We start from the raw sequence: 72,089 nt of genomic DNA, 5'->3' as shown, positions 1-72,089 counted from the left end.
TACATATTAGAAATGACACCCATGTGAGCTGCAAAAAAACGATGTGCTGCACCATTTTATTAGAAGCCTTAAAAAACATCCATTTATTGCTATCTTTAGTAGTACACCAAAATCAAGCCACATCCAATACCCTTATCCCTCTCCTTCACATTAAAAGCACGCATTAATTTTGAGCCAGCCCAATAAACAAATTTGCATGTAACGGCCCTGCCCTGCCTTTAATCTTATCAACTTTTGTTGGCCGTTTTGCCCTGCATTGCGTGAAATGCGCGCGATACACCTTTCGTTCAAGGTATAAATAAAAATATGTTTCTTCCATAGATCGTTTTCATGGAGCCTTGAATTTATTTATCTGAAACGCAGTTTCAGCGTGTATTTGATTTGTAGCCAGCATACAGTATCAAATGCAAAACTACAATTGTGAATGCGATGTCATGTTCCCTAGAAAAGAAAGCATGGACTGAAGGGTATCATGAAATATTGAGCAAAAAGTGTCAAAGTGTCATACATAAGGCACTGATTGAAGTGTCACCCATACGTTTGCTGAAACTTATAAAATATGACACGTAAGCCAGTTGATGAACTTGGCAGCTATGTCATGCTCCCACTGTGCATGCAACACATAGCAAGACGTTCGGAATAAAGTTATTTTCACTCAGTAACTGAATAAAAGGTCACCTTTTCAGAGAGTAGGCCTCCTGCCCCCGGCCTCAGCCTGGGAGCAGGGGTGACTCTGCCCTCGCATTTCAGCTTCCGGTCAGTAGGAAAGGGACGAGGAAGGATGTGTCCTCAGGTACAGTGAGAGGATGGGCGCGCAGGGTGTCGCTCGGTTACAGGTCTCTGCGGCGGTGCACCAACTGCAAGTTGAGCAGGACCAAAGTGGGTGTCTGGCAGGCAGACGCTCGGCTTCTGCTAGGAATCACTGGACTACTCCCGAGTGATTGAGGAAGCCTCCTCTAAGTCTACAGCACGGTACTTCACAGCAAGTTCCTGTGTTTTACCTTGTTTTGACTCTCAAAGGAGAGACTGAGGCAGGAGCTGCACAGCCGCACACTCACTTGAGAGAGTGGCACTTGTCTGTGCAAACCCCAGGAATAGGCCAGCCAGCTGTGACGATGGGCTTTCTCCGACCCTGGCTGGGCAGTACACGGGCTGCGTAAGGGCCAGGACTCTCCACTCACTACGGCGTAATGGCTGTGCGCTGCCTGATTGCAGTGCAGGCTCAGTTCACGCACCACTGCAATCCGGCGGGTCAGAAAATAGTAGTAGTACACCACCCTGCTCGATTGTGAGCAGCGGCAGGAGCTGCCTGCGCAGTTTAAAACGTATGCAATGCACTGCCTCACTCTTGTTCAGCCTGCCTGTTCTTGCTCTCTTATTGGGCAAAATCAAAACTGACTCTCCTGACGTCAGTGCTGAAGCTGCACTCGTGTGGGGCGAATAGGTTACATTTTAGCCTACGCCAGAACGCGCTCAGCTAAGCAAGCCCCCAAGCCTGTCCCGAGAAGAACAGACCACGCGCTACCATTACCTTGCTCACCCTACTCACATAGTGGACAGTAAAGAGTACTCCAAACAGCCGAGAAGGCACTGTAAATGTGTGACTTTGCATTTCAGTGCGGTGATGCAGATCACCACACTGAAATGCGTTAGTGTCACACTTGATGCGTGATACTTGGCAGGGCTGCAATCTTCCCCGCATCGCGCTTTACAAGCATCAGGCTTTTCTTGCGCTTTGTAGCCCAGAGCAGGCAGAACACCGGCACCAACGCATCAAACCTTTTTATTCAACTTCTTTTCCTTGGCCACTGACTTGTTAGCTTGTCATTGCGAAATAGGAAAGTGGGCAATATTGCTCCAGCTTTCTTAACACTGGTGTATTGAAACATCAATCCTGGGGGAGATGCTTTTGCAAACAAATGTCAACCTTCAAACGGAGGTGTATGCAGTACTTCACAGTCCACATAGGAGACATAATCAAAATGGCACAAGGTGTTAGGACAGTGAACCGGAGAGCCCTGTTTTTTTTTCTTTTTATTTAGAGAGGAAAGGACAGACTGGGGGAGAGGTGAGGGAGAGGCAAGAGAGGGTATTGCAATAAAGACTATGGTGTATTTGATTTCTTAGCAACACTCCACATCAACCTTATTTGGGCTACCTCATGTTGGGTGGGGGCCCATTTGTCCTCCACTTTCCTATCTATGTCTCCTCTTGAAACTTTGTCACCATAGGACTTTGCATTATATAGCTGCTATGATCACTTGTGTAGCATTTTGTTTTTCAAAAGGTGTGGGGGGTACTTTTGAATGGGATGTCAGTGACGAGGTAATCTTTTTGTTGCTTGGTTGGGAGCGTTGCCTACAGGGAGGCGCTTCTAGGTTTTTTTCCATATAAAATCCCAGCCTGTGTACAATCTTGTGTGCAGGTGAGGTGCTAAAGTATTTCAGCTTTCATTTTCTTTGTTCACCTGAAAAGGTCTGCCGTGTAACCTGTCTTCCCTCCCCTTTGGGGGTGGGGAGCAATAACCAGGTCAGGTGACCGGAATACTGTTTTCTTGCTAGTGGGTAAAGGCATCTCCAGCTAGCATGAGCAAATGCATACAGATTGTGGGGTAGGTCAACATGCCCCCTTCCCTTTTTAATGTAGACATGAAAGATTGGTTAGAATGTGTCCCAGAATTTTCAGATGCTTGTTTTTGAAGATGGTTTTAAGGCCTCTCAGTAATTGGTGATCTGGTTGTATTGATGCTCTTTGTAATGGTGCTCTTTAGTTAGTTAGTAAAGATCATAGCTGCCGAGCGTGAATTCTACAAAAGTATGTATTTGTATGAATTTAGCACTGGTAGAGTACCACTACACTTAGATAGGGCTGCAAATTCAGATTGGTAGGAGCGTCACAAAAGGCCATTCAGTGTGACTGGCACACAAAAAGGGAAAGATATTTGAAGGCTTTTCAATTCGCTAATACGAAGGTATGAAGCTCCTTAGGATGGTAACATGTACAGCTCTGAGGAAATAATCAGTGCACATTCAAAACAAGAGAATGTCCTCAAAAAGTACTTTAAAGTTAGCTGTGATCCATACTGAATGCTCCTGTAGTATCCTTACTTAAAGACCTGAATGTTATGTAGCATAAATGGCCACATTCCCATGTGCAAATCTAGGGGCGTCTGAAGTAGAAGCAGAAGTGTGTGACAGGTAGACCCATGGTGGCAGGTGCTCGATACCATAAGACATGCTCCTTATTGCGGTCTCTATGAAACGATGTGACTTAGGACAATGACGTTCCTGGTGATGTTCATCTTGCTTAACAAAAAGAACATCCTGTTGTTTTCACATTTTTGTGTGATTGTAGTGAGACCGGATGTCCCAGATTTGCTAGGCTGTCGTGTTTTTCACCATATTTTTCTGTACATTTAGCTCATGTCCTAGCTTTCAGAGCAATTCCACTGAACACAAGGGGAGAAAAGGTTCAGTGTTGAGTTCCAATGCATGATTAGTTAGCAGCACTTAGCAGAAAGCCATTTAAGTGGATGTATCCATGTTAGGGTGACCAAATGTTAAAAACCAAAAACTGGGACATTTAGCAAACATAGAAGAAGAACTACACTTTTACATCATCTGTAGGGCACCAAATGACAGGACACATCAAAACAGACAATGAGGCACTACGGAACTAACTTAAAGGGAACTTTTGAACCAAGCCAAGGGTATTATTTAAATCGTGCTCTAAGAACAGCTGCAAACTCGTCCTGCCTTTGAGCACATAAAAAACTGCTTCTCCATGTCTTCAGTCGATCTTCTCCAGAAAAACCAGATTTGAGATACATTTCTCAAAATCTGCTGGGACAGCTGGTGAAAAATCTAGGACTCCTGGTCACCATTAATCTATTGGTATTTATATAGCACAAGCCTAGACAAAAAGGCAGAAGAGCGCTGTACTGCAGCAAAAACAAGTACACAGTCAACAAGCCATAGGTGAGGTAGCTGGGTTCTAGGAGCAGAAGTATACTATGACTTGATAGAGATGTAGTGTTCTTAAGGAGGCAGGCCTTCAACTATTTCCTACATTTGAGTAGTGTTGGGGAAGTCCTGATGGATATGGGGATGTTGTTCTAGATCCTGGGTGCATAGATGTAAGAGTGATCAGGCATGGTGAGTTTTTCTCCTAGATAAGCGGTCATGATGCTGTTGTAGATGGTGCAGCTGATTTTGAAAGTGGTGTGGATCGGCAAAGGGGGCCAACAGAGTTCCATAAGGATGGGGGTGATATGATCATATTTCTTTAAGCACTGGATGGGACAGGATGTGGTGTGTAGAATGCCCTTAAGAGGAGTCTACGTGGAGTCTGGGGGAGCAGAAGTAGTGAAATATGTCAAATTCAAGCATGGATTTTATGAATGGACTTTAAGAGAATCATATTTTATTTGTGTTTTACTAAAAAAGGCTTTTTGAATAGAAAGGATTAATCAATAAAATAAAGAGCTTTATGTAATGTTACTAGCTCCCAGCTGAAACTCATTGTATGTTGTAAAGAGTATGCCAGAAGGGTTTTTGGATTAGTAGGTCTCGTTCCTGGCCCACATAGCCATGGTTGCAGCGCACAGAGGCCTCCACTGTCGCACACAGAGGAAAAAAATTAGAGGGAACATTGCTTGTAACCCTCCAAAAATAGATTACAATCCACCAACCATGTTTCCTGCAGACAGATCACACAGAATTGTTTCACAAATGCCATCCATGTGAGGTCAGAAAACTCATTTGTCAAACCTGCAACATTCCAGGATATAACATCATTATCATATACACGTAGGCCCCCATTACTTTGCACTGAGGAATCCTGCTAGGTTAACGAGTTCTCTAGGTCCGTCAGTGGAGAACTACTAATTCAATCACAAGCGTCCATCGTAGACAGTGGAGTAAACCGATTAAAGAACTCCAGGGGTGGGGGACCAAAATTCTGCTGGCATACAGCTGGCATATAGCTGTCTGTTTTGAATAAACTGTTGATGGAGGCAAATTCAAATGACCATTCCTAACAAATGAAATTCTCTGCATCGGACCATCAAATGGGTCCATATTTGTAGTGTTTATATGGATATACCCTGGTAGTTCTGGTTTGTGAAAAAATCCAAGTGATAAAACCACAATGGTCGACTTTGAACCGAAAGGAGCAGAATGTGAATCTGTGAACAAAACCCTTTCTGCTATGTGAGGCATGTTAAAATTTACAATAACACAATCCCCCGTACATGATTTACAGGAACCACCTATCCAGCTGTCTCTTCGCACCATGTTGATATTTTTCTCTGCCCTTATTCCCAGGGTTGTCTTGTGTGATATCTCTAAACAAAGAGAGAGGGACCCAACAACCAAAGGGGAAGGGTACCAGCAAATACCAAAGTCTCGAAAAAAGCCCCCATTCGGGTAAATGTCACACACAAAGCATCAAGTTGCCACAAACACCCTTTACACACCAGTCAGACGAAAATGAACAAAGAGGAAATGTAATAAAAACAAATAAAAACATAGATAAGAAAGTACAAATGTATTCAGAAAATCATTAAAACCATTAGGAGCACAGTATACAATGTATTCTACCAGATTATTGTACTCTTTCCCTGACATATGCAATAATTAAAAAAAACAATGGCAGTGTTGATCAGACAAAAAAAATATAATTTTTCATTACATTTAATACTCAAAAGAAAAACAACACCATTTAAAAAACTGTACACAATTGGGAATACAATAAGGAAAAAGTGATACCTATTTTTGGAGAAACACTGCATTGTCTGACTAATGTAGTGTTCTCCAAAGGGACTTTTTTCTAGACTTTGTGTTGTGTGATAACCAGTATAAAATGTTATTCTTTAACTGGAAAAAATCCTCCTTCATACCCTGTGGGAGAGTTGGCACATTCCCCAGTACCACCACATATGGGGTAGATTCCGCTGGCAGAAGAATTACTGGTAGACGCTGCAAGTGGGCTTCCCATCCCCCCTGGGACCGTCCACCTGTTGGATAGTTCTCTTCTGGGGCCTGTGCCTGCAGAGGCAATCTGTCCCTGTTGTTGTGGCTTTCACTTTGTGTTGGCACTATCTGGCATGCAGTTACTTGCCCCCCAAGTGGCTGTGGCTGTCCCCTACTATTTTTAGGCAAGCTATCCAGAAGAAGGGGCTCCAATAATACGTGTTCCTTATTGGACAGCTATCCCTCCCGTTAATGCAGGTGAAACACAGCATTTAAGGTCCATGAAACTTTTTTCGATCAGTGTCAGACGATGGATTGTCTGGCCCAATTTAGAGTCCAACAGGTTTATCATCGTCACCTCGAAGGATTCCAGTGCGCCCATCAAGTCTGATTTGGACAGTGTTTGGGGGGATGTTGGGGTTTTGGGGAGCAGGTTAGGTTTTGATCTTTTAGCTTTCCCCCCCATGGTTAGGGATTTCCTTTTGGTTCCTGTCCCTGTCCCTGAACCACCCAACTCAGCCAAGAATAATCTCTTTTGCCTGGTTACTTTTGGTGTTTCTGGGTGCTTGCTGGAGGTAATCACTGCATGCCCTTGGTCTGAGGATGCTTCATTACCCCTCCTATTTCTAATTATGATAGCAGGGGAGAGGGGTGGTGGTTGGGCTGTTGATTGACTGGATATACCGATGCAATCTTGCATGACCTCCCACAACCTGATGTTATTTGGAAAGTTCAATACTTTGTCTTCAAAGTTAGTCAAAGACACATGTGTGTCAGCATGCATGGGATGTGGAGCAGTGACAGGAGACCTAGAAAAGCGTACCCTAACCAGCTCAATCTCATTATCCAGCCCTGCTGCCGCTCGCTGTAGAAACGAATCCATGGTAGTCATGATAGGTACAGTTGGCCGAATTAGGTATGCCATAGTACCACATTATAATTTCCAAAGCACAAAAACACTCTACCAACAGGCTCCTATATAGTCCACGTAAATAATACCAGTGCAGATATAAAACAATAAACAGCCGAACACCGTCCTACCTTCTCCTCAACTGCTTTGGGTACCGCAGAAGGACAAGCCTGGAACAGGACACAACTATATAACCAAGCAGCTAAGCTCCGCAAGTGATTTGAGGGAATATCCAGAGGCGGGCCAAGAGAATAGGCCCAGCCCAGCCTCAACTGGTCTCGGACAGGCGCAGACGGGCCCGGCCTTGCCCCGGGCATGGCTGGGGCACGCCTGCACTGCGTGAGCCCGTACCTGGCTTTAAGGCACCTCCAGGCACTTAACGATGATGCAAAGCGGCTTAAGCTGCGAAGATTCCTGGAGCTTGTAGTGCCCCGGCAGAGTCACAGGCAACAAAGAAGGCAACAGAGAAGGGCTGAAAGCGGGTCCCGTGCTGCGGGAGCCTGAGTCTGGCTTTAAGGCACCTCCAGGAGCTTAACGATGATGCAAAGCGGCTCCAGCCGTGAAGATCCCTGGAGCTTTGTAGTGCCCCAGCAGAGTCACAGGCAACAAAGAAGGCAGAAGAGAAGGGCTGAAAGGGGGTTCCAAAATATATCTGCATGACATTATAAAAAAAACAATGTCAGCAGGAGTGAGCCCACTCCACCTTTAATGTTAAGCTGCTTATGGAAATTAATGTTCACAAGTGGTATTTTGAGATAAGATAAATGCATAGCTCTATCCATTCCACAGTAATTCATTCTGGGCATATGTGTGTGCTTAGCTTAGGGCGGATTGGGTTAGCTGTATTAATAATGGAGTATCCTTGATTGGGGCTGATACGTGACTCTTGCTTCTCCGGCTTCTTCCTGTGGCCGGGCTTGGCTCCGCCGCCCCCCTCCTTCATTTTTCTTTGCCGCGACTGGACGGGCTTGGCTCCGTTGGTCCCGCTGCTCACAGGCTGCTGGGGACTACAGAAACCAGGATCCCTTGGGGCAAGGAGGCGCATGACTAACACGCCCCAGGAGGCGCTTAAAGGCACGCTTGGGGCCGAGGCCCCTGTTGACGGTGAATCCTTGTTTGGGGCTGATACGTGGCTCTTGCTTCTCACGCTTCTTCCTGTGGCCGGGCTTGGCTCCGCCGCCCCCTCCTTCACTTTTCTTTGCTGCGACCGGCCAGGCTTGGCTCCGCCGGTCCCGCTGCTCACAGGCTGCTGGGGACTACAGAAACCAGGATCCCTTGGGGCAAGGAGGCGCAGTACTAACACGCGCCAGGAGGCGCTTAAAGGCACGCTTGGTCCCTCGCCCCGCGAGTTCGCGCGCGCGCGCCGGGTTAAGCCCGGGACAAGGGCAGGACCGTCTGTGGCCGTCCGGGGCCAGACGAGGCCGGGCTGGGCCACCCTCCCAAGAACCTGTACAACGTAGTGTCTCTATACACAGGTGAACTGATCGCTCTGATAACTATAAAGGACTTACCTGATTTATGTTTAATTAGTTTGCACCCCGCTAATGCTTCAATTAGGGATCTGATCCTAAAAACATGTCTACACAGTTGGATAAAGGAGGAAAGTTAGGATTTAAATCCACCAGTGGAAGTATTATGGGAACACTAGACATTTATATCACTTGGGTTACAGCCGCCCTGGACCAGGAGATAGTGGATGTCGAAAAAAGGCTCTCATCTGAAATATTCTCTAAACGGTCCTCATTGGGCTCAATTCAGCTTTGTACAACCCCTGAGAACCGTTTAAGTCAACGCCTAAGTGATTTAGGACTGCCAGAGATTAGCATAGGGTCAGACTCACTTAGCAACATCTCCCTGGGGAATAGCACACAGAATACACAGATAGGTAGCACCATTCAGGAGGAAAATGTGATCCGCAAGATACCCCCCTAGATTAAACCCGCTTGTCTCATAGCTGATCCGAAATCTGCAAGTAATATATCTACAGGAAAAAGAAAGCGAGGAGGGGGAGGACAGAAAGGTAAATGAGCAAAGATCCCCAAACTAGTGAACAAAGGGGCCAAACTTCTGGGTGTACAGAACCATAAACAGGCTGACACTCTTGTACAGAACAACAAGAGTATACCCCGCCTGTCAAACAATGGCCAACCACAGCCGATGAAAAGACTCACAACGTCTGCACAAGGAGACGGTGCGCTGATAGGGCAGGTAGAACAGATAATTAAGTCCCTAATACTCCCTCGTATTGAGAGACTGAAAATAATTAACGATACTTAAGGTAAACTTCAACAGGCCACTATAGATAACACTAAACTGTTACACTTTCTAACAGACAATAAGAAAGCGGGAGGACATATCACACACACAAGTGAACGGCTAGATATTAATGAACCCTCTGCATCCATTTTACGTGAACCTGCACTCCAAACAGCTAAAAGGACCCTGACCAATAGCGATAACAGATTAACGGATACAAAGGACAGACCCCTGGGCATGGAGGGAAGCCAGTGCCGTGTGGGGGCTCATCAGACACATCAGGAGGATGGCATACAATCAGCCTTATTGGCGACTGGACCTATTCACCCCAATAAGCTAGCCCAGGGTATAGGTAATCGATCCATTCGAGATCTACCCCCACAAAGTACCCCGCTAGTGATAATCTTGGGTAATGTCCCCCCTCTCCACAAAGGAGAAAGAGAGGACTTTTCCCAACTTAAAAACAAGGTCACACACTGGCTTTCCCGAAACACCGCAGGTGGCCATATGGTAGTACATAACATAATTATGGCTCACCGAGTTGCATGGCTGGGACACTCTAGGAAGACTTGAGAAGGTGACTGTATAGTCATAAATTTCAATAGCCCGACACCAGTAGCTAGGATACTCCGGGATGTAGAGGGAAGCACCTCGACGGGGGGACAGGGTATTGAAATATTGCCCCTCGGGTTCTTCTACAGACCAGGATACCAGGGCACTTACAGCAACCAAAACCACATGAACAGGATGTCCGTTAATAACCCACATCATCCCAGGGGACAAGGAGGGTGGAACATAATACCTATCAATTCCAACGGAGGCCAGATGAGAGGTGGCCCAGGAGACATCCCAGGTGTCGAAGTCACAAATAGATTTAATGCTCTTTCAGGCCTTAACGACTGCAACTGACTGGGTGGTAATCCCTCTAGCTACCCCTTACAGGACGGCCTTAATATCTTGCCTGTATATCCTTTACCTCGGGTCAGCTCGGTGAACGGCTATAATAACTCTGTTGCAGTTATCCCTAACAACATTGATCCCCCAGTAGACGAAGGACCCTGTGAGGTTAACTACTCTGGAATAACCAAACTTGATCTTACTATAAAACGCGCTCAGGTGATCATAGAGGATAACCCAGCATTTAATGTTGTCTCATGGAATGTTGCGGGGCTATCAGGAAAGATTTTAGACCCCCTGTGGGTGCAGTTTGTAAGTAAACACTCTATTATTTGTCTCCAAGAGACATGGGTTACCAACTGTAATAATATCTCATTGGAAGGCTATAAATCATTCTGCGTTCCAGCCATAAGCTCAAATAACGGCCGCGCCTCGAGAGGATTAGCCATCTTTACCTCCCTGGCTTTAAGATGCAGAATAAGGGTCTTTACCTCAGTTAATAGAAACATTCAGGATATTATCCTGGGGAAAAATGATAGTAGCCTGTGTGTGATAAATTTTTATAACGCAAGTAATCAGGGCGAGGGATGTAGGATCACAGAATTGCATAACTTTATCACCCAGTGCCGCGGTCCAACAAGAAGAAACCTGTTACTTGCAGGAGATTTCAACGTACACCTTTGCGGAGACCCTATGGTAACCACTCTTGCGACCATGGGTTGCCCCATGATAACTGGCCTACACTTCGAACATTCTAAACAAGGAAATGTGTTGAACTGTATGCTGGATGAGCAGGATCTCTCATTTACTATGAGTATTGCACCACCTCTATCTATACAGAAGGAACCCACCTACAAGGGCAGAAGTGTCAGTACTTTCATAGATTTTAATTTAGGCTCTAGATCCACTTCGATACTCCTGTCGGCATTCTGTATATCACTGAGTGCACACAGTGATCACAATCTTGTCCGTGTGCTGTTAGGAGGGAATTTAATGAAATTAAAAGATAAAGATGCAGGCGGAAATACGCTGCTAGCTATAAATGGAGGGCGACGTATTAAATGGAACATGATCACTCCGCCTGATTTTCTCGACAGACTCAAAAAAGATTGTGCTGCTGCGTTCTTAACCTGCACCAGCACTAATCCAGTAGGTGAAGGGGTTTTAAACGCTTTTGAAACCATTGCCCTTCATGTAGGAAAGATGTTACAGGTACCGGGGAGAAAAAACCCATCTGACGTCCCTAAATGGTTCTGTCACAATGCTCTAAAGCAGCCAGAGACCTGAAGATGGCCCTAAAAATATTTCCTAGGGACAGACCCCTGATTCGCACTCAGCGATTAATTTACAAAAGTGTGCTGGTGAAAAGGAAAAGGGAGTTGACAAATGAGCTCTGGAAGGAGCTCTTAGATCCAGTGACCTTTGGAAGTTCCTCAAGATTTTGGTCTACTATTAACCGTTCACCCCTCTTAACATCAGGGGATAAAGAATTGGGGTCAAACATTACGGAGGAAGATTGGGTGTCCCATTTTGCCACTATTTTTAAGGATAGTGTCACATGCCCAGTCCAACCAATAGAGGAGCAGGGGTTGGCTCCTATGGTGTTTACAGTTGGGGAATTGAGGGAGGGCATCAATAACCTCTCAAATAAGAAGGCCCCTGGCCCAGATGGCATCCCCCCAGATCTATTTAAATCCTGCAGCCCATTCTGGGCCCCAATTCTGACAGCAGTGGGAAACGCTGCAGCGGCTAAGGGATGTCCATCTTCCTGGGGATTATCCACAATTGTACCTGTATTCAAGAAGGGAGACCGCAATAGTACATTAAATTATAGACCAATCTCCCTAATTGATTCCATTGTAAAGGTTTTGGGGGCGCCATACTTAAGAGGCTGACAACCTGGGCAGAGGAGAAAGCGATAATCTCTGATATACAGTATGGGTTCCGCGCAGGGCACTCAACTATGGCGCAATGCCTAAACCTTTACTTGATCTTGGGCAAATACACCCTCTCACACCCTGGTACAATCTACATGGCCTTCATGGATCTTTTCTCGGCTTTTGACTGTGTCAACCGGGGAAAGTTGTGGCAATCCATGGAGGCCATGGGGGTAGAACAACAGTTGGTACATTTTTTAAAAGATCTACACAGTGACACAAAGGCAAACGTAAGATACTCCATGGATTTGAAGGTTTTAAGAAATTTTAGGACTGGTAGGGGGGTCTGGCAGGAGTGTATCCTGGCCCCTTTTCTTTTTAATCTTTACATAAATGACCTTGAGGACATATTGGTTGACACAGGGGCAGATTACCCCTATGTGGGTCGTCGGGGACTGCCCGTCCTGCTATACGCGGACGATGCCGTCCTCATAGCCCGCACACCGAAAGGGCTACAATCTTTACTCGACACCTTTCATGGATTTATGGATAGTCGAGACCTATCCATAAATAACACAAAATCTTACGTTATACAGGTGGGGAAAGGAGTAAAAAAACAGTACCCCTTTATGGTAAAAGGCACCAGGGTGCCTTTGTGTACCTCTTTTTCTTATCTTGGTGTCCACTTGGATCATCAGTTGAACTGGGCCTCTCTCCTAAATAAAAAAAGGGGGGAGGTTATAAGGGCAAACGCAGAGCTTTTTGACTTCGCTGCGAGAATGGGCAATAGACCAGTCGGGGCGATGCTGAAGGTCTATCGCCAAAGAGTGTTTCGATAGCCAGTTATGGAAGTGAACTATGGGGCTACTGTAATCTAGAGGGCCTTCAGGTAGTTGAAAATAAAATCCTACAACAGCTCCTATGTGTCCCACAGGGGACACCGAATATGTCCGTGCATGAAGAGACCGGTATGCCTTTTATCAGTGACACCCTGTCCATGCGCCCTCTTGTCTTCTGGCTACAATGTTGGCTCAACAAACAGCTTGGTCTAACCCATAGTCTCCTTAAAGAGACACTGAGCCTTGATTGTATGACCAGGATTCCCTGGATAAAATATCTTAAAACTAATTTCGGGAAGGAAGGGAGCTTGGACCTGTTTTTAAATCCGGAAGGAATTAACAGGAACGATGTAGCATACATAAAACTGTCCTTCACTACACGAAAATTAATGGACAGGCAGGAAAAAGACCTGTCGAAGCACAATGTGCGCCTCCATATGATGCTTAAAACCTCACCAGTTGAGGAACCATATTTACTCTGGCCACTAACAGCACATGAGCGCTTTTTATTAATTAGGTTTAGGTTTAATTTGTTTAATCTTTTAATCGCAGTCCCGAAGGGGTACCACATAGAGACAGTGTTAGCAACCTGTGGCTGCGACAATCAGTCTCCACAGGATCTGATACACTTCATGTTTTTCTGTAAATATTATGAATTCCCTAGGGCTTTTTATCTTAAACCTATTTTAAAAAGATTGCAATTTGTACAAGCCCGCCCTGCCTTATTATACTTACAGCTGTTAAAATCGGAATGTATACCCCATTTTTTTTAAAAAAGCTCAATGAAGTACAGAAAATGTTTGGCTACTTAGAGTTACACAAGTAAACCTCTGAAAGACATTCCTTTTTAATATGTGACAGATGGATTTTAAAGCTATGAAATATTTGTCTCATCTATTGTAATCTAAGATGTTTTCTCTTCTTTTTAACCCAATGCTTGATATATATTCTGTTTTATGCACTTTTATGGTTTTTGTATGAAAAAAACGAATAAAGTACTTTTGATGATGAGTACAATACAGCCAAAGCGCTTCTTGACACTTGGCACTGAACATCAAGAGCAAGCAAAGGGAACAGGCTAAATTGAAGCACGAATGAGTAAAAACTGCCATATTTATTTATTTTTTTAAATTTGTATTTATTTATTTTTTAAATTTGTATGGCGCTACAGCTACCCAAAAAGGGTTTCCCGGCGCCTGAGTCATTTGATCAGATAGAAGGAAAGTTGCCAAATTGTAGTATTACTGCAGTTGTTTCTGGAACAGCCAGGTTTTTACATATTTCCGGAATTTCGTATAGCTCTCTTCTTTCCGGATCTGAGGGGGAAGTGAGTTCCATAGAGTGGGCCCTCTCACAGCAAAAGAACGCCCTCCCGTTTTTTGGAGTTTAAATCTAGGAATAGCAAAATTTGCTGCTGTTAGAGATCGGAGATTTCTTGTTGGAAGGTAGGGACAAGCCAGGGTTTGTAGGTAGGCGGGTGCAGTTCTGGTTTTAATTTTAAACATATATGTCAGGGTTTTAAAGCTGATCCGATGTTCTATCCTGAGCCAATGTAGGTCATTCAGATGTTTAGATATTCTCTCAAACTTTGGGATCTGACACAGGAGTCGTGCAGCCGCGTTTTGGATCATTTGGAGTCGTTTTATCACTGCGAGATTTGAGCCCAAGTAAAGAATGTTACCGTAGTCAATGCGTGATGTTATTAGTGCATTGACTACGGTCTTTTGGGTGTTTTGGGGCAACATCCAAATAATTTTCTTTAGCCATTTTATTATGGTGAAGCAGAGGCCAGCGACTTTATTTGCCTGCTGCTTCATCGACAAAGTATTGTCGATAATGACTCCTAGGTTCCTTACTTGAGTGGCTGGGATGGGAAGATTACCCATCTCTGCTGGCCAGTGTAAGGGGCTCCAGAGCTCTTTATTTCTTCCAAGAAGAAGAACCTCCGTTTTATCCCCGTTTAGCTTCAACTGGTTAGTTGACATCCAGTTGAAGATTTCCTGGAGACCATTTTTCAGAACAGAGGGGGTTGAGGGGTTTGAGTCAGATAGGGAAAAAATGATCTGCGAGTCGTCAGCGTATGACATTAACGCGAGGCCCACGCTGTCGGCTAAATCGGCCAGTGGTCGCAGGTATAAATTAAAAAGCAGCGGGCTCAAGATGGAGCCCTGTGGAACTCCATGGGGGGTGAGGAACGTGTCCGAGCATGCAATGCTGGATTTGATCTGGAAAGATCTATTGGTTAGAAAAGACTTTATCCACTGAAGGGCCTCATTTCGAATGCCAATTCTCTCTAGTGTAGTCAAGAGAGTTTTATGTGAAATGGTATCAAACGCCGCACTCAAATCTAAAAGAATGAGTGCGACAGTTTGACCCTTATCCAGGAGCTTTCGAATTTTTTCGGTCACACCCAGTAAAGCGGTCTCCGTTGAGTGTCCTGTACGGAAACCTGATTGCGATGGGTGGAGGAGGTTGTTATTCTGCGTGAAGGAAGTGAGGGCGGCATGGATATGTCTCTCCATTAGTTTAGAAAAGGCAGGAAGTAATGATATAGGCCGATAGTTTGATAGGACCGTAGGGTCGGCTGAAGGTTTTTTCAGTAATGGGGTTACAATGGCGTGTTTCCAGCTTGCCGGGACAGTGGAAGTTAAAAGAGAGGAATTTAGCATGTTTGCAATAGTAATTAAGGGAGCGTTGTCAAGTTGTTTCAGGAAACGAACTGGGAGGGGATCGCAGGGAGAGCCTGACGAAATAGATTTCAAAGATATTTTTAGGGAGTCCAGAGTTATGGGGGGCCATCTCTCAAGGGAGTTTGTTTCTTCCGGGGTTCTTAAGATATGCTGCTCAGTAGCATTAACCTGGGGACTAGTAGTAAAGTTTGAGACAATAATTTCAATTTTGTCATTAAAGAATGTCGCCAGGTCTTGACATTGTTTTTTTGTTAACGGATGGGCAGTGGCCGATGTTTGGGCACCTGCTAGATCCTTTACTATATTAAATAAGGTCTTTGTTTTGTTTGTGGCATTGTTGACGGTATTAGCCACATAAAGGGCTCTAGCTCTCCTGCAGGATGTATGGTACACATTCCTTGCGTTATTGTATTTTATTTTGTTTTCGTGTTTGTAGTCTTTGCGCCAGTTCCTTTCTAAAACTTTGCATTTGGATTTCTCAGCTTTGAGTAGTTCATTAAACCAAGGGGCAGGGGGGCGGTGGAAATTTCTCTTTGCCTCCGTTAAAGGAAGGCATTGGATTGTTGCTGTTTCTAGCCACTGGTTAGTAGTTTTCGCAATATTTTCCATATTTTGGTCGTAGGAGGGGGCGCTATTTATAAGTGCGTTGTTCAGTCTACTCATATCTAATAGTTTCCAATTTCTCATGGATTGCGCAGGCCAGATGCGACTCCTGGGAGGAGCTGGTCTGGCTAGGCTAAAACTTACAAGGTGATGATGATGAGGCCATAGTTTGAGAAGCTACCTGAATTCTAGAGGTCTACTGGAGAGGAAGCAGAACTTTGTGTGAACGTCACAGGATTATGTTGCCTTTTAAATATGAGATCAACCTGTACCTCTAACCAGAAGTACGCACAATGTATCTATAATTGTTTACCGATAGATCTGATCCATTAGAAAGTGAGGAGTGGACTGAACCAAGAAGGTTTGATGAACAGAGCAGTGTTTTTACCATGACTCTAGAGCCCATCTTTGTGATACTAAACAAGCACACCTGCTGTTCCATATATTAATCCGTAGATAATATTTTCGACTAAACTAGTATTTTGCAACATCAAAGATATTGGCATAGACACCTAACGTGATCTGCATTTTCAGCAAGAAAAAATGGTACATGTACTAAAGGCGATGATCATTACTCTGTATTTTGTGGGTATATTTCAGAGATGAAATGTTGACATCTAACACCTCACGAAATATGCCTCGTAGTGGTTGTCCTGTGACAGTTCTTTCTCAAATCACATGCTTTTGCTGATCCTGTTTTTGGTCTGAGGGAACCCAAACCTTATCATGGAAATCTCGTTGTCTGGTGTCTCTCCACTCTGAGGGGCGTGAGGACATCCCTAGATGAACTTCCTCTGCAGACGTGGGCCTGCACTTGGCAGTCAGAAAGCAGAAGTGGAACAGAAGCAACGACTCCACCACAAGTTTTGCTATGCACATCAGGCGCAAAACGCCCATTGGGCTCAAAAAGCTATTTGTGTGTTCACCCCTTTTTTAGAATCCCTGCATCTCCACTCTGCATATTGCTGGAAGAATCATCCCCTCCCCTCCACAAATTTTTAGTACCCCCCGAAATGTGGCTCTAGTTACGCCTCTGATGCACATATATATGAATTGAGCGCCTCTAGCCTCGCTCTTACAAAAATGTACCCTCCTTTATTTCAATTAATAGAGATTCAAGACAGAAGTGACCTTGTAAGAGATAAATAGGTCTTTAATCTCTCTGGGAGATCGTAGTAAAAGCTTGAGCAATTGTGTTCGAAACAATGTAAAATAATCATAACATCTTTTTTTATATATATATCTTGAACGGATACCTGTACGATGGTTACACCAGAAAAGTGCCCTAGGGTGGGAAAGTACGAAGGCGTACTTTCCGGTGGGGGAAAAAAGAGCAGGCGTGGGAGCCCCCTCCCTCCTTTGCCACCGTCTATCCCTCCCCGGCGGCCGGGGTCCACGGATGCCCTCGTCACATTAGAGGCTGCGCCGGGATTTCCCAGATTGAGAGATGCAGTCACAGCCCGCCCACGAGGAGGAGGAGGCGAGGGAGACACAGATGCGCCGCGCGAGGGAGGCGGGAAGGTGGCTCTCCTCTGTGTAGTCTATAAAAGCCTTCAGAGGCTTCGGCACTATGAAAAATCACCTCACAGGAGAGAGGCACCCCTCGGCGTCGGAAAGATGTCCGTTCTCGGTGAGTAACTCCAGCTGCACGCTCACGCACTTTATCCTCGCGCAGTCTGTTGAGGTCCACGAGACCAGCTTTCTCTGCCGAAGTTCCTTTCCCCGTCACCTGTTTTCATATTTACCTTACTTTGGCATACAGTAAACAGCCCCTGGCGTCGTACCTCCTCTTTAGCTGGTGTGCATGCAGACACGCTGCAGTTCACTCGCCCTGTACCCAGAGTGCAGTGAGCAGGGACGTAGCTTCAAGTGAGTTAATAAATGTATTTTTTTTTAAATAGTTGGGTGCAGGAGCCTTCAGTAGGATATGATAAGGTGTACGTCCAATTTTAACTGTAACTCTGTCCTCGATACTTGACCTCCTTGAAGAAGTGTGCCCTGTGTGTCTAGGTGACTGCCTTACCTGCCCTGTCCTGTTTAGTTGGGCCTTAGAAACAAATCTGCATTCATTTTCTCACTGTGTCATCGAAGAGTCCCGCCCTATTGCCGGTATTGTCTGATGTGATGCATTTATTTCGAAATTCCACATAATTCTTTGGCATGTATTCTCCACGTGCACGGAGCCTCCACGTGCACATCTCCTTTCAGTTTTACTCTATGACCTTCCTCCATATGTTCTCTTGTTCCATTGGTTTTCCCCAACCCACAACACCACTATACTAACCTCTTGCACCGACATGTATTTGCGCCTGATTGAAAACCAACCAACTCCGATCAGTGATATGAGCTAAATACAAGCATTAAGATGTTTCGTGTTAATTAGAAATGTCAAGTGGCAACAACCCCTTTCCAGCCCAGGCTATTAAAGTGGGGGGTTCACAACACCACTCTCTGTAAGATGTCATCCCTTTCAAAGACAATGGGTTACTGCTGGAGATGAACTTTAATATGAATGGGGAGACACACCCCTCTGTGTAGAAGGATGCTCTGTACTGTGTTTAGAATGTACGGCGAGGACCCCTTTCAGTTCAACTGGTGAAGATGGGGAAATGGGCATCTGATGACTGATGGACAGAATCAAGAGGACTGGTCCTGCAACTGTTCGAATCACAGCTTCTCCAAGGACCAGGTTGTGATCCTGTCCAAAGCACTTTATTTCCTTACAATTCTGTTCCTCTATTTGCAAAAAACGGGGGTGCTCGGAGGCGTGTCACGGTGCTCGGTGGCGCCCTTTACAAACGAATGCACACGTATTTAATTTGGAACCTGGTAGTTGTGACTTTGTACCAAATGTACACACCATTCTGTGTTGCGCTGTAACTTATTGAAACTGGCTTCACTGTTCCTTGTAGTAATCTACATGTCGCACGGCACACTTCGAGAAGCCACTGTTTAATTCTACACTTTAAAAAATGGCCCTGAAAATCAACAAGTGAAAACAGGTGATGGGTGTGGAGTGAACACAAGGCATGCTTAATATGATTTTGACTTTTAATGACATTTAACTGAGCATTTTATAGGAGAACCGCGAATTACTTTGAAGCGTTTTCAAGCAAACGCTATGTATGATTTCACAATGAAATGTCGAAGTCATAATAGACATGCTCGGGCGTAGATGGACATTTACGAACGATACTCAATAATCAAAGACCGTATTAGCCCTGCTTGGCTTTCGCTGCTGTGATGATGTGATATGCTTTGAGGGTAAATATAATGGGGAGCAGAGAAAATATTGGACACCCTAAAAAAATACAATATAAAGAAAAATGGGAACACCACCCACTATTATGTGTTGCAGACTAAAACACAGAGTCCCACGGGCATTATAACTAAGACTATAGCTGCATAGTGGTATCAATCATTAGACTAATGTGGACATTTTCCATCCTTGAGGTCACAGCCTGCACAATGTTGCCCAGACTGGACATATTGGTTGCATTTTCACCATAAATCTGGCTACACCAGAGTACAGGCCATTCCAAGGAAGGAACTGCCCATCCTGGGGATTTTGTGTCCATTCTTGGCATAAATGTGGGCATTGCTGGCATAACAGCAGGCACCCTTGACATATTGTGGACGTTCTTCCAATAATATTGAAATACTCCTGCCAAGGCTTTCTTGGGCATTCTTGACATCATTCTGCCCACTCGTGTCTAATGGTCTTGGGTATCCATCCCCGGTGGGGTGTGATGATGACGAGCTAAAATAGCAGTATGTGTTAATGTTAGATTAGTACATGCAAGTACTTGCTAAAAATGACAATTTAGTGTATTTTCAGTAATGACCATACTGATTCTGGGGACAAAATGATTACACATCTGAAACTAGTTAGATCTGGCCTTTAAGTGACAATTCACGCTGAGTGTGAGAGGCTTATTGCTGTCCTTGGTTCCTTTGTAGCTATGATTGCTGTTTCATGGCTACAGTGGTTTTAATGTCATCTTCTATATTGATAACAAATGTTATAATACTGTTAGTACTGCTGTCTAAGGCCTAAACTTGTAAGATCGGTGTAACACGTGGTGCCAGTGCCTATAGACTTTGTGCAATTGAGAAGTTGCACTGCTGTGTCAGCCTGCATGATTTGTCAAGCTCTGCTGTCACGGCCTGTAATTGTGAGATGTGTATAATTGTTTATGTTCTACCTGCCACTAACAAGTAGACGGTCACTTGTGAAATTAGAAACCCAGATGTTTTAACAACCTCTAGTGGTGGCAACTCTTAAGCAAATGTTACGGAACTTATGGAGAAAAAGAATTTGCTTTTTCACAGTTTTTGCCAATTTTTCTCGAGGATGGTGAACCATCAACACACCTGATGGTGGCAATGCTTTCCTTGCACACTACGGGTGTATTTATTATTTCATTAATGCCCCTTAGCAGCATCGGTATACTAGTATAAGAACTGTAAATTATGCAGTAAAATTTGGTTTGTGCCCCCATTAAACAAAATGAAGAGAGAGAACCCCCTGAACTCTCCTTGAATGAAGGAAGTTAGAGTCTATCTTTCTTTCCACGCTTGGTTCACCTCAAGCCAGGTATTTCTGCACCAACCCTTTCATAGTCCACCAGGTGCCTCTGGTCCTAATTCATAGAATTAGTAGTGCAATTTTCAGTGTAAAGTGGGCTTACAATGGTGAAAGTCTACTGGGATTCTGGAGTTTTTTACTATGTGCCGAAGAATAATGGGCAGGTTAACGGAAGAGAACACACCTATGTGGGTAAAAAAATCCTAGGCCATCAGCTAAGTAAGTGAACAATAAGTCTAGAACCAGTGGTGAAAAGAACAATCGAATATGAAATGTATATTAAAAATATATATTTAATTAGCATAAATAAAAATCATATAGAGACTCACCAAAAGTCAAACTATATGATAAGATAAAAATATGATTCATAAAGAAATAACAACAGGTTTTATAAACAATAAGTACATAACATAAAAATCATACAAGTTACAATTAAAACAATTCATTCGAAATTGTTATTGGCATGAAAAGTGCTGAAGAAATATTTATTGAAACTCAAGGGGGTCCTTGTTTTTCCCACCTAACGGAAGAGAACAGTCACATATTTCATTAGAGCACAGAAAAATATGTTTTTCAAAGCTACATTTGCAAATTCATATTTCCACATGAATTGCTCAATGCTGAAAACCCACATGAATACATTTAAGGAAGTTGGAGTATGATGCAAATCCTCACCCTCCCTGGAGGGTATCTAAATGGCATTTACACCAAAGCACATGATAATAAAAAGCACATTTTCCATCAGCGGTTAAGTGCAAATAGTCAGGGCAAACTATTTTTGCCTTGGTTGATTGGTGTGAATGTCAGTGAAAAACACCTGTAATGTGGTCAGTGTTAAAGAATAACATTTTATAACCAGCAAGAGGGGGTGAGCTGTATCTTACAAAAATAGAAAGCGGCCCCAATCATACTTATTCCGATGGGAAGCCTGAAGATACAGAGTTAGCATCAGCTAATTCAAACACGTATGAAATACATATTATGCAATATGGAAAAAGCATTGCACAAAGGACGATGACATTCATAATTGCTTTTTGAATACGTTTTCATGGGATGGACACAATTGTGTAATTTTTCTGTAGGGAAAGGAAATGAATATGCCAATTTGCAGTTAGAAGTCTAGGCATTTTGTATATTACGCAAGGGTGGTTGTGTGCAGGAAAAGCGTAAGTGAGGTATACCCGTGTGTATAAAGGCATGCTGGATACCAGCTCGTGTTGTCCAAAAAGTGTGGTGAATTTTTGCACTGGGGATGATCAGGAAACTGCTATGACAGAGTAGCCATCAAGGAATGCTTTTGGCTGCAATCCAGCCTGTCCGTCTACTCAGTTCTTGGGCAAGGCAATGGCAGACAGGCTCAGCAAGGATTTGACTGAAGGCTGAAATCAGCCCTGGAAATTGCGTTAGTTACAGGGTATGACCTCTAAATATCGAACCCACAATATCGGTGGGACAGAATGTTGAGGGAAAAATCTCGAAAAAAAATACCGACAGGTGAGTACATCTAGATTTTCTATCCCTAACTCCACATACATGTACCTAGGCGGTACATATATCTTTAAAGTACATAGATGTGCAGTTAGGAATAGTAAATATACACTTCCCTATATGCACTTACCTTTCAATATTTTATCCTTTGATATCCTGTCTCCGATACTATTACACCACAATATTCTTATTGTCGATATTGAATAGCACAGTCTAGTACCAGCCTCATACTGTGATTCATTTTGCATGACAGTTTACTAGTAATATTAGTTAAAAAGAAAGAAGTTTGATGCCAGATTGAACATTCGGATATCCAGTTATTGAAGAGTTTTGTGTTGGTTTATCCTCCTCACAAGGATCGTCTTCCTTTGGATTTTACACTAGAGTTGTATCGTTTGTACAACCATGGTTCTCTATAATGGTAGAAATCACATTAGTTGAATTTGGGCTTTTCTCTTTCGGAAGCCCTGCCTCTAGGATTTTCGCAAATTCATTGATTCTTTGTGCAAGTTGATGTTTTCTCCAAAGGAACACTCTGATTTAATTGCTTCAGGTGATACCCCCCAACATGTTCTACTGGGTTGTCTCAAAGCCATCACATAGGGAGGGAAGCCCCTGGCTTAGCACTTCTTGGGGCCCAAAGCGCCTGTTACAAATTTATTAAGAGCAAACGGAAGGGCTAGAGTGATGAGGTGCTGACAATTTGCTTAGTTCCAAGAAATCTCAATTACTTTGAAGGCGTTCTCTTGGTTTGCCGTAGTTACAGTCCTCTCTCCATCTCTTGCACATTACCTGCCTTGGCTTCCCTCTTTGGGGTTGTGTTGATAGTTGACTATGAGGGAGTCTCTTGGGTTAACCCTAATTATAGGCAGTCTTAGATGGAGAGAGATCCTTTAAAATAATAAACCATGAGGGTATTGGTGCCTGTCTTCAGATGCAACAAATGCATTGTGACAGGGAAGAGGTGAGTTACTGTAATGAAGATTGCTGGTAAGTAATGAAACCAAAATAGAATGTTTCTTTTTAGGATACCAATGTACAGTTATTACTAGAACTCCTGTGAACGTTTTGGCCCTGATTACAAATGGGCTTGCAATCTTCATTCTGCTGCAAACGGGACTTTGCTCCAAAATTCAGATTACAGCTGCAGCCTTAACAATGCACTTTTTGAAGCACAAATTCCGGTGGGCGGAATTTGCGTAATCGTGTTACGCAAATCTCCATTAAAAGGTAAAAAATCTCTGTGAAAACGCAGAAATTCCGCGAGCACGCAGAATTGCTTGTTCGCAATGCTTTTTTACTGTTCACAATCGCTGTTTGCGTGCTCGGGGGAAAATATCTTGCGAACACACATTTGAGAACGCGAACAAGCAAGCAATTTCACGAAGTCGCGGAACGCAGAATTTTGGGCAATTTTGCGTTCTCCGCGGAACGCAAAATCACTCAAATTCCTCAAAGTCCGCAAGCGGAACGGAGTTTACCGCCCAGGCCTAGTAAAAACTGGGAATATTTATGCGGGAATTCAGTACATTCATAGTTTTTGCAAGTTAGGCAAAAACATGTGGTATTACCACTTCACCCTTATATTGTAGCTCGAAACGGCGGAGGTAATACTGCGCCTTATAAGCCCAGCAGACATCTCTACTAGTTAATGCTGGGTGTGGCGTGACATTTCAATAATGAGGCTCTTTGTCTGTTTCTGGGTGCAGCGCGCTGAAGTGAATTGACCGGGATCACACGGTCTAGTCAAGTGGAGAAGCCAGGATTACAGTTCTTATCTTCCGGTTCCTCTTTGACTAGTTTATATGCTGGACCACAAAGGCTTCGTAATAAAGGGCTGGGTCAATGTGGTTTATTGCTTAACAGAAACGCCTCGTGCTTCTGAATGAATTTCATACGTCTTTGCATGAGGAAAAATATCAGCTTTTCAAGTGCTTTTTTCCCATGAAAACGTGACTTAAAAAAAATATAGAAACATATTTTCCTACCGAATGATATTTTCTTCCCCTGTTTATTGATTAATCTTCTTTGTACTCAATGCTTTAGCAACAGCTTGTTTTCTGTCTCAGAAATTAACATATTCTCGATGTCATCTTAGTTAACACCTCACATTTGCGCGCAGTTGACTTCCCCTTTCAATCACGGGTCACTGCCCTAGCTTTATTCTGGGAGTGGACGAACGAGCTGTTGGCACGCGACTTTCAACTTGAGAAGTGGAAGTCGCACGCTACTGTGTTTCCTGCCTCTCATGTCTTTACTGCACATTACACTTTTTTAAAATAATGAATCATTCGTTTTCGGGCTGACTTAATAAAGTATTTGTTATGCTTTCCACCAGGCTTGAAAACATTGCTCATGGAAAGTGTATGCCATCATGACTGCTCCCAATATTACATAATACTTTTTTTCTATTTACATTTTTTTATGTTAATCACAGTATTAAAGAAATACGTTGTTTTAAAATGTGTCACATGGTAAATGGTGGCAACATTGAGGAGCAAAGATGTAATGTAATGTAATGTAATTTGTACTTGTAAAGCGCACTAATACCCCAACTGGGGTGTCCTGGCGCTGTAGCGCATACCGCTGTGGAACCCTTCCTGTCTTTTCCCTGTGAAATGTCCACTCCTGGGCACCCCCAAGGTGAAGCCAGACATGCCAGCGCTGTTAGGGCCGTTGTGGAGATTAAGCAAGCTATTGCCGAGAGTTGCAGAGTGGGACCCATGATTAGTAGGCACCGAGGCGAGCATTATCAGGTCCGAGGAAATTGAGCCCAAGACCCACCGAGGCGGGAATTGAACCCTGGTCCCGGGCCAGACCTCTGCATCAGTGTCTGCCGCTCTAACCATTGAGCCACACTTCTTCACCACCAGGCTCCAGTTAGGTGACAATTGCTATATGGCTCTTTAAATATTTTATACAAAACCTATAACTTTTGCTAGTCGCTAACTATATATATATATATATATATATATATATATATATATATATATATATATATATATATATATAAACACACACACACAAATATATGTATGTATACACAAATATATGTATATATATACACGCACACACACACATATATGTATATATACCTCTCTCTCTCTCTATGATGGTATGTATGTATATATATATATATATATATAAGCTTAATGGAGTGCTAAATCAGGGAGCTGAAAGAAGGAAGATGCGATTGTGCTTTAGATTATGCGGCTAATAAACCTGGTCTGGAAAAGCGACAAACGGCTCACTGTTTACCCGGATCTGCAGCATTTAAATTGTCAGACACTGACCTTTAAAATATGGTGCTCATAAGTAGAGGCAATCTATGATTCTCCGCTGGAGTGCCCACTATTCTGGAGCTAAAACACTTCTTTCAAGACTGCAGCAAAAAATCTCTGGGCCACTGTGATCAAACCCACTGTATTTCACGGTCCCCGACATTTACTACCAGATGTGCCAACCACGCAGTCTTGCTTAAAGTTACATTTTATACACCGTTCATTCTCCACCCGAGTGCAATAAGAAACAGTCACGGTTTATTCCTGTCGCTGGATGAGGCTAAATTCTGCCTTTTAGTCATCTAGTTTTGTTTAGCCTGCAACTCGAGTATAGTTTATAATTACAGCTTTCTAACGAGGCCGTTCTGTTTATTTAATACAAGTGCCTGCTGAAAAGAGTAGAATAAATAGAGGGACGAAACATATGCCTGTGCTTAGAAAGAAGCCCTTTCTTATATATAAAACGAGGCTCGGTTCTACAACTGAATGCAAATTCCTTGAGCTGGAACTAATCATTTAAAGGATAGTTTAGGTTGTCCTAACAACAGAGTTGAATTGAAAAGGCTCTCTTTTTGTTAAAGGTATGTTTTCATTCTTTCATTCTAAACTGATAATGATACTGCTTTCACGCTCTGTCTGCCCGGATCATAAATCTAAACTTTCTCGCCCCAAAGTCTCACTTTACGATGCCAAAAGCGCGACGGGAGAGAGGGTGCTCTGGGTGGAGCGGGAGGGGTTAAGTGTGCGCTAGTAAAACAAGCATTTACAAGTACGTGTAGCAAAATTAAAAAACTTACCTCCGGGAGTCGGCTCGGAGTAGGAAGCGGGTCGGGTCTGCGTCCTCACAGGGAGAGCCGTCCGGCTGGTGTGACGAAGGATGCCAAAGAAAGAAAAAAAAAAACCTGCCCACCGCCGCATAACTTGGGCAAAAAGAGAAAAATTCTACGGAACACCCACGAATCGCCTCGGACAATGACAGACATATCTCTGTTCCAATGCCTAGCCTCCATTTATGGAGCTGGCCAATGGAACAGAGAGGCGGGGCAAAGCCAACAACTGTTCTAACAAAAGATTTCGCCTGCGCGAACGCTGCTGCGCAGCGGATCGCCAGGCGAAACCTATATTGTTGCAAACAATCATATTCCATATACAATTTTTTAAAGCATGCCCATAAAATATGTGTTGTGCTCATTTTACCTATTGATGCTGAAATCTAGTGATGCTTATTCTTTTCTATTTTGTTACCAGGTGTTGTCATTGCAGGGTTAGGCCTATCTAGGCTTTCATTTCACGGTTCGTCTTGTTTTGGGCTACTTTTAATACCAACATGTGTTTCTTTCTCAAGCAGGATCTCACAGTGCTGCCACCAATGCGACAGAAATCAAAGTCAAATCAAAAGACGGGAAAAGACCGGAAAAAACAATGAACAAAATGAAAGCAGCCAAAAAACACTTCTTGAAATTCATCTTGTGTGGAAATACTGAGAAAATACCTAACAACATTGATGTTATGGAGATAAGGAGACCTTCCACAGGTACATATTGTTTGAAAAGAGGGATGCACATTGTTGGGATGTTTCAGAGAGGTTTAAGATAGCAGCAGTCATTAGATGTGCACGTGCTACATCCCTTTGTATGTGTCAGTGACTGGTTACCTCAAGTGTTTGTGAGTTATTATCACAGTCACCCACTTGTCTGGGCGGCAGTCGGTCCCACGTGGCCGTGGGGTCTGCTCTGTTTGTCAGCACCTTGAAGTGTTCTTCTTCCAGTGCATGGAGGCCTGACGTGGTGGCCTACTAAATCGACTGTGCTGTTCGCTAGTTAATATTTTAGAACATTTTGGCACAGTTGCAAGGCATGCTGTTAAAGACTTGACAAAGTTGCAAAAGCAACATGCGTGCAAGGCCAATTTCCTACGAGGTTTAACGCTTAGCAAAATGTATCCAGCATGCACGATTGTACACAATTCTCGATTCCTGAACGTTACAAATTGTTCGTGCTTTTTGTTCAATTACTCTTATGGCACAATTATATTAAATTATATTTGTATAGGAATGTAATGCAAAGGGGAGTTGAAGGCAAAATGTGTGGCACAATGCATAGAGAATGTATTTTCCCACATTGCTAGTTGTTGCCACCAATATCTGCTATCCACTACAGGATTTGCTGTTTTTGTCTTCACCGTTTTAGTCGTAAACCCTTCATTTGCAGAGCTTTTATTTTGCAAACTTTGTATCATTTGTAAGTAGATTTGTCAAAGTTTATGGCAGCAAAGTCTTCAGCTTTGCACACCCTAAAGCTAGGCACACCAGTGTCCCCATTTCACCTCAGACATTGATATGTTGCATGAGGTCCAGGTGGCAGGGTATCTCCCAAACGAGTGCAGTTGCCCTGCAGTGAAGTCTGGCTGTGCATGTGAAATTTGGCTGGTAAATTCTCTCCCACCAATCCCAAAAATCATTGCCAAAAGCCAAAGTCAAAAGTCCAGCTTTTTGTTAGAGAAATGTTTGATAATTGTTGGGTGACTGTGTGTGTGTTGTTACCAGCTGTTGCTAAAAAGAAAATACATTTTAGAAGCAACATCTTGGTCTACAATGTGGAAGCTGGGAGGATGGCACTTTGTTGAAAACACTGCACTAAAGAAAGGTGCTATAAAATGGAGTTGGGGCTATAGCTTGCGGTTATAAATGGTGATGGTAAAAGGCATGATGTACCAAAATACAGAGAAAAATATTGATGGTACATATTTGACAATGGGCTATTTTTCTGTGCATGAAATGAAGCTATAAATCCAACAATATGCTATTATGACAACAAAATAATACAAATAAACGTGTAAGGGTGAATACTCGTAGCATGTCATAAATACAAAAAGGGCATTCTTCCTTAACATAAGAGTCATAAACAGTAATTACGTCATCATGTGGGCCAAGTAAATACTTCAAATGCACACACACACTGCAGCCTTAGACCAAATAAACCTTATATGTTTTGCCCTGCAGGGGGTGCACTTTGATATTAAAGTGGGATTTCAGAGTCTCTTCCGCAAATTCACTGGGATATGGAGTTCTGTCTGGTGATGTCACTGATGTAATATAATAAGGCTGAAATTCTAGAAAGTCAGCATCATTACTTATGTTAAATATGACAATATAATTCTGGTATTTTTAGTCTTAATCTAATGTAAAGGAACTACATTACAGATTCAAATATTTGCCTTTTCATTTTTGCAGTTGAACACGTTGAGGAATCCATTAATTCGGGAAGATTCCACAGTGCTATCCAAGAACTGATTGATCTGCAGCACAAAGCTTTAAGACATACAATCAGTAACAGCCAAGAGGAATTACAGAACCAACAGGAAAAAGTAACAAGACTTTATACTCATCTGTGGGAACAAATGTCAAAGATATTCCACAAATCTGTGAGTGCACTGTCCAGCCAGAATATAGATGAACCTGTAGCGACTGCGGAGCTCAAAGAGGCGGTGAATGCACTTGTAGAGCAAGTCAATGAAGAAAAGAAAAGTGATTCTGAGACAGCAGAACTTATTCCAGAGTCCAGAGAATGGATGGCAAAATGGGAAGAAGTAGTAAAGCAGTCAGTTAAAGAAAGAATGTGTCAATTACCACAGACCAGGAGTGACAAAACCACGTCATCGGTTTCCGATGAGTTAGAACACATGGGCAGGACAATAAAATCAGATTTATACGTTGTGGCAAAACAAATTAAACCGCTTTACCCAGAGAACTTTGATGTGTGTACCATCTATGCAAAATTCTATATCCAGCATTTCTCTTTGCAACTTAACACCATCACAGAATACGGATTGGATGAACAGGATACCACTCACCTGCTGGTTTGGGTGCACTACATCTATCCAAAGTAAGATTTTACAGTTTTGTTTAATTGGGGATAAATACTCTGTTGAGGGTCTGAGGTTTTTAGGTGTCTTTTCAAAATGTCATGTCGACCATATGCAATCCTTACTTTCTCTTGTAACACTTTTATGTGTTACTGGTAGCTCCTGCTCTCCTCTGTTCCTTTTAATCCAGTAATAAATAAGACATTCCATGCCTGCAAGTAGCCGAAACATATAATACTAATACTGAATCAGAGAGAGAAGCCGCTTCTAACGTTTTCAAGAACCTCTCCCAAAATAACTCCTCCCAAGCACAAATATTAGAAGAATAGCTCCTATCAAGACACACACCTGAGAATAAATAAGTCACAAGTCCAGCCCCGAATACATGAGTCACAACAGCAGATCAGCTAATGCCCACCACAGTGACCTTGACATCATGTGATTCAAAGATTCTTTGTTAAATTACTACTCCCTTCACACCAGCATGGGCTGACGAAAACAAAGCATGGCTAGGCAAAACTCAACAGGAGGAGGCCTACCTATCATTTACAATAATATTATTTCATGCAAAAAACAAAACACAGCTAAGCCTTCTCCACTTTCAAAATCCCCAAACAGCCCCTAAAACAACTGAATCTATTATATCTTACATCTATGTCCTCCATGATCTATGCAAGAAAAAATGGATTTCACCAGCTACCCTAAATTATATTTTGCTGGAAGTTTAACACAATTTCTCAAAATTATATTTCTTGACCACTTCAAAGGCTACTTGGAAAATTGCAAAAACAAAGCCCTTTTAGACTTCAAAACTTCCCTGAAAACATGTTATTTCTGCCTGTTCATCAGCCTCAGTGCAAATGGGTCACAGATCAATATTGCAAGGAGAAGCCTAAGATAAAATCGAATGCAAGTCATAAACAATCAGCCCATATTCCAGATATATTTGGCAATGCAAATGTACACCATTACCCAAATTCAGGATCTTATTTAAAGCTGATGAAGACAGCATCAGTTCACCAATCACATTACCAATCATACTGCTGAAGCAACCTCCGAAACAAAACTATTTTTTTTACTTCTCAAATGAAAAACACCTCGCTGATCATATCTAACACTAATCCATTGGACAACCATCCTTATATTTCCCTTACCAATCTGAAGTTAGGGATGTCAAAGTTCCCCCATCCCCAAAGACAAGCTTGTGAAAATCAATAGCACCCCAAAAACACCAAGAATTTCTCAGACCATCTGCCCACCTCCACTGTCATGTACTCCTGATTAACACATAGCTCCACGCAATGAGCCGTTCCTTTCTCAAATGTCATCTGACCTTCTCAAAGTTGGTTAAGTTCAGGGAATCCTAATGTTCTGGGAGCTGAGCCCCTAAAGAATGCCAATCATCTCCACCAGATGGGTTGTATGAAGAACCAAGAGGCTTTCATATAGTAATAGACTAGGATCACTTAGATTGCCTATCAATCAGAAGACTTAATGATCAGTATGCCAGGTAGGAGGGGAACAATAAATGTGTTTTTTGTCAAGCACTGACACTAAATATTATCAGGAGTGAGACTAGTACCAGGAACAACAGATTTATAGCTACAGGGCCATTTTGGCAGTCTTGGAATAGATATATTTTGTTGGCATAAGGTAAACACTTTGGAATTTTTACATTGAGCTAAGATGTATCCTTCTATACAGAAGAGCTTACACTCAAAATCTATACTGTAAATTGTTTGAATGTGAAAGAACTATAGGGCGTTCGCATTGCAGACATACTGTAGTGAGTGGCATACTCTCAGTTCTAATGCACACTGCTTCATATGTTATGTATTTCACCTAATTAAATATGCAACTATGATTATGTTTCCTTTCTAGTGAAATAATGATGCACCCTGATTTAGTTCACAATGTGTGCTGGGAGAAAATAGGACCCCTTCTACCACTAGAAAAGATTTTAGATCTTGAAATACAGTATACTTTGAATGTTGTGGTGAGTCTGTTCATTTCATATTTATGCAGTGAATGTTTACATGACACACTGGTGTTATTTTGTTGTTATTTTTTGGAATATTGTTTATGAAACGTGATTTGTTCACAATTCTCATGAAACCAGGGGGCCTTGTGTCTAGTGACTCCTGAGATGAATATGTGACATTAATTAAATATCATTCTTATGGGGTTTATAGAAAAATACCAAGCATTCTTATATGCAAAAGATAGTGTGCCTTCAAAAAGTGCAGGAGAGCCAGATGAATAAGTGGAGGCCACTGGGGTGCAGGACATGAGCAGCATGTCCCCAGTATCAGAGCAAGACTGCATTCTGAAAAAGCATCAAACTCCCTACATCAAAAGGAAGGCTTCAGCAAGATGGAATTGAGAACAATTGACCTGTTTATAAATATTACTGTTGATGCTTTCAGGCATCTTTGTAATAGGAGCAGTGGTTCTTAACCTTTTGACTTTTGTGGCCCCCACTGAATCATTACTGGAATCTGAGGGCCCCCATTGAGTTATCATTGGAAGCTGGGGACCCCTGAACTAAGCAATTTCTAGGATTCGAACTTCAAAACAATACACAAAAATACAAAAACAAGCCTATATCAAACACATGTTCAAATCTTGAAATATTTGGTTTAATCCACAATGAAATATAGAAAATGTCTTCACATTTTCAATTTAGGTTCTTTATATAAATGAATTAATTGTAATATTATTTATTTTTTTTAACACAGTTCGGGATCTCCAGAGTAGGCCACACAGACTCCTAGAGGTCATTTGAACACAGGTTAAGAACTGCTGACCTAGATCAATTACATGGAAATAGAGAAGGTTGGAAACTGTTGAAAGGATCTATTTGAAATAGTTGAGTACCAATTAATGATTAGGCATACTGTTCTGTGCCTTAAGAATGTAGACCACTGGGTTTTGCATTAAACACAGGATATTATGAGATGCAACTCGCCCCCCCTGTCTAGGATGCCAAAAAATGGAAATGTAAATTAGAGTATTCCCCGAATTTGTGATGAAAGCTTGGACTATTCCTTGTGTTTCATTTATTGACCGTAAATGTTGTATGTAGATGTTATGGAAAATAACAACAGATGATTAATAAAACTTAAATGGCACGTGGTAAAATTAACTGGGAGATGAGAGCGTGAGTGGGTGGTGCTACATTTAAACTTTGAGTTCAGGTAGTCAGTGATATGAGGCGAATCCTTTTATAGGGTACAGTGATAGTACTTTGGCATCTTTCAGGTTGGAGTGGAAGTTACCTGACAGTGATTTTGAATGGATTCTGTTCTTTAGTGAATCAGAGTGTAGGCAGCGGGGTTCTAATTGTTTAGAGCTGGTAAGGCGAATGGCCTAAAACCCAAATCAGCTGGGTACTCTCACATTTTGCGATATGCAGGGCGCACTACGAAATTTGTTTTATTAATTAAATTGTTTACTTACCTTCAATTATCCATACTCCAGTTTTTAGCACCCACCACCCTGCCCCTTCCCCGCCCTGCCTCTCCGCCCCACTGAAACTCCCTCCACGGGCCGTGGCTGAGGTAATGTAGTCAATATAAAGGGTGAAATAAGGATACAGAATGTTGGCTGTTGCTGGTGTCAAAGCTTCACGTCATTTTACTTGGCGGAATTACCACCCAGTAAAATCGGTTCGTGTTCCAACACCCAGCTTTTCAATTTATACATTTCACCCCTCATTTTTTCTTTACAGCAGATGGAGGTCTCGGTGTTTAATTACGCCGACGACCTCCAACTTGTTTTCAACCTTTCCTCTTCTCCTTCCTCAGCTTCTAATTTCCAGAAGGTTATGCTTTTTATCCAAGGGTGGATGAACTGCAACCACCTCAAACTGAATCCGGACAAGACCGAATTGGTCCTGACGGGGGGTGGTTGCAGTCCCTGGTCCCCTTCCTTCTGGCCCTCTGCCCTTGGCCCTCCCCCTATTCCTGTTCCCAAGGTTAAGACCTTGGGTATTTTCATCAATCCCATGCTTACCCTTCATACGCAGATCAATGCAGTTGTATCTGCTTGTTTTCTTTCCCTGCGGATCATCCGAAAGGTCGCCCGCTTCTTCTCAACTGCTGCACTCAAGCTCATCCTCATGGCCATGGTGCTTTCGCGCCTTGACTATGGGAACGTCATCTACAATGGTGCGCCGGCTTATCTGCTCCGCCGGCTCCAACAAATTCAGAATCAGGCGGCTCGCCTGATCTACGGACTCCCCAGGTTCAACCATACGACCCCTCTGTTGCAGTCTCTCCATTGGCTCCCAGTGAGGGAGAGGGCCCTTTTTAAGCTTGGATGTATCACCTACCAAGCTAGATCAGGGACCGCTCCCGTTTTCCTGTGTGAAGCCATTTCCCCTTACCTTCCTTCCCGAGAACTCCGTTCCACTCACTTGGCCCTTTTGTCAGTCCCTCGTTTTAGGAAACAGAAGTCTGGTGGGGCCAGATTTGCAGTGCTGGCTCCTTCCTTCTGGAACTCACTTCCTTTTTCTCTTAGGTCGTCATCCTCCTACCTGGAATTTCGCAGACATTTGAAAACCCTCTTGTTCTCCAGATCTGTAGTCGTATAACCCTTTCCTCTGCACCCACTGGTCTTCTGCCTCTAGCGCCATGAAACCGATTTCGGTATAAGAGCGCTCTACAAATATTTTAAAATTCAAATTCAAATTCAGGAAAACTGGGTGTGGGAAGACTGACACACTCATGATCAGGCACAGCAGGTTTCCATATCGTAATTCCGCCCTGCCTGACTCATAATCACGGCCTTGGTATATAAAATAAAGTATTAAATGGATTGTGTTCATGCTCTTGATAATAGATCTTACCATGACCCACTCAAAGGCCGTTCCACTTGATCAACTCTGCTATCTCATGTTCATTATTTGCCAAAAGTCAAATTAGGGAGCTTGTGTTACTATTAACCTGCATGACAAATTAACAAACTAGTGGCTATATGTGTATTTTAGTGTAAATCTTTTCAAGGCTAGTGTGAAGTGTGTTTGGTAAGTCATGATAAGTGTCTTACCATTGTAAGAAAGATTACAGTGAGAGTTTCTATATGACTGGTTGTGTCTTTTATTTTGCTAACACATGCTAACCTGAGATTTTATTTTGTTTACATCCATAAAGTCATTAGTCGAAGATCTAATGAAAAAAACCTTAGACTATGAAGCTAAATTTTGGACAGAAGAGAAACTACCAATAATATTGAATATGGTCTATCACAGTGAACTGCCCTTCGATATAATTCAGGTAATATTAGAAGTTCCCAATGTGAAATTAAATACTTGAAAAAATATTTAACCGTAACTGAAACAACTTTTTTGCTAAAAACGCTGTGAATTTGACTTTTTGTAGTCTGGGGTATTTGAATTAACTGAAATAAAATTAAATTAAGCTTATTGATTATGATCATGTGACCCTTGATATAGAAGTGTGCGGTGGCGAAAATATTTTCCTACACAAATTTGATTTTTGTTTTTAAAGTTTGGAATCCTTCTGAACTTCACAAAGTTGGCAAAGCTTTTGAGAAAAACCAATTGTGAGCGAAGACATCAATTAAAATGAGATTGGTGGAAGCAACACTTTGAAAAAATGTCTATTAGGATTAAGTTCTCTCACCAACGCTATCATTTATTGAGAAACATTCTCCCACAAAATGTAAATGGGATCAAGTGAATAGTGTGTCAACTTCTCTGAACTTCGAAGGTGATTTTTAGAATTTCAGCCATGTTTGGGTACAATTGTTTGGATTTCTTCACTTGCAAACAGTAGTGATGTGGAGCTCACATTTGGCCTCCCTGTTGCCTCTAATATTGTCCAAGTGAGGCACATCAATCAAAGCATGGCTGGCTCACGAGAACCACACAAAGGAGAGCCATAGCCAAATATTCCTAATAGTCGCTAAAGATTGTTAAATGATAAATACCTATATAAACATATAGTCTGTTTCTAAATGTTGGACTTTAATGAAATGTGTAGGGAAAGCTGCTCAGCTTTTTTTTATTGATTTCTAATATATTTAAATGTTTTATTGTGAATTGGCATTTGCATAGCGCACAATCAGCAAGTTAGATTTTTAGGAGGGCTGTTTTCTATAACGTGTATTGCAATAATACAACTTTCAGCATTCTCTTGTGATGCGCCAGAACTTGGACAAAGTTGTATTAGATTTTCCGATTGGTCAAGCACCTCCTGGTCGGATTGAATTTACCACAGTGCCTCAACCGGTCCATTGTGCTGCTGATCGCTTTTTACACAGTATTTTAAGAAATGCTTATGGATTTCATCTGAGCCAACGTTTTAAGAGTTAAATGTGAATGTGATTCCATTTTCTTGTAGATGCTCTATGGACAAATGGAAGGAGCTAAGAAAGTGTCTCTTCGGCTTGCTAAACAGCTCTTGCCTCTACTGGTACAACAACTTGCCACATTTCTAAAAAGGTATGACCGCTTAATGTAGAAAAATGTCATTTGTTCCCTTTATTGAGGTAGGGCTTTGCACACCAATGCCTACAGGTCCTGGGTGTTAAGGAGGAGTGAAAATGTCCTGTAAATAGAAAGTAATCAGAAGGGAGGTTTTTCATCACACAGCAGTTGGGCCATTCCTGTAGGCAGGTCAGATTTTTAGGAGACCCAATAGCACAAAACAAAATAGAAAAAGTTTCACAGGATACTCCCATTGAAGATTCTGGAGAAGCATAGGAGAACACCATGAAACATTCAAAATATATGCTGTCAGCTCACAACCAAAGTATTGTTCCTAGAATGGTAGCAGGTAGTGCTAGTTTTCACCTTTGTGTCTCTCTAGTCTATACTAAATTCTACACTCAATGCTCGCACTACATGAGTGTTGGAAATGACAGAAACATATTTCTGCAGGTCGCGAGAGAAGCAGACTTTTCTTAGGTATAGCAATAGGATCCGTGTCCCTGGGCAGGACAGTTTTGTTTCCAAGAAGACCCAATATCAAAACAGGTTTTTCTAGGAACACGTTCAGATCTAACTTTCATAAAGCCTATCACAGAAGCAGAATGGCCAAAAGATGCACTTTCAAAACAGGTACCAACAGTCCAGCCACTTCACTGCCCAGTATCATGTCTGAAATTACAGACGCTAGGCCTACCACAATGTCTACTTCACAGATCATGCTTCCTTCTAGTCTCTCTACTGTAGCCAAAAAGTTTTATTCCGGACGTCACAAGACACACTGCACAACAGATTCTTCACCTCCAGAAATCCTCTGGTGCTAAAACTGAAATACATTGTTTGTGTTTTCTCTTTTAGGTTTCCCTTTAGGAAAGTTACATCTGAACCTTCTAAAACTCTGGCCCTAGGGATGCAGTTGTCTGCTTTGTCTGACCGAGTAGCACTCGCCAGAATTTCTTTTCCTCCACAGTATGTTTGTATTAGAAACATGCTTGTACTAAAAAAAAGGGATCATTGTTGGTGCCCGGTGATCATTTAGAAAAATCCCAACGAGCTAGAGGTAGACACTAATTTTTAGAATGTAAGGTATTTTTTTCACATGGATGTTTTCTGAAAGGGAGATAGTTGATGAATTTAAATACTAAAAGTGCTGACCTCTCATTCCTCTTTCCTAGCAGCGAAGATATTGGCTACCTTTCTTTTGAGGAGACAAGCTCTGGGAGTACACTACTACTCCTATTAGCCTGCTGTTGTCTGCTTTTCAAAGAAAACGTCCAATCATCTACTAGTGTTTGGCCACAATAAAAAAACTCCTGTATTCTATTGCTTTGAGTTGCAGAAACATCTCACCTATGCCTTTATGTATAAACACATTTCCACCTAGACACAGAAAGGTAAAACCTTTGATACATCAGGCCCCTATTGAGTCCTAAAATAAAACAGATTTAAATTTTGAGGAAAGCATTTCACATCAACTGGATATTGATTACTCGACCTTTAGTTTTGGACAATACTCACTCACTCACTCACTCACTCATTCACTCACTCACTCACTCACTCTTTGTCTTGTATATCCTGAAGGCCTATGTCCATCTATATAAATAATACAGGATAAATTCTACATCCCCTTTGCTGTCTATATATCAATATTTCACCACATCTAAGCTGTGTTCCTTCTGAAAGTCTCTGTCCTCATACACAAGAATTAATCATGCAATGTGTGATTTTGCGAAATACTCCTTAAGAACAGGAAATCTTAATTTAATGGACCAAATGTTAATACAAATGTTCAATTCCTTTACCAGATGTAAGGCAAAGTTTGAAGAATTTATAGAGGCGAACAAGAAGCACAAATATTTTCTGCCCATTGTGATTGCCAATATCAATAGCTGTGACAACTATAGGTAAGTTTCACTGCATAAATCCATTTTTTATTGCATGGTATAGGAAGACTAAGCTGACAATGAACACTTTTGTATACGAGCTTATGAGTAGCACACGGCTAAATGCTAAACTATTCACTCACTTTACTAGCCAGGACCTTTTTACTGCTGATGTTCAGGTCGGTGTCTGCATTCTTCTGTTTCATCCAATTACCCCATAACTAAAACTTGGGATGAACTAAATTGTCGCTGAAAATATATAAATGGGATACATATGTTTCAGGTGACCTACAAATTGTGACAAATAGATAGGGCTTAGCAGGGTGGCAGAATGAGTGAAACAACTCTACGTATGTACCATAAATCCACTGTGAGTATCCCATGCTTCCTCATCTTTTTTCCATTTCCCCCTTATTTTTTCGCCGTGACATCTCATGTAGGTGGCTCCCTTAGTTTTAATTCTTTTCTGGTCAGTGTCCCGCTTCATTCCTCCTCTGGTATTGCCTTGTTTAGCGGGAATTTGGGAAAAATCGTTGCCCCTTCCATCTCTTTCCTCACCACTGGCTGTGCCCCAGTGTCCTCGCCTCCCTCACCAATATAAAATCCCTATTTTCATACCCCTCCCATCACAACATCCATCTCACATGCTGCTCACAACTCAGATTTTTTTAAATAATTACCTCATTCTATCTTATTACTCCTTACCTTGCTTCAATTACCCCTCCCTTACTAATTCTTCTTACCTTTTTTTGCTTATACCTTCTGTCTTTTTATGAAATTCCTTTTTTTGCTTTCATTTAATGGTTATAGTGGAGATATTCCGACAGAGCTTATCGACCATTTATATTTTTAGATCTTTTCATTATTAAAAAACGAATTTGGGTATAGACCTTCGAGTCTTCTTCCTAGAAATTGTTCAAAGTTTTGTGTTTTTTTCTCAACAATGAAGTCGGTATTCAAAACTGGCCCATAACATTTTTTTCATTGTAGCTTAAAATAGTACTAACTTTAGTCTGACTGCTTTATTTATATCTTCTTTATGCCGAAAATGTAGGGTAAGAGTATCAAAAAGAATTTATGGCCAGCAGCTCACTCTAAGAGTAGCCTCTGAGACAGCTGCTCAGGAATTGTGGGGCCCAGCAGCTACAAGGAGATGAAACGCATATTACCGGATTCTGCACAATTATCCGCAACTGACACAATACATGGTGCAAAACTGGTGGTTTACGTGCGGTGGTCAAAACTAGCAGGTTATTTTTTTAAATAGGAAGCAGCAACCCACACACATTCGTGAGAGATTAGCTTTCTTAATATATGTACCAGACTGTGAAATTGGCATTCAAAAGTGTATTACGCATAGCAAAGGATCAACTGTGATAGTGCGGAATAACAACAAATGAGGAACTAAAGTGTTGCAAATCTTACAGGGAGTAAGAATAACCTGAAGTACTCTTGAGCATAGAAATATGCTAAATGTTTAAAGCCAAGGTAATCAAAAAGTAATCCAAAAAGTAATCCAAAAAGTAAGAAGTAGGTTTACTCCACAAATGAGGAACAAAATCACCACAAAAGTTGCTTTCTGTAATTTTTAGAGTTAGATTTACATGCGAAAAGCAGAGCGCTGTTGAATTCATTAGGCGCGTAATATAATGTGGCAGTTATTTTGATACTGTAAGTTGTAAGTGTCAGTTCTAGCGGAAATCCTAGAAAAACTTCTGCAAATAACTGAAATATTACCAACAATTCCTTTAAATCTACCCATAGAACTGTGTGGTTTGTGTCTTTCATTTTAAGTGCGACCACCTCTCTCCAGGTCATTAAGTACACAAGTTTGATTTCTGAATATTTATTTGATAACCAAATGCATTCTGGATGTTATAGCCGTGTGTTGCTTCCATGGAATAGCACACACACCTTAGAACAATCAGTTGCAAGTTTAAAGTTCCTGACTGGATACTGTGTGCTTATTGACCCGCAGTAGGATGGTCTCCCTAATCTGTGAAGGAGCAAATGGTTTCTGCAGATGTCGTTATGGGAATGTGCTCAGTTAAATAAACCATAGTGACACAAACAGATGCCAAAAGACACCAAAAGGGAGTTCCAAAACGCAAACAGAATGAACTAACAATTCCTCTATCCAGTAGATGTCCATAAACTCATAATCCAGCCACAGTATTCAGCCCAAAACATTTGTTGCTTGTCATTCCTCCAGGCCATCCACCATTAACTCAGTATCACATTTACACGGACAATTAACCCTTCTGTAAAATGGCAGTGATATTCAGTTGTTTTCCCAAATTCCTTTCCTGTTGGATCCGCTGAATTTTCCAACACGAACCATTTGTTACTGGTCGACTGGTTTTTCCTCCAGGCCATCCACTATTTACTCAATATCACATTTGCACAGACCGTCAACCTTAGTTTCAGTACAATGGCAGTGATATTGAATACCTTTCCCGAATTCCTTTCCTGTTGGATCCAGTGAAGTTTCATATCTCAACATAAGTTTCTGTAGTTGTTACCTGACTAGTAATAAACCACAGAGCAACAAAAACAGAGGAGTGATGACAAAGGAGCATGTTCTCCACTCTATGTAGATCTTCAGAGAGAGGTGTAATTTCTAAGTACCTGATTCATGGAGGAGAGAAGTCCATTCTGAAGAACCCTTGTTCTGCATCACTGCATGCCAACTCTGTACGGTCTAGGCACAGTTTGAGCCTGACACCTATGCGTGAAGTAGATTGGCTCATTTTTACACATTTACATATTTTTGGAATTCTAAAATAATTCCAGATGTGTCAGTGTTTACACGACTAATTGTGTAAGATATACAATTATGCATGTGTACATGCTTAGCCATGGCACATGCACCCAAGTTAACTTTTTTCCTCGACGAAGAAAATATTTTTCCCAGTGGAAGAACTCTCTTTCCCAATATCCCAACCAATTTTGTGGTTACGCCCTTACCATTCTCCCATTGGAGTTACTTCAGTGGCATTGCAAGGGTGCTATGGACCTTGAAACGAGCAAGTTAAAAGCTGCTCCTTTGCAGTTACAAAGTAAGAGACAGTCATTACTGGGCCTTCAAACATCTGGGCTCTGGTGCCAATGCACCTACTGCACTACTTGTAGCTACGCCCCTGTTGGGATCCTTGTCAAGAATAAATACCCAAGTGTATTCGGGGTGAGCATGTGCTTTAGGAAACGTGAATACTCGTCAAAGTAACAGATGTGAGAGTGTTGCCCAAAGTTCAATGGTATTCCCACTACGGAAGACACTCTCCCTGCCACCCAGAGCAGATGTACTTAGTGGTGTAATATTGCATATGAGAATCAATTTACATGTGCAGACTCACATTTTGCGAATTGCAAAAGTGAGTTTGCACCCGGAGATCATACCCTTAACACTCCTAAGTTGAACATAGGTGTCCAAAATGCATGTGTATATTGTGCCCTTGTAGACTATTCCATTCTACTTTGGTAAGGGAGGCGACGGCCTCCTGGAGACAGACAATAGGTAATGCTGCAGAAATGATCATTATTGACTGTCACTAACATCTATTTTCACACTTGTGAAAGAGGTGAAAACAACTGCATTAGATCCCCATTCGTAAACATAAGCAGTAGGTTAATCTGCACTTGTAGTGTAGGGATCGCTCGTCAGCGGTGTACTTTGATTTACTTGCCCCAATCTAGAGGTAGCACAAATTAATGTGACCTGTCGAGAGATGCATCGTTGTAGCATGGACGAAGCCCAAAGGCACGTTCTATATGCACCAATGCTCACAGATGGTTGTGGATTTGTGAGACGTGTCCAGACAGCTCTCCAAGAATACCTTTTTGTGAAGTGTCACTTTCGGAATGTTATCTAAATCTCATTTGCACTAACGTTAGAAATGTGCTAGCACGCATCTTTACTAATTCATTTCAGATACAGAACATTTTCTCTGCACTTGCAACTTTCACTTAAAAATTGTTACATCTTTTAATAAGGCGCCATGTCAGATTCTTAAGCTGGTTGAATTTATTTTTTATTTACAATTATTTGTATGAAATTATGATTTGTGGGGTGAACTCCATAATTGTAAAATTCATGTGTGTTATTTTTATAATGTTGTGTACACCGACTAACATCTTTAGAACCAATAATGTACCTTATTGCTACCATTTAACCATGATTCCGTAAAACATAAATACTTTTTCATGCAGTTTTCCTGTTGCTGTTAATTTAGCAATGTGTAGTTTATACCTGTAATGATGAAACAACCTTTTGCATCACGTTCCAGAGAGTATATCACAAATCTTGAAAACCACCATTTTGAAGACGAAGTTAAAACTAAATTGCATGATACATTGCGCGAAATTGAGACGACTGGATTTGACACATTGCTTGAAGACTTGTTTCAAGAGTTGCAGGTGTGTATAATGTTTGATGCAACCTACTCAAAAGTCACCGCTGCATCAGTTTATGCTATTTTATGATATGTGTATATTTAGAACATATGTTTGGCAAACGAATGGCTGGTTACAGGTGTGAACTCCACGGTTAGCATGTCACAAACATGACATTCACCAGGCTTAGCTTTTTACTGACTACCTTCTGTCCACGTGTTCTGGACCAGTTTCCTCACTACCACAGTGTATAACAATGCTCGTGACGCACACACACACACATACACACACACACACACCATCTCACACACCCTATATTACACACACACAAAACACACACAGTCAGAAAAACAGGCATCATTGTTTACTGCAACCACAAAATAGTGCTGATTACTCTAATAGAAATGGAACCAAAGTAGCACAACTTTACGACATTAAGTATAGTGCATAATATGCACATATATGCACCTTTCACTCATGCCTTTACTTGAATATCAAAAATATGAATTGATAACACAAAATTCTGCTGAGCTGTCAGAACGATGATTTGCATTGTTATTGATAAGTTGCTGATGGAACTGGGTTGTTTAATGGTATCCAGTATGCACAGTTCTCTTGCAAATATGTTCAATGATTAGATCTGATATTCGAAACTAAGAAAGCTAAATTAAGGCTTTGTATGTCCCTGCCATGAGCACCAGTAACAAATTGCAGCTATTCTTCTTGCCTATTGCCCATTAAACTACTGTTTTGCGGCTTTGACTCCCAGCACCTGATTGCTGTCTAATAGTGCTGTTACCAATTGGTTCTCCATCCGCTCCTCCTCTGTTTCTTCAAGTTCCTGCCCCTTGATAATGATAGCACGCTACTTTGGTGTCCATCATCACCGTGAAAAAATTAAACAGATCTACCTCAACCTGCAAAGACTTATCATGAACACCTTACAATAGATACAAAGTCCAACAGCAAGGCTACTCCTGTGTGAAAGAGAGAACAAACATACACGCTGAAATCCACATATGTCTTACAAATAGATATGGAATACCTTTCGATAATTTATATTTCTTTATTTATTTAGCCCAATAAGAGCGTTCAGCTTCAACAGGACCTGAAATACCATTACAATCAGCTGCAAAACACTCTATTAATATAAAAATGATTTAGAAAATGGATAAAGATTAAAACATATGTTCGCTGCGCCAATCTCATACGAAATCTGAATAGTTTTGGTTGCATGTCTACATTTTTTTAAATACAAATGCAGGAAGCAAACATTATTTTGGGGATTCCATAAGTGCTGGGCAAGTAAATAGTCAGCGAGGTTCCTGAATTACATTTTTTATTTAATCTTCCCATTCTAAAATAAATGAAAAATCTTCACATCACAGGAGTCAAATTTCCTTAAGACAAGCCTTTTTGATAATTAAATATAGATGAAGTAAACACAGCATATAAATGTTCCTTTAAGCAACTCTGTAGTGAATCAGATTTGTCGACTTTGAGAAAATCAAAGCTTTTTACAACCATTGTTTCTTAAGAGTGAATGTGGTTATTAAGATCAAACTAGGTACATACTGCTACTACTAAACACTCCATCTTTCTGGAAGGTGGTATCGAATAGTACCGCCTTTGCAATGATGAAGACACAAACCTAGCAATCTCTTACCCATCATTTTGTGCATAAGTTGATTACCAACCTTCTATAACAAAATGAAGACCTCAGTATTGAAAATGATCTCATTCTAGACATGTTCTTTTCTACTGTCTGAGCTCCAGAATTGTCACCAGCAGCCTCTTTTGAATTTAGCTATGGTGCAGAGCACCCTGATGCCATATTAAGGCACGAGGCCAAATATAACTCTTATTCTTTCTGACCCACTCAATTTCTAATTCAGTAATTCCTTCATATCTTCTTTCGCGAACACACCCCCTTGCTTATTAGCCCACCCACTTCCTCACTGTGAGGGATTGATGTCTTCAGCAATGTTGCTCACTCCTGTCCACAGAGGTTATCAGATGTCAATAAGGGGTCCTTGGCTCAGCTTTGGAAGGGAGGCCTGCGCTGCAGGCCAGTCCCCAGAAGAAGCATGTGAGGTCTTGTTCGTAAGAGCACAAGCAAAAAACTGAAATAAGCATAAGGATTCCCCTAGAGGCTATCTGTGGCCAGAAAGAGGAGGTCCTAACAGGAACCTTAATTTTACATTGAGTAAGAAACAGGTTCCTATAGTGATCAGCTTGAAATAGAGAAACAAGGGAAGATACATGAAGGAGGGAGATTGAGCCCAAGATTGTGGCCTAGGCCATCCACCAGTCAAAAAGGATATAGTGCTAAAACAAGTCAATCAATACTTTTGAAGAAGAAATGAATCTTCAGTCCGCATTTTGAACTCATATATTGACACCATCTGCCAGACGTCCTCAATGTAGGATGAGATAACCAGACATAGACTCAACAAATTAACTACAGTTGTCTAGGACATATCAAATAAACTTCATGGTGGTTGTAGAGTTATGAGAGAGAGCACAAGTAATAGCCACTGCATCAAAGTAAATTGATGTCTAAAAGGGCAACCATTATGAGTCTGCTGAACAAAAAGATGGCTCATGTTTTCTTTAAAAAATATGCGTTCCATCGTACTAGGTGCAAAGTTCCTTGTCTTGATTTTATTTATTGTACATTTAAATTTGATGTTTATAGTTTGTCTTTTCTCCCCAGCCTAGTTTCAGAAAGCTGTCACAGAAGAATGGGCTATGTAGCCATGGAACTATGGTCCAAATTATTAAGATATCAGAAACCTACATGCTTAAATTCAAGACTCTTAAAGTCTGCTACTACCAGGTAAATGAGTGATGAATTTGTTGTATGATAACTATTTACATATTGGATGGGTTTAATTCATTATTGGCTTTGAAAGTAATGTGCAAATGTAGCAAAGTTGTGAACGAATAAAACTGAACGTCCTTAAACCATGCTTTGCTTGTTCAGTGAATACATGCTGAGATGCAACAGTAATCACTATAGGTGCAATTGCTTAAATGTATTAATAAGAAAGCTGAGAAGGGAAGGGAGGAGTTAAACACATTTAAATACCCTATTAATTTAAGTGGAATTATCTCAGACAGTTCCGCCAGCAGGGAGAGCCAGACCATTTTAGATCGGCAGTACTGAAAAGGTGCTTAATCGGATGCACTGAGATGGCTTACATCCACAAATGTGTCAATATGTCTTATTAGAACATTTACTGCAGAGGAGGCCAAGTAAATAATTTCAGACATTTAAAATATTCATTCAATTGACCATATGCACATAAATTATTTTTGCTAATCTTTTATTTTACAAAAATAAGTATGCATTAATGACAAATTGAACTCAAAACTTGTATTGCTTTTTGCTTATGCCCAGGAAATTATGGAGAATATCCACCTTTATTTGGTTAAAGAATACATCAGGCGAATAATGAAGAAGAAAGTGAGCCAGAAGAGTGCAGAGCAGCAGAAAATCATAGCAAATCAAATTATTGAAAGTGCATCTCTTATAAAAGACTGTTGCATAAGAAATGTAAGTATAATATGGATATGTGGAGTCTTTTAGAAGCAACTGAAACCAAGGAAATATACTATGCAATTGATTGGTTAATACTAAAAAAGGAATTTTGTCCCAGAGTAGTAGAGTTGCAAATATGTGGAATTTTCTCAAGCTCCGGAAGGGGAGCCTCGTAAGGGTCTGTTAATGCAGGGAAGTGTAAGCAGTGACGTACTTTATGCATAGATATGGTTGTACTCTAGAAGTGTTTGTTTCATTCGTTTTTGTGCTTTCTCATTCTTTAATGCCCTTTCCTTTGATTTTTATACTCTCTTATTCCTCTGTAGTGAGCTTTCATTTGTCTTTGTGCGTTTACTCTGGTTATCTTTTCAACCCTTGTGCATTGTGCTGTGTGCAGTCATTTGAGTACTTTTCACATCGTTTCTGACCTTTTGCCCCCTCTGTCGGGCTCCCCACAGCCCCCCCACCCCATGAATTTCTCCCACCTTCCCCGCTCCTTACTCGCTCTTCCTGTAACGTTCTCTCAACCCCTATTTCCATGCTTCCGCAGCCCCGCCCCTTCAGTCCTCATTCTCCCAGGACCTATTCAATGGTGGCCGCTGTGTGGCTTCACGCAGCGGGCATGTCACCGGCGTGTCAAAAGTGCCGAACGCAAGCCAATCTGCACCTGTATGTGCCTGTACCGCACCCAGTGCCAGGAACTCTGGTTGGATCGACTCCCAGCGATGCTCAACTGGAATGCCTCTACCACCATTGCTGCAGTGGCACACACAAAAGTAAGGGCCTTCACCTGCACCCACTGCCAGTTCCCCTTTGACAGTCTACACCCACATCCCACACAAGCGACCGTGACACCAACAACACCCCACCCACACCACACGCTTCAGCAAACCTACACCCCATCACTCACCTGCATGCAATCTACTCAACACTTGATCTCTCAGCAGACATGCAATTGAAATCTGGGACCTGCAGAGCAGTAACCCACTGGGCATCCTCTTCCTCATGGAAACCTGGCTCAACTCCACATTGGCATTTGCCATCGCCACAGCGATTCCAGCGGGCTACAAGATTGCACAACAGGAACGCTCTCCCAAGCCAGGAGGAGAACTCAAAATCATCTACAAAAACTCCATTAAGCACTCAAAATCCACGGTAGGCACCAGCCCCTTAATGGAACACCTGTACTTCAAGCTGCAACTCTGAAAATCTCACCCCAAATGGAACCTTCGTCTACCAGCCACCAGGACCACAAGCCACTTTCAACAATGACTGATTTCATTGTCCCTTCACCTCGACTCCAGAGCCTCCATACTCCTCAGTGACGTCAACTTCCACTTAGAACACAGAACCGAACATTGCTACACAGCACTACTTGAAAGCCTGAGCAACATTGGACTAACCCAGCTCGTCAGAGAACCAACACACATCGCAGGACACACACTAGACCCCATCTTCACTACTAACAACAGCCTCAAGTACAGCTCCACGTCATCGCTCACATGGACTGACCACTCCATCATCCACTTCCAAATCAACACAGCACAATTCAACACACCCACCAGTGCCAGCCTACCCTGCCTTAACTGGGGCAAAAATGCAGTAGCTGATTGGCTCCACATTCTCAGCAAGGATCAACCTAACCCCACGCCCAACCTCAATAAAGACATCACCAACTTCAACAAGTGGACCAAGAACTGTGCAGATTGTCTTCACACCCATCAAGCACAGCAAGCAAAGAAGAACCAACAAGCAAACCAGCTGGTACACAGAGGACCTTTGAGATGCCAAACAGCATTTCAAATACCTAGAAAGAAAATGGAGAGCCAGCCACAAAAGCCTCCAACAGAACCATCTACAAGGCTGCCCTCGGGTACTACCACCAACACCCGAGAGACACCAACACCAAGAAAAGAGGGTTAGCTGAACACATCAAAGGGAGCACCAACAGCTGCATAGAGATCTTCTTGATAGTCAAGGACTCCAGGACACCCCCTGCCTCTGTCAAAAGCATCACCCCCTCCCAAGAACTCCAACAACCTATCACATTTTTTTCACAATAAAAACGCAAGCATCTACAGCAGCAATTCGTACTCCAGCCATGCCCTAGCGATCTTATCACCAACCTGTCCATCACCTACTAAGATGACCACATTAGCAAATGGGAAACTCTCACCAGAGAAGACTCAACGAAGATCATGAAGTCCATCTTCCTGGGGCCCTAACAGATCTGTGCCTTTCATCACATCCACCACATTCTCTGAAGATTGGAAGCATACAGGGGTCAATGCCCTCCTCAAGAAACTGTCGGTCGACCTGAACCAACTGAGCAACTTCTGGCTGATCTCTATGCTCCCCTGCCAAGCCAAAGTGAAAGTGAAAGCCATGAACAAGCAACTAACAATCAACCTCAAACTACACCACTGAACAATACTCAATCAGGATTCAGAAAAGGTCACCTCTCCGAAACAGCTCTCATCGCAGCCACCAACTACATACGGACCATCCTCGACCGAAGAGAGACAGTGGTCCTCATCTTGCTTGACCTCTCTGCGCATTCAACATAGTCTCCCCAACAGAAGATTCAATGACATTGGCAGCCAGAGACCCGCATTTAAATGGATCTGCTCCTTCATCACAAGAAGAGCCCAAAGAGTCAGACTGCCACCCTTCCTATCGGAGACCAAGAACCTGGTCTGTGGAGTTCCCCAGGGATTATCCCTCAGCCCTACTCTGCTCAATATCTACATGACAGCGATCACCAACACTATTGGAGACCATGTTATCAACATCATCTCCTACGCTGGAGACATCCAACTTATCCTCTCCAAGACAGACAAAACTAACACCACCAGAAACAACTTAACCAACTGTATGACCATGGTAGCAGAATGGATGAGAATCAACTGTTTGAAGCCCAACTGTTACAAGACTGAAGTACTGGTCTTCAAAAATAGGACCTCTCGTTCGGATGCCACCTGTTGGCCGACTGAGCCAGGACCAACACCACACCCACCGACCTGAGGTTCACCCTGAACGACAAGATGAACATGACAGCACAAGTCAATGCAGTGAGTGCTGCCTGTTTCCACATCCTACTCAAGCTACTAAAGATCTTCAAATGGCTGCCACAGAATGTCAGACAAATCAACAAGCATGCACTCATCACAAGCAGACTCAACTACAGCACCAATCTCCAACCGGGATCTCCAAGCAGCAGATCACTGGATCAGCCTAACTGAATCGTGGAATTCACTCTCACCAGCCAGCCATAAACCACGATCAGTCTCACCCCCACTCTCGCAGACCGCCTGCATTCACGAAAGCATAGAAGGAGGGCGTTCATTCTCCTACATCACACCAATGAACAATGTTTCACAGCACATCAGACCCTCCTTCTCACTTCGTGAGTTCTGCAAGAAACTGAAGATATGACTATTCGATTAACCTTGCGGGGACCATACTCCTTCACTCCTGCTCAAGTTCCTGGATACCCTCCTGGGTGATTAGCACGCTTTACAAGTAGACATAACATACCATGTTCAAAACACATTGCAGATTCTTCATTTGTTTTAGTTTTGTTTGTGTAGTTTCTGCATCCTTCATTCACCAACCTTGCATCAGATAATGGCAATCCATATTTTCTTCAACTGTACAATTAGTGGGCAGCAGCAGAAAAAGTCTATGAAGATTTGGTGAAGTCTGTATTTATTAAAGTAGGTGGACATCAGCTGAGGGAAAGATGAGTAGTGCTCTATTGTAGAAATGACTATTGATGCATCAAAGTAAAACATTTCCATAATCTCAGCTATGTTGGGTCCTATTATCTTTGGTGAAAGAGGATAACGGAGACACCTGCTGTGTGGAAGAGAAGAACTGTTCTCCCTCACTTGTGCACTCTCCTGGAGTTAGCATTTGTTACTCAGGCTAGATCATCAAAGTTGCTGGTCTGCCATACTGACATGCATCTCTGCTGTTGGAGCAAAGTTTCTGAACTCTTTGGGCATGCCTGGTACCTATATGGCCTTGGAGACTTAAGAGTCACCATCCACCAATTGCTCCAAGAGATAAGTGTACCATTCTACAGAAGACATGTCCCCATGAACTGACTTTAGGACCCCATCATGAATGTTATTAAATGACATAGGTAGCACTGTGACAAATACAAATATGTGTAAACTGTAAAATTATCACAGAAATACCTCTGAAAAAATATTAAGAACCATAGGAGACCTGCGCTAAACCACACTACCAGACCAGGAAAGACACCCTGAGAAAGTGGTTTCACCTACTAATATGAAATAGAAGTTACAAAGATGCTCTAGTGTGAGCACTTCTACAAGTGTAGTCTAAGTCCAAGATGGCTTGTTCCTCTTCAGTCTGTCAGCACTGCCCACTTTTCCAGAGATGAACAGAAGACATTTTTTTAGAAGGTTCCAATCCAACCAGGGGCTGTATTATATTCAGCCCCCTGGAGGCGCAAAGAGCATGTGGGTCCATTTTCTGAGCCCTTGGGGTACCGCAGTATGACAGAAGGGACACATGATGCTTCTGTAATACAGTTAGCGCTAGTGAACTGATAAAGCCTGCACTATTATGAGGGCTATTCCCTCATTAGCATGGGGCCTGACCCCGTGTTAATGAGGGAAAATACTTTGCCTCTGTGAATGCAACATATTATGGTCATGGGTGCAGAGGCAACAAAGCCTTTCTTGGATACACTAACTTAATTAACTTCTCAGCCTGCATCTCTACAAAGCTCACAACCTGCTACAACACTATAAATTACTATTTTACAATTATATTGAAAATATAAATTGCTTAAAATGACAAACTATATTAGAAAACATGAACAACAATTACACAAATAACATAAAACATACACAATTAAAATATTATTAAACACAAAAAGAAACTTAAAAAACAATATTTCTTACCTTAACAAATTAATATTTCTGTCAACGATATTTTTGCACATGATATTTCTGTGTCACAATTTAAAACAATCAGTGTTTGTGCAACTTGATATTTTTGACTCAATATTTTGTCCAAACACCCTTTTGAATTGCCATAGCACTGGGAAAAACACTAAATTAAGAAAGACAATGGGAAAAACCAGCACTATTGCACAACAGTGCCCTCACGTTCTTCCTAACCGCATCAACGAGTTGACAGGAATCCATCGTCACATTCTTTGACTAAAGCAATGGGTGTTTTAAGTTTAAGGAAGTGAAATTGGCGTGTTCATTCATTTACTATTTCCATTAAGAAGTCACCAGAAACTTCCATAAATTGAAGCTCCAACTCAATGAAAGATGCACATTGTAATGCCTAATGTGGACCGCAACATATGCACAGGGACTGCAAAACATGGGCAACACCCTGGCCCACGAGTGGGGCCAACACTCGGGCATATTAATAACATCTCTTCTTAATGGGATTTATCCCTGGCACAAGGTAACCCTGTGTCCCAAGCAAACAACAGTCCCGGTTTATGAGCAAAGACCGGGTAGACAGCATCCTGATTCATGAGCAGTGCCATTTGCAGGCAAGTAGGGCTGTTACATGGCCAGTGCTCTGGTATTTTTTTTAAAGTTTGACTAACTATGTTTAATCACAAATGTTCTTTTTAATTGCCATTTATGAATAAATAGGTAAATTGAGGACCTTGTCCTATACTTCCACTTTAGACTCGCATTGTCCTGTTACTTTCCAAGCAAATACTACTTGTTGGATAATGGCGTGCTGTTAGGAGGTTGACCTGAGTTTACTTGACTTTGAATTTTTGTAACTTCACACATGATCTGAGGCTGATGAAAAATTGAACTGTCTGTGAGAAAGTTTATTTTCTAGTTTCTAATCATATCCATGGTGTTTGTCACCTTGCTTCACAACCAACAGGTTTGTTGCAGTAGACATAAAAAAATGCTTATATTGATATTGAAACTATGGTAGACCTTATGCAGTTAACGAAGTTGATATCTGGGTCCTCAAGAGGAAAATAACTAATTCCTTTAAAAGACTTCTTTTAAATCTTGGGCTAAAGGATAACTTCCCATAAGAAACAAAGGAAAGCACTGGTGTTCAGTGGTGAATTCTGAATTCCTGGCTAACTATACACAATATTAAGAGCAATATTTGAGGTGTAATTTTCCAGAGCTTTTTGAGGAAGGAAGGAGTTTAAATGATTCGAACATAATTTGGGGAATTTCGTTTTATGTTTGTTACGTGAAATTACCAAATTTACACCGTTATACTACGTTCTGTATCTACGCCACCATTTATGTCAAAATTCTAGAGCGGAAGCGCGGGAAACACACATACAACCAGAACATGAGCAGCTGTCTTTGGCGGAAGTTTTAAACGTGAAATGCATTCTCACATCAAAAGTTGACACAGGACTCATTTTGAACTTAAATATAGTGCTAAATCACCGATTTGCATTCTTTGTATTTACATTTCATTTTGCTTGATTTTTCCGAAACTTTGCATAATGACGCAAAAGCAAATCACCTACATTTTGCACACCCCTAGATGGAAGGAAGCGAGTGAGGAGGAAAGAAGGGAGGAGTTACAATGGTATACTTATATAATTTGTCTATTGTTTTCAATAAGACATGATGTGTCAGAATATAGTTCCATGACTGGAAACCTCCAATTTTGCCATATGTGGGCCTGTAATTCACAGCATTTTCAAAAATCTTTTTCCTTTAAATTTCCTAATAAAAAGATTTACTGGCTATTTGACCATAACTTAAAAGCTTCAGACATATAAGTGCGATGGGTCAACTCTGGAAAACTGAGATTAACAGGATTATTCTTCAATACTAGACTAGAGAGTGTTCATGCTATTTGTTTTATTGTTGGGCTATACATTATAACTACTATTTACAACAGGAAATTGAAAATATGAATTGTCAAGAAAATATAATACAATAGGAAATTATGTTGTGTTTCAGGGATCAAAGGCAGAATGGTTGAATGATGCTATCCCAAAAATTGCTGAAATCATCAAACTACAAGACATAGATGCTATAAGGACCGTGGTTGCTTCACTTGCCAGCCAGTACCCAGATATAAGGTGAGATTTATGATAATTTCTAGTAAAGCTACAGGATTATAAATGTCAAAGCAATGCCTATGTATTCCTATGGTGTTTACCTTCCTATGATATACTTTTTTCAATTTTCCCAAATCCTAAAGGTTTCAGTTCCAATTATTTGTAAAATGTGCACATTTTGAGTGGGTGATCTCAATTTATTTAAAGACGTTTAATCCGATGTATTAAAAACTATTGCATTCACAAACCATGGAATTTGCAAAGTCCCAGGGATTGTGAATACACATGTGTTTGGTTCAAAGCCCGAAACCCATTTTGTGAGTTATAAAAGCTTTGCGAACTGTGCAAGAAGGTGGTCCATTCCACATTTGAGTTAATTGAAAGTTGCATTGACAAGTTACTGACACTGCAAAGGAGGAGGTAATTGGTTTGCAATGAGGAAGTGATCTTATCACCCCTTTGCTGTTGTTCATTTGGGAACGGAGTAACACAAGGTAGCCCATGCCATGTGTAAATGGACTGTTCCCATGGGGAACAGGGTCAAAACTGATTTGCATATGGCTTGTTCTAAACTGAAATGGCATGCGGAGCAAAACACAATGGATTTAGGCCCAGATCTCTGTACTGGGAGAATGCCTGACATTGTTCAGGATTCTGTCCATCAATTGGTCTTTTTGCATTTGTCACCCCGAGTGTGATGGGTATGGCCAGACCTGGGTCCTGTGCTCTCTATGCCACTGGAGAAAAGCTAGCTTGGCTAATCAGGGGTGACACTAACCCTGGGTGTAGTGTGCGTAGCGGGGCTACGCGGAGTCCCACAGAGTTGGCAACAAACTCTGTGGAACTCGCGTAGCTCCGCTATGCCGCCAGCCTCCCCCCTATTAAGATATACCTTAACACTAACCTAAAACAATTAAAAACCACTTACCTTTTCACCTCGGCGTCCCTGGGCTGCCCTCCTCCTCTTCTTTGCCATTTCTTGTGAGAAATATGCACAGTTTTCTTAAGCAGTATTTCTAATGGAGAAGAGGAGGAGGAGGGAAGCCCGGGGACGCTGCGGTTAAAAAGTAAGTGTTTTTTTATTGTTTTAAGTTAGTGTGAAGGTATATATTAATAGGGGATGGAGGCGGGTGGCAGGCCAACTCCACTCCGCTGCGGAGTGTGTGAAGTTTTGCATACTTTGCGTTCTCCATGGAAAGCAGCGTTGGCAAAACTCTGCACACTCCGCGGGTGGAGTGGAATTCTCTGCCCATGGTTAGGTGACACCCCACAACCGGTCCTAGGATCCTTGTTTCCCGTCCAGAGAGGACCTGGCCTGGCAGTTTGGACTGGATTGTTCCCATGGGGAACAGGGTGAAGACTGATTTCCATATGGCTGTGTCTAAACTGCAATGCCATGAGGAGCAAAAAAACAATGGATTTAGGCCTGATCTCTTCCTGGGGTGATTGCCTGACATTATTCAGCATTTTGTCCTTCAATTGTTCTTTTTGTATGTGTAAATGTTTAGCCTGTTCTCTCCTTTTAGCCAACAGTGTTGTGCCCTGGGGTTTGTAGTTCATCTTCACATTGTAAGTATGCACTGAAAAATCCTATTATGCAAAGTACTGTTGGCTCAAAGTTGAAGACTTCATCAGGGATTAGTGACAGAGCATAATAACAGGTCTGTGACAAGGTCCACTCAATGAATGGTGACAGTGCTCAGTCTCCTCACTGGAGGACATTGTTTTTTGACACTTTTTCAAGGCACACATGTGCCTTTTCATAGATATGACATTCTAGCAGAGCACCAGGCAGGTGATTGCTTATAGTTTGGTTAATGCTACACTTGTGTCACGTCTGTGGAAACATCAGCAGCTGGGGCCATAGCTGCAGGGTGAAGTAACCGCTGCAGCAAATGAGCGAGCCTGACTTATTCTACGAAGATTTGGGGAATGGGTAGGAGTTCTCCTCCTAAAGGAAGCCTGCAAAAAATTTCACCAAATGTCCATTTCACATCACGAGTTTAAAATAAGTGTGTAAAAAGCATTATGCTCCATGTGAAGTTCTGAAAGTACACTCAGAAAAAATGTATACTTTGACAGTGTGTTAAACAAGCCTAGTCCTGCCCATGGCCATAGGCGGGTGTAATGCTGAGCTCTGCGAAACAATTGACACCATCTATGCCTCCTTTCCAAAATCAGGGACGGAAAAAAGCGAACATTACGTACCAACCACTGCACATACCATCTGTCACAGTTTTGGCCTTTTTTCGGAAGAGGAGGTAGAAAAAGTCATGCTTGAGGTCAAATCTGGGTCACCACTTGACCCATGCCCACATCACATTTTCTCCCAGCTAACCCCTGTAATATGCCCAGCAGTCACTAGAGCACTTAATCTTTCCCTTAGTTCTGCCGAATTCCCAAAATCATGGAAACAGGCCCTAGTCACTCCTTTAGTAAAAAAGGCTGTAGCAGACGTAAACAATCCGGCCAATTACAGACCAATATCCCAGTTACCCTATTTATCAAAGGTTCTGGAGAAGTTGGTCAACAGACGACTTTCCACATTTTTGGAAGTCAATGACCTACTGGACGCCTCACAGACAGGGTTCCGGACAAACAATAGCACTGAAACTACACTCTTAGCAGTGACAGACAGCATTAGAACTAAGGTGGATCAAGGTAAAACAGTCGCTCTGATACTCCTCGATTTATCAGCGGCTTTTGATACCGTACCCCACGATCAATTATTGAACATCCTGGCAGAGAAAGGAATTCAAGATAAAGCATTAGGATGGCTACAATCGTTCCTAGCGGATCGAACCCAATCAGTTTGTTTGGGTGACTACACATCCCCTCCGCGATCTATAAAATATGGGGTTCCCCAGGGGGCTTCGTTGAGCCCAACCCTGTTCAATGTGTTTTTCTCCTCATTGGCAACCATTGGCAAAAAGTGGGGTGTCGAAATGTGCTCCTATGCGGATGACACCTAGTTGATGGTCACCATTGATGAAAAAGATGATTCAAAATCTAGACTCACAAACTGCCTGACTGAGTTGGCAATTTGGATGCAGGACAATTGTCTTAGACTAAATGCCGACAAGTCTGAAATCCTACTGTTCGGCAGAGGCACACAGGCTTGGGACAACAGCTGGTGGCCGAGTGATCTGGGCTCGCCTCCCAACCCTACTGCAAAAGCCAAAAATCTAGGCATAACACTGGATAGGGACTTATCCATGAAATCCCATGTCTCCATAGTTTGCGACAGAGGCTTCGGGCTATTGAAGATGACGAGTCTTCCCCTGGGTTCCGACAGAGTGCAGGAAAACACTAGTCCAGTCACTATTGATTAGTAGGCTGGACTATGGTAACTCCCTGTATGTGGGAATGGCAGATTACCTTTTCTCTAAATTACAGATGGTTCAGAATGCCGCGGCCAAAGCCATCTGTAATAAAAGAAAATACGACTCAGCCAAAAACTGCATGCGTGAGCTTCATTGGCTCCCAATGCGACAACGAGCCACTTTTAAACTACTATGTATTTCACACAAAGTACTTCCCGATACAGGCCCCAACATCCTACATGACAAGTTTAGATTCCATAAACCCTCAAGGAACCTACGATCCATAACGTCAGGTAGAGCATCCACCACCCGAGCACGGACTGTCAGGATGGGAGAACGGGCCTTCTCTCACATTGCCGCAACAAAATGGAATGAGTTACCTTCTAACCTCAGAATAAATGACTGCTTCCTCTCATTTAGGAAACAACTGAAGACAGTTCTCTTTCCCAGATCAGATCAATAATCCTCAACCAGAGCTGCTATCGAATCACTTGCCACCTCTCCTCAGCGCCGTGATGTCCTCCCAAGGATGAATGTTAGCGCTTTACAAATAAATAAATAAAGATAAAGATAAAATAAATAAATAAACATACCACTTTGTTTCATTGAGATCCCCATTAATGGCTCAGTACACTCGGGGGCATATTTACACACCCCTATTGCTACAGGAACATCACGTTTAACGACATACCTGTGGGGAAAGGGGATTTGCCTTATTTATAAGGCAGTGTTAAGCCACTTAATGTGGCTTAACTCCGCCTTGTAAATAAGACACCCTTTCACGCTATACTTTGCGTGGAAGGGTGACAATGGGTGTCGGGTTGGGCGTTCTGCCTCAACACCCATTGAGTTTGACGCTGTTTACAAGGGTGGCATAAATAGGAGGCAACACCAAAATTTAGACCAAGGAAAACCTGGTCTTAACATGGTAGAACGAGGAGAAATTACTAATTTCTCCTTGTTGTAACTGTTTCTATGTTATGTTATGTTATGTTATTGGGGTTGCTTATATAGCGCACGGCTACTCCAGGGAGTGTCCCGGACCCCAAACTGAGAAAGAAGATGGAAGAAAACACAAACATAACAAGTTACTGCTTGTAAAGCCAGGTTTTTAGGGCCTTTCTGAAGGCAAGCAGAGACAGCAAAACACCATGAATGATTATTTTATGTCCCTTCCTGCACATGAACAATCATTACAAAAATGAGAATTTGCAATTTATATGCACAATGCAGCACACATAGAAGTTAGAAATCACCATTTGTGACTGTTTATGTGCAGGAAGAGACTCATTCCTGCACATAATCAATAATTTCCACAATGCAGGCACCCATGCTCTATGATGCAAGGGTGCCTGCATTGGCGCTAGGCAGTTTACTTTAGCTCCGGTGCTAGGGAAATCGCAGGGATGTGCAACATCTATGTAAATACAGTGCATCCTTGTGTTTTCGGCATGGTGAAGCGAGGGTTAGCATTTTGTGCTTAACGCCACGCTCTACCATTTCCTTGTACATATGTCCCTCAGTGCTTTAATTCAGTGCACATTTTTTTATGGGGGTATGATATTTTGTAATGGGTAAATATTAGATCATACCTTCTCCATTGCAGCTGCCTGTAAGTTCTAGCTCCTACCCAAGCATTGGCAGATCTGACGCACAAACTCTCTACCTCTCACGCTCTTTGTGGAATTTTATATTTGCTTCATCCTTTACCCTTACCCATACTTTTTCTTACCCATTTATCTACTCATTTAATTTGTGGATGTTACTTTTCCATTCCAAGGCCGAAAATAAAATGACTTTTTTCCTTGACAATAGTTAATCAACAGTCATTTTCAGAAAGGAAAACTGCAAAAAAGATTGATAAGATCCACACACGTGTTAGTATTAAAATCTTTGAAATACTGTGTTGATGTGAACCCCATCACCTCCCCCTGCACCCCTGCCCCTCTTGATGTAAAATGCCTAATTTAAAGCGAAAGCCTCTTTTATGTGAAACACTGTAGGACAAGGTAGGGACCTTTTTTTTTTAATTTCTGTAATTTTTTATTGTATAAAAAAATATATATTTACATGGAGCATGGGATATACATGAGTGGAAGAAGAGGGAAGAGGAAGAGGAAGAAGAAAGAAAAGGCGCCGCCGGGGGTGGGGGAGGGGGGGTTTGGCCATCGGCCTTCCGTGTCTTTGCGATAGTTCGATTGTCAGTTTTCCAAGCTCTGCTTGTCGTTGTCTTCTGCCGCCCCCTTCGCGATGCTTGGTTGGTATCCTTGTCCCACGCCCCGGACGATAGAGAGCTTTTGCTATCTCTTCCTGTTAAATACAGGGAGACAGCTTATGCTATGTCTTCATGTTAGTTACAGTGAGTCAGCTTATGCTTTGTCTTCATTTTAGTTACAGTGAGTCAGCTTATGCTATCTCCATGTTAGTTACACAGAGACAGCTTATGCTATCTCTTCATGTTAGTTACACAGAGACAGCTTATGCTATCCCTTCATGTTAGTTACAGGGAGACAGCTATGCTATCACTTCATGTTAGTTACAGGGAGACAGCTATGCTATCCCTTCATGTTAGTTACAGGGAGACAGCTATGCTATCACTTCATGTTAGTTACAGGGAGACAGCTATGCTATCCCTTCATGTTAGTTACAGGGAGACAGCTATGCTATCACTTCATGTTAGTTACAGGGAGACAGCTATGCTATCTCTTTATTTTAGTTAAAGTGAGACAGCTTATGCTATCCTTTCATGTTAGTTACAGGGAGACAGCTATGCTATCTCTTTATTTTAGTTAAAGTGAGACAGCTTATGCTATCTCTTCATGTTAGTTACAGTGAGACAGCGAGACAGCTTATGCTATCTCTTCATGTTAGTTACAGGGAGACAGCTTATACTATCTCTTCATGTTAGTGACAATGGGACAGCTTATGCTATCTCTTCATGTTAGTTATAGTGAGATGGATTTTGTTATCTCTTCATATTAGTTACAGTGGGACCATGCAGGAGCATGCTTGTGCTTTAGCGTATGCTGTCTGCCTCGATCTGAAATGCCTCAATTGAGTTCAAATTACTGTCTTTACATACAATGCCTGACATTGCACAGGACGAAAACTCAGCTGTAAACGAAGAGAGTGAAATTGTCTTATTTCATCTTGTTTGCATATTTTTATGAGTATTTTAAAAAGTACATCTCAGTAATTTGTATGAAAGTTTCAACATGCAGATACACGCAACGTAGGTTTTTATGGTAATTTGAGGAGATCATTTATAATGCGACCATTAAAAATCATGTTACAAATGCATATGCCTCGTTAGAACATTCAACCACCCCCAAAACTAGACTACCATTTGAGAGATGTTAAACATACCCCTGGACCTCTTAGAATAACAATGTTGTGAAATCTAAAAAACATGTTAATGCAACACTGAGTGACAAAGACATTGGGTTTGAGTACATAATTGTCATTCACTGTTGAATCATTGAAACATCGATTGTGGAAGAAACTATGCCACTTTTTCCCTCTTTGTGGGCATTCTAGTGATGTACAAATGTGCCAGATCGAATGCTTACTTTGTAAATAAATCAATTAAATAAATAAATAGAGGTCCCCACAGTGTGCTGCTAAATGCTGGAGTTGGCAGTTTTCAAGACTGATACCAATCCAGTTACCACCTGATGCCACTTTCTTCCAAAAGTCTACACTTCTAGTCTCCACGTCATTTCTTCAATGTTTTTTCTAATCCCTAGATTATTCCTTTGTCACTGTTGTCCTAGCTTTCTCCTACTTCATCTTACATTCTTTTCTGCTTTTCTCTCTTATGCTCTGGATCAAAGTCTGTTGATGAAAAGTAATGAAGCACTGGCCCAATCATAGTCATCTCTGATAGAAAAGGCTTGTAACCTTTGACCAAGTCTAACTTTGTTCTACATCCTTTCACAGCAAACATCAAGTCGGAGCGATCTTGTACATCAAAGGGAATCTCAGAAACAGTGAATTGAAATATATCATGAATATCCTGGACGACATTGGAGAAAGCAAGGAAGAGGACTCGCCAAAGTTATTTTCTCTAATAGCAGTTTCCTGAGGTTTTAGCAGATAGGAACATTGAATTTTGTTCTACATAAATGAGGAATGCTATGTGTGGAACTCTACAGCGACCTCTGAACATAGTGCTGTTCCACATAACCTATTACGCAGTGTTTCACAACATTGGAGGCCTGGGGAACTTGAAAATGGATTTGTGTATGAGTCGCATTTACGTGAAATTGGGGGGAAATGTGTTTAGGGGGTTTTACAAGGAAGAAGCAGGAATAGACTTATCTCTCAAGGATCCCTTTGATTGCTGCCTTGGAATGCACCTTCAACGCCTCCAAGGCTAGCAACACCCCTTGAACATCAAGAAATAAAGTATCAAGACCCCTGTAATGAGGCTCCTCAAGCAGAGGGGATACTGGAGATTGCTGCCACCCGTTACAATGTCTTTAGACCAGATCAGCTACACTGGATAATTCTGGGTGATGATGCTGTTCGGTACATGGCTAAACTGCCTATTGTGACCATTTGCTCCTCAAACATGATTTTAGATATTCACTTACTCAAACCGTTCACAATGCCTGGTACGTTCAGTCACGATGCATTAAGAGCAAGTGTGGGAGTGAGTCTGTTAGTGACAGTACTTGTTGATCAAATGACCTGCAAAGACAATTTCCTTTTGGAGTGTAAAAACATAAATGCTATTGTGTGCAATACATGTTAAAAATCAGTTTTTCCCAATCGAAAATCTCGTCTGTAGAAACAGGAAATCTGACCCTAAAATTCTCTACTGGAGAATTTGTTTTCCAGAGCCCTAAACATTTTTTTGTAATTGTTGACTAAGGTAAAGAAAGTGCTAACTGGATATTTCCTTTTTTATTTATGGGATTATATGTTTTTGTCCCCAAATGTATTCCAATCACCTAGTTATCATTGAATGAGTCTTATGGGCTTAGCAAGGACAGGCTTTGTATCCATGGAGAGATGGCACCTTCCCAACACTGCAGAGTACAGACTCACTCTCCTCTGTGCTCATTGATGGAGGGGTTTTCTGTAGGCATGGTGTCCTCCATTGTGGGGACCAGAAGGGAGCCATCATTACTGGCTGCCCTTTATAAATAAACAAGTTTACACTGTGCCTGCCAAAAGCTTTACATCAAGAGTCTGATTTAAAGTTGGGCTGTAACAGGGATAGCATTGTGGAAGAAATTCTGCTAGTGAATGATATTCCAAATTTCAGACTTTCACCTGATAATTGTTTATCAAAATTACAAGGTCCATAATATCAACCTGCACTCGCATTGACTCCAGAATATTGACTACCAACATACTGTCAATGTAGGCATACATAGGCAGGTATAGATTTAATTTGTTCGACTTTACATTTTCCACCAAACTCTATATCAGGCCATTAGTTGTCCTTCCACTCTTTGCGTTCCACTTCTTTCTTCTGTTCTGAATATCTGGAACAAGAGAACCAATAGGAGGCTGGTCATTCCTGTATCTGGCAGCCAGACTCTGGAATACTTTACAATTAAGACTAGAGACATTCAGAGCTGCCTGCCATTTAGAATTGATATCAAAACATTCCACCTTTGTTAGTGTTGTAACTTGCTGCCTGCAGTAGATTAGAGGCGTGTCAGTGCTCTAAAGAAAGAAACAAATAAATAATTAATATACACTCTAAACCTGAACCGTGGACCTTAAGATTCCATTGTTTCCTTTCGCGGAACATCTTCCTTCTGCCAATTGCTCTCTGTCTGTTGGAATTTACTTAGTTTGACTGCAGAAGGAGAGATATGTGTGCAATGAAGGCCCGTCCACACATAGGATTATATTCTGTTCTCCATAGAGCCCAGTCCACACATAGGATTATATGCTGTTGTCTATGGAGCCCAGTCCACACATAGGATTATATGCTGTTGTCTATGGAGCCCAGCCCACACATAGGATTATATGCAGTTGTCTAGGGAGCCCAGTCTGCACATGGGATTATAGGATGTTGTTTATAGAGCCCAGTCTACACATAAGATTAAATGCTGTTGCTCATAGAACCCAGTAAGCACATAGGATTATTAGCTGTTGTCTATGGAGCCCAGTATGCACATAGGATTATATGCTGTTGTCTATGGAGCCCAGCCCACACATAGGATTATATGCTGTTGTCCACGGAGCCCAGTCTGCACTTAAGGTTATATGCTGTAGTGCACGGAGCCCAGTCTGCACTTAAGGTTATATGCTGTGGTGCACGGAGCCCAGTCTGCACTTAAAGTTATATGCGGTGGTGCACAGAGCCCAGTCTGCACTTAAGGGTATATGCTGTGGTGCACAGAGCCCAGTCTGCACTTAAGGGTATATGCTGTTGTACATGGAGCCCAGTCTGCACTTAAGGGTATATGCTGTTGTACATGGAGCCCAGTCTGCACTTAAGGTTATATGCTGTGGTGCACGGAGACCAGTCTGCACTTAAAGTTATATGCTGTGGCACACGGAGCCCAGCCTGCACTTAAGGTTATATGCTGTGGTGCACGGAGACCAGTCTGCACTTAAAATTATATGCTGTGGTACACGGAGCCCAGTCTGCACTTAAGGTTATATGCTGTGGTGCACAGAGCCCAGTCTGCACTTAAGGTTATAGGCTGTGGTGCACGGAGCCCAGTCTGCACTTAAGGTTATATGCTGTTGCCCATAGAACCCAGTCCGCACGTAGGATTATATGCTGATGTGCACGGAGCCCAGTACGCACTGAAGGTTATATGCTGTTGCCCATCAGTCAAATGGCAATTAAGCAGCTCATTAAACTCTACAGGCACACATAAAAACATGGCATCAAGAAAGCATTATAAAAAGGTCAAACCATTTCACATATGTATATATATCGGTGAGAAGTGTGCAGGTATTTCAGAATTTTAAGACTGTAATTAGTTTGTGCCCAAAAATCCTTTCTTATAGAAAGTGTGAATATGTTTCCTAGAATATTGAAACGACTGCTTTTATCTACTCAAGGACAGATTTCCAGGGTAGCTGAACATTTTATTTGTTTTTGTAAGACATGTATTTAAAATGTATTATAATTTCCAAAGAATTGATGTATTTATTTGTATGTCTCTATTTTTTATTACCTATTTTGCATTATGTTGATCAGTATTAAAGTATTGTCATCTTGAACTCGAGTCATCTTTATTCTCTGTGTGTCATTCACAGTTGATGGAAACATGGGACCATTACAAAAAGTCAAGACAATCAAAGAAGATAAAATAATCTAATAGTAGGGGCCTTATCACAAGTGGGTCACAATGTTCTGATCCCTACACAAACCCCAGTTTGCATAGAGATCGTGATTTCAAGTAATGCAAAGTTTACTGCATCCGGTACTGGGCACGATAAACTCGGCATGCCTGCAGTTTTCCCCACTCCAATTTCCGCAGATCAAACTTGCTGAAAATTACCGGAAAAATCATGTCTGTAAATTACCAGAGCATGAGGAATTTGCTGCAAAAAACATTGAATTCTGCATGATATTCCCATTTCAGAGTTTGATTTAATATCCATCAAGTCCGAATCCTGTATTGCAGAAATATTTATCAGAAGTATTAGGGTTTACTGGGGCTAGTAAAATACTTTATTCTCCTTTGCCCTAATTGTGATCCTGGCCTAAGACTAGCCTGTACTAGATTAATGTCAGTTGAATTTGGTTTCAATTGTGCGGTAGGTGAGAAAGACAGTGGGGCATATTCTCAAGGAACTATCGCAGTGTTAACGGCACTTTATCGCAGCCAAAGTGGCGATAAATTTAGCGCCCCATTCACAAGCTGATGCTAACAGCCCATATCACCAGTTTACCAGCGAAAGCAGCCACAAAAAACATTGCCACAAATGACCCCCGCAACCATCGCTAATGAGATCCAGAGTAGGCATTCCTGTACAAAAAGCAGCGACAACACCACTCCGCAACATTCTCAACGACCAGCCAGTTCAGCGATAAGATCACAAAACATGCAATAAGGCGCGTTAGCAGCAGGAAATTAACACCTGCTCTGACCTGGTTTAAAGTTGGACGACAGCCTGCACCACAAAAGGGAGCCCAGGCCAGAGCCACACTTGAAGCGCAACAGATGCCATGGGGGCATAGATCATGCAGCTCGGAGCCCCAACAGGGCCACAACACCCACCGCCACCATCCCCAGGATCCCCCCCCCCGAGGCACCCCCCTTCCTGCGGGCAAAGATATGTCACATCAACTTCACGAATTATGTACAAATAATTTGACTGATGTTGCACAATCACATGTAACATGCAAGTGTTGTCACAAAAATAAATGAGCATCACACATTCACCTTCGCATTACCATAAGAAAATGTATTCAAGAGAACTCAAAAGAACATCAATGAAGACACATGGTGGCTTTCCTCTGGGTACAATCTGTAGGTCACAGCCTGCAAGACAAAAATCCAGATGAGAAGGTGTGTCATGAGACCATCCAAGGAAAGAGAGTGAGTGAAGGAGAGGGAGACATACAGAGAGAGAGAAAGAGTGAGAGGGAGAGAGGAAGACGGAAAGAGAGGAAGAGAGAGAGGAAGATGGAAAGAGAGGGAGAGAGAGAGGAAGACGGAAACAGAGAGAGAGGGAGAGGAACACGGCAAGAAAGGGAGAGAGAGAGGAAGACCGGAAGAGAGAGAGAGAGGTAGACAGAAAGGGAGGGAGAGAGAGGTAGACGGAAAGAGAGGTAGAGACAGATAAGAGAGGGACAGGGAGAGAGAATGCCGACACTGCGCACCCAGGCCTCACTGCTCACCTGCTGCCACTGGTGTGTCTCAAACCATGTGCCAGTATGCACTGCAGTTCAGCAGGTCTCTCATCTGAAACAGAGTCCAGATACATGAATGGCAGAGTACATACAATTGCACACGCCATCATCGCTTGTCGGCCCCTGCGCACTCAGGCAGCTGCACCCCAGCCCCTCCCACCACCCAGCGGTGCATGCCCGCTCCTGCACACCAAGGCAGCTGCACCCCAGCCCCTCCCGCTGCTCAGGGGTGCATGCCCACCCCAGCGCACCCAGGCAGCTGCACCCTGGCCCCTCCCGCCGCCCAGCGGTGCATGACCTAGCTACTCTATCTCCTGAGGCAAAAGCCGGGAGCTGTTTTAAATCGTACTCTGTTGTAAAATGTGATTTGCGCCACATTTGCACTTACTTTGGTTATTTTAAAAAGCATCACCCCTCATTTTCACTCAGCCGAGTTAGGCGCTGAGGCAATCACCGTGAGACAAGGATCAGCTGCAGGGGCGGCGGACATATTGGGCAGGTACTGGCACAGCGCTCTAGTGGTTGCCTCCTTGGGTGCATAAAACGAGGCAGCCAGCACAAGCCTTTCAGACCTAGCTACTCCATCTCCTGTGGCGGAAGCCGGGAGCTGTTTTAAATTGTTCTCTGTTGTAAAATTTGATTTGCACCGCCTTTGCACTTACTTTGGTTATTTTAAAAAGCATCACCCCTCATTTTCACTCAGCCGAGTTAGGCGCTGAGGCAATCACCGTGACACAAGGATCAGCTGCAGGGGCGGCGGACATATTGGGAAGGTACTGGCACATAGCGCTCTAGTGGTTGCCTCCTCGGGTGCATAAAACGAGGTAGCCAGCACGAGCCTTTCAGACCTAGCTACTCTATCTCCTGAGGCGGAAGCCGGGAGCTGTTTTAAATTGTACTCTGTTTTAAAATTTGATTTGCGCCGCATTTGCACTTACTTTAGTTATTTTAAAACGCATCACCCCTCATTTTCACTCAGCCGAGTTAGGCGCTGAGGGAATCACTGTGACACAAGGATCAGCTGCAGGGGCGGCAGACTTATTGGGCAGGTACTGGCACATAGCCCTCTAGTGGTTGCCTCCTTGGGTGCATAAAACTAAGATGCCAGCACGTACACGCAGCGGGCAAGGTAAGCCCGTCTGCGCCACGACAAGCCAAGAGCCCAGAGGTGCCGCACAAGACAGCCTTCATGTCCATGATGTCACCTGGCTAACCTAGTCTGGCTCTGCCTTGCTGGACTTCAAAGCCAGAGCAATTATTGAATCTGTGGGTAGTATTTATTGCCCGCTAAAGCGCCCGGTAGCCCTTGAAGGCCCAGTAGCTTGTAGCTCCTGCAACTTCCATACTTTTGCCGACACCACAGCTCGGTACGGCCTGCAAATCCCCTCGAAGCCCGAATTCCCCAAATATATTTTATGCAATGCACGCTCACTTGTCAAACATTCTATAGAGGTATGGGACATGATTGTTTCCCACTCACCCGATGTTTGTTTTACCATGGAAACCTGGATGACAGCAACTAATCTCCCGGCAATCTAACTGGCTATCCCAGAGGGATACAAAATTATTCATTTAGATAGAGTGGGTAAAATGGGTGGCGGAATTGCCATTGCCTTCAAAAACCATCTACGGGTTCAATGGCTGGCCTCCGTTACTAAGGACACCCTAGAACTTGGGATTTTTAAAATCACCTTATCCCCCTCAGAGATCTGGAATGGCGCCTTAGTTTACTGTTCTCCTGGCACAAAATTGAACTTTGCAAATCACCTTATCGAACATATAGCCATGCAAGTCCTTGCCTCCACAAAATGTATCTTACTCAGCGATTTCAACTTCCATGGTGAAGACACATCAAACCCAGAGGTTAATAAACTTGTCTCCAGCTTACACCAAATGGGCTTGGTCCAAAAGGTGGAAGACCCTACACACAGGCAGGCCATACGCTAGACCTTATTTTTACCAACATGGAAGGTATAAGCTGCCTTTCCATCTCCCCTCTTACCTGGACGGATCACTTCATGATTTTATTTTCGAATGAAATCCAGCCTGCCCCCTCTCCACCCGATCACTCACGACAGAAAAAGAAACGTCGAGGTAGACCATGGCATAAACTCACTTTGGAGGCATTTAACATAGCTATGTCGCGAAATTAGGAAGAACACAGGAATAAAAATAATAAAGACAGTATTTATGAAAGTGTAGCGAACAAGTTGACCAATTTTAACTCAATACTGATGACCTCATTTGACCTGGTGATCCCCCAATCCAATCTCAGCACGATCCAGAAACGACTATCTGCCCCCTGGTATTCGGGTGAACTAAAAAATGAAAAAGCCAGGTGCAAGCACCTGGAGAGACGCTGGAGAAAGACAAAAAATCATCAGGACCGATTAGTGTTCAAATCGGCACTTGCCAATTACCATCAAAACATCAAGATGGCTAGACGTTCTTATATTTTGAACCGGAAAGAACTTGCAACCAACTCCTCCAAAGCCTTATTTAACATAGTCAAAGACTTTGTGGCACCTCAGGCATGTAAGGAGACACCAGCGAAGTCCCAGACACTCTGCAACTCTATTGCAGATTTTTTTCATAATAAAATCGAATTGATCTATGCTAACTTCCTTCTCCTGCGGCTAGATACCACTGTCACCACCGCCAGCCTAGATGTGGCGAGGGCGACATCGCCCGCTGGGTGTCTCGACCAGTTCAGCATCATCTCACCGGATGAGATAGAGACTCTCCTGAAATCAGCAAAATCAGGTTCGCCAGGGGGCCTCTGTCCCCCAAACATTATGGCCCTCCTTTCCCCTAGTTGTTCTCAGGACATTGAAGAAATATTTAACTGCTCAATTCAATCGGGTAGTATCCCTGCTATCTGAAAAGAAGCCTTTGTTCGCCCGATCCTAAAGAAAGCTACCGCAGACCTCCAGGTGCTCACTAACTACAGACCTATATCACTGCTTCCCCTTCTAAGGAAACTACTAGAAACCTCAGTAAATAGACAACTTAGCTCTTATCTGGAAACTAATGGGATCCTTCATCCATCTCAATCTGGGTTTCGTCCGGGGTTTAGCACAGAAGCAGCAATCTTGGCTGTAACAGATTCTCTGAGAAGGTCTCTGGATGCGGGTGGTTCTATGGTTCTGATTCTCCTCGATCTCTCCGCAGCATTTGATACTGTCTCTCATACCATGCTTGCGGAGAGACGATATGCCTGTGGCATACGGGGAAAGGCCTCAAAATGGCTCAACGACTTTCTGACAGACCGATGGCAAACCATCATGTTAGGGCCCTATCGATCAAAAAAATATCGGCTGGACAAAGGGGTACCCCAGGGCTCCTGCTTAAGTCCCACATTGTTTAACATTTATATGGCCCCATTGGCTTCCATCATCGAACCTTTTGGGTTCAAAATTGTCTCATACACTGACGATAAGCAGCTACTGTTCCCAATCGGTTCCAAACCAGAAGAGGAGAAAGTGCGTTTCTCACAGGGCATGCTGGCCATCTCCCAATGGGAAAACAGAGCTATGCTCTTGGGCAAAGCAGCTTCCTTTTGAGATGAGAAATGGTGGCCAGACCTTCTGGGAAAATCCCCTGTTCCATCATTTTCAGTAAAAATTTGGGCCTAAAACTAGACCAAGCCCTTACCATGAAGGACCACATCTCAGCCACAGTGAGCTCTTGTTAGTACAGCTTACCTCTTCTGCGCAGAATAATACCTTTTCTGCCAGATAGCCATCGTAGAACCATGGTCCAGGCACTGGTCATCAGTCGCCTTGACTACGCTAATGCCTAATTGGCGGAAGGGGGTGAGACCTCACTGGCCAGACTACAAGTCATTCAGAACACGGCCGCCAGGATGACATTAAATTGCCCCCCTGGTTCTCCGTCACTCCCCCTACTAAAGAAACTACATTGGCTGCCAATAAAGAAACGTTCTTTCTTTAAAATTTGCTGTTTGACGTTCAAAGCTTTGGAAGGCAGGGATCTTAAATACCTTAAAAAGCTGCTTGTCCAACAGACCTCAGGTCTAAATCTGAGGTCCAATTCCCTAGCACTACTGAAAATTCCACGCATTCGTCTTGCGCGCACTGGTGGCATTGCTTTTTCCTATGTCGCACCCAAATTTTATGAAAGGTATAACAATCGCTTCATCAGTACGAGGCGAGTCTCTACCATTGTGTTTCCTGACTATATTTTAGAGCTTGTGCCATTACACAATATGATGTGAAACATACATATTTATATTGTGTTTTTCTCCCTCTCTCTTTTTCTCGTTTTCCTTTACAGAGACCGCAATAGGTCAATATTTTTGGTATTTATTGAAATTTACCATGCTTCACCTGGGCCAGCTCATGCCCTGAAGCCCAAACAGTCCGCTTATTTTTGCTTTTTGTTTGTAGGACGGTAGGCTTACTACTTTAGAGCTGAGCTATCTGTAGGAGGGATCACTATATGGTCCTGATGAGTAAGCAGTAGGGGACTGCTTACGAAACATGTCGACTTGATAGCAAGCTATTGCTCTACCTCAAAATCCCCTTCTTAACGTTCCCAGCTAGAGAAGTGAATAAAGTGTATTTTTTCTACTAGCCAGGGAATTTTTAACCTTCTTAATTTTGCACTCACTTGTTAGGTCCCTACACTTCACTGACACCCCTACACCAACACATAGCCTCTGTCACTAAATAAGTGCTCCCGCGTAGTTCGTTGGTCGCAGCACGCCCGCCCCGTTATAGGGACGGGAAGACCCCTATGATGAAGCATGACACTAAAGGACTTTTTAGTGTGTGAGGGGTATTTTAAAAAGCACATAGTGCTCGTATTTCTAGACCTAAGAGAGAGCCTAGTATCTCACTAGTCCTAAATAAAAAACCTGAAAAATAATCACTACTGCACATAGAATCTCATTGTTTATATAATACTGTTAGGAGGGTGATTCTATCAACACCTCTATGCTTCCCTTTTGTTTTGGAAATGTTGAGTAAATCTTCAGATTTTCGAGTTATAACTCGATAAGGAACTCCCTTTCTTGACTGAATGTGAAGTGCTAAAAATAATGCGCATGAGGAATGAACTGGAATGCGGGTGATGGCGGCGCAGGGTTTGGGGGGTCATGGGCGGTTCCCCTTGGTTGAGAGATGAAGTGGGTTGTTAATTGCTGAATGCTAAGCTGGAGCATGTGATAGCGGATCGAAGTCAAATCAAAGTCAGAAGGTCAAAAGAGCGCCATCTCCCGGTGTTGTTTTCCCTCTCTTCACACGCGAGGGCGCAAAGCTTCCCCGTAAGGGGGAGCCACAGCTGTTCACCAGTAAAGACGGCAAAAGAAAACAAGCGCATCTATCTACAGCAATTACCTTACAGGAGCGAGCAGCGGGGGGGCACCATAATTGCAAACAGATGGCGCCGCTGCTCGCTCCCAAAAGGGAAACGCTATACATGCGAAAGTCCTGATTGGAAACAGTGCAATACATGCACAAGTTTACCAAAAAGTACGGAGTGATTCCAAAGTTCACCCCAAATCAGCGCTTGCGTGCTGCGTAGGTGAGACCTAAACAGGTGGGGTGTGCCATGCTATTATCTACCGTGATCATTTGCAAGCCTCTTTTCACTCAGCTCCTTTCCTAGAATGTGAGGCACTCTCCTACAATATTGAACTTACCAATAAGCAAACCAGTAAGTGAATACTCATTTATCGCCTACCAGGGCCTAGAAAGAAATTCATGCAGGAGGCCGCAGCACTCTTAGAACCTTGCCAACTCTTACCCAGAACACACCATCTTAGGGGATTTCAATTTTTATCTTGAGCTTTTAACTGACAAAGACTGACTGAGTCCTTCATGGAAGCAATGGCTTGCTCCAGCCTTATGTAAAGGGTTAAATTCCCCACTCATTCAGCAGGGCACATCCTAGATGGTATTTTTACAAATAACCCTTCCTTAAAAATTCGTAATATCCTAAATTTAATGTGGTCCGCCCACAGCGTTATACTCTTTGAAACTAGCGCCACCCAAGATAGTACCTACACCACACAGCCTCTTACACGTCAAACATACAGGGCCAGCAACAAAGTTCAGACTGATCAATTCAACCAGATTCTCTCTGAACACCTGCCACTCAAAACTGACGACTTAGAGCAACTGGTCAGTGGCTACTCTAATTGGCTTAGTTCAGCAGCATCCGCCCTGGCACCAGTAAAACAGATCAAGGACCATAAAGGGAAACAGTTCACACCTTAGTTTCCAGATAAATTAAGATCTACTAAACAAAAATGCAGGAGACAAGAACGTAGATAGAGGGCAAACTACAATAATTCTGAAAAACAAAAATACAAACACTACTTGGGAGAATATAAGCATTAATAGTTGAGGAAAAATCTCAATATTTTTCCCAAAAAATCAAACTAGCAGAAAACTCTACTAAGGAGCTCTTCCTGACCGTGAACAAACTATGCACCCCACCAATGACTAATTCTATAGGTAACAATCAAGATTATGGCAATATACTTTCAAATTTCTTCTTTAATAAAGTTGAAATGATTTTCAACAATTTGATTTGGATCCTATATCATCAGATGACGTATTTTCACAGAATGTTCCCCTCTCAAAAGTAAACAAGTAGCTAATTTAATAAATGCATCCCTCCATTTAGTAGAAAACATGCTACTGATACTATTGGAATTCAATTGACTACAGTTTTCAGTAATATGTTTACTACGGGTCTTTTCCCTAAATAATGGAAAAAGGTATCTATTCTCCCAATAATGTAAAACCTAACCTCAACCCGCAAGACCCTAATAGTTATCAGCCTATTTCTAGGATTCCCCTCTCTGCCCGAAATAGTAAATAACTTAATGAACCAACAACTCTCCACATTTATAATGAACAACGCACGCCTTGACCCGACGCAATTCGGTTTCATATGTGGCAATAGTACTGGGACCATACTGACCCTGGCTACCGAGGAGATTATATCCACCCTTAATAAAATTGGAAAAGCTGGGCTGATTATGCTGGATCTCTCCGTGCTGTTCAACACTGTCAGTCACAAAGTTTTGATTGACCCTTTCTCTGAGATAGGAATCAGGAAGAAGGGCGACTAAAAAAGCTAAAACCTAAGGCTCCCCAGCCTGAAGATGGATACCCAGGGGAAACGGCATGAGCCACCCGGGAAGCAGGGGCGGCTGGTGACATTTGAAAGTGGCGGGCGTAAAATTCTTGTCGTACTTTACCAACCTACAATGACTATAGTGAATGTATAGTGCCCCTTTTGCCATTACATAGCGCACCTGAAGTGCAGCTGAATGCCTTCATTTACTTTCATCACAAG

The 72,089-nt window shown here is 42.4% G+C and overlaps 1 protein-coding gene across 2 annotated transcripts; it reads left to right on the top strand.

The window, feature by feature from the left end:
- Positions 1 to 17,534: 17,534 nt before the first annotated feature.
- On the top strand, positions 17,535 to 63,118 carry TNFAIP2 (TNF alpha induced protein 2). Of its 2 annotated transcripts, none has more exons than XM_086937851.1 (12): positions 17,535 to 17,674; positions 26,750 to 26,935; positions 28,634 to 29,285; positions 31,147 to 31,261; positions 34,419 to 34,541; positions 35,631 to 35,731; positions 37,522 to 37,620; positions 41,886 to 42,015; positions 44,708 to 44,830; positions 45,395 to 45,550; positions 52,495 to 52,616; positions 59,858 to 63,118. In XM_086937851.1, the coding sequence occupies exons 1-12, from the start codon at positions 17,662 to 17,664 to the stop codon at positions 60,000 to 60,002; spliced, it is 1,965 nt and encodes a 654-aa protein (XP_086793977.1). In that variant the 5' UTR covers positions 17,535 to 17,661; the 3' UTR covers positions 60,003 to 63,118. The 2 variants fall into 2 exon arrangements, with proteins under 2 accessions (XP_086793977.1, XP_086793976.1); XM_086937850.1 differs by having other exon boundaries at positions 17,623 to 17,674; positions 26,747 to 26,935.
- Positions 63,119 to 72,089: the final 8,971 nt, after the last annotated feature.

Source organism: Lissotriton vulgaris, chromosome 9 (genome assembly GCF_964263255.1).
Source record: "Lissotriton vulgaris chromosome 9, aLisVul1.2, whole genome shotgun sequence".
Lineage (NCBI taxonomy): Eukaryota > Metazoa > Chordata > Amphibia > Caudata > Salamandridae > Lissotriton > Lissotriton vulgaris.
The sequence above is the reverse complement of the archived record's forward strand: the minus strand, read 5'-3'. Positions and strand labels throughout refer to the sequence as shown.

Bases quoted from the DNA above. Each gene is read 5' to 3' on its own strand.
- TNFAIP2 (XM_086937850.1), top strand. The intron at 31,262-34,418 runs GTGAGTCTGTTC...ACATCCATAAAG, and splicing joins AGTATACTTTGAATGTTGTG to TCATTAGTCGAAGATCTAAT. The intron at 44,831-45,394 runs GTAAATGAGTGA...GCTTATGCCCAG, and splicing joins TTAAAGTCTGCTACTACCAG to GAAATTATGGAGAATATCCA.